At 45.4% G+C, this 72,089-nt stretch overlaps 1 protein-coding gene across 2 annotated transcripts; it reads right to left on the bottom strand.

Moving 5' to 3' along the window:
* Positions 1-12,069: 12,069 nt before the first annotated feature.
* Positions 12,070-58,177, bottom strand: CLIC6 (chloride intracellular channel 6). 2 transcript variants are annotated; one of them, XM_023189459.1, is made up of 8 exons: positions 56,924-58,177; positions 22,629-22,670; positions 22,183-22,194; positions 21,086-21,195; positions 20,393-20,518; positions 19,652-19,758; positions 18,913-19,094; positions 12,070-12,232 (listed from the first exon to the last, which is right to left on the bottom strand). In XM_023189459.1, exons 1-8 carry the CDS (start codon positions 58,175-58,177, stop codon positions 12,071-12,073), a joined length of 1,995 nt encoding a protein of 664 aa, XP_023045227.1. In that variant the 3' UTR covers position 12,070. The 2 variants fall into 2 exon arrangements, with proteins under 2 accessions (XP_023045227.1, XP_023045237.1); XM_023189469.1 differs by lacking the exons at positions 22,183-22,194; positions 22,629-22,670.
* Positions 58,178-72,089: the final 13,912 nt, after the last annotated feature.

A 72,089-nucleotide genomic window follows, 5' to 3' on the forward strand; every position in this document is an offset into this window, starting at 1 on the left:
GCTACACAGGCTGTATGGAGAATTGTGTGTCATATAGAATCAAAGCATTTTACTGCTAAAAAAAGACTTTGGAGACAATGTGTAGGCCAAATTTCTCATTTAGCACTAAGAAGTCTGAGGTCTGAGGACTAGGTCTCTGGCCATGTAGTGTCTGCTCTGACACATTTCATTTTACAAGGAGGCCTCTCTTTGTTCTTGTGTCCACACAAACCCAGAGTGACATTTTTGCCTCCATTCTCCAACTCAGCATTCTTACTTTGACAGAGATTTCCATGTCCTCGTGATTTAAAATGCATTGGTTTGGCCAGTCATAGTGACCAACTAATCCCAGCACTTTGGGAGGCCAAGGCGGTGGATTACTCGAGGCCAGGTGTTCGAAACCAGCCTGGCCAACATGGTGAAACCCCATCTGTACTAAAAATATAAAAATTAGCTGGGCATGATGGTGCATGCTTGTAATGCCAGCTACTCAGGAGGCTGAGGCAGGAGAATCGCCTGAACCTGGGAGGCAGAGGTTGAGTGAGCTGAGATGGCGCCACTGTACTCCAGCCTGCGTGACAGAGCAAGACTCCATCTCAAAAAACAAAAATAAAAACAAACAAACAAACAAACAAAAATCCATAGGCTTATGACTCTGAAGTGTCTTGCAACACTAGTAAGAGAAACCCAGTCCATTACCCCCACAAGTCTTGTGGCTTGAAAAACTATGCTTGGTTTGGATGCATAATCCAAGAGTGTCCATGGCCAAAAGATGAACAATAGAAGATGCATCAAGACTTGAAACCATCAAACAGGCATTGATGAATAACACGGAATGAAACTCAGGGAATAAGGGTGAATCGGTATCTGTTTTGTTTCTCTAAACTCCATGTAACTCCTCCCAGACTATTTGTTTCTTTCTAAAGATAATCTTTCCTACCACAGCAGGAACTGTGACCTTTATTATTCCTATTATTATTCTGAATGTGACCCACTGGCCGGGGACTGAATGCAGGGAAGACCAAGGGGGAGAAATCTGTCTACCTCGTACCCGAGGCAGTTGGCCACCTGCACAACATGAAGAAAAACTATAACAAAGCATGTCATTGACCAACCGCAAAACAGCCCTTCCTTCTTCTCCACCCTCTCTCCCCACCCTCTGGCAAACGCTGAGTAAACAGGTACATTTGGTGCCAGGACTAGAAGGTCAACAAACTCCTGCTTTGTCAGAGGGACCTGGGACTCAAGTGAAGAGGACTTCGCGGAAATGTCGTACTTCCCGCTCCACAGGTGTTTGAGCCTAAGGATTAGAAGTAAAAGTGTCTCGAGGAGATTTGCCAAGAAGATGTGCAGCAGACAGCTGATGCTAGGGTATGGCCTGGGACCCCCTGAAAAGTGAAGTTTTACTATCCCGGCTGATCTCAGCCCTGGCTTGTGTATTGATGAGGGCGATTTCCCTTGGAAGGGTTATCACAGATCCCCAGACTCTTCTCTAGCAGGATAATTTGAAAATGACCCCAAGATTCCTATGCCTCGGTGTTCATGCCCTGTATAACTCTCCCATGCTCAAGGGTGGGCAGGACCTGTGAATGCGATGCAATACCACTCCTGTGACTAGCCTGCATTCCAGGGCAGAGGAGAAGGGATTTTGCATATGTCACTGAAGTTCCTGATCAGTTGACTTTGTTTTGGTACATTATCCCCTATCAGCCTGACTTCATCGGTTGACTTCAAGTTAATCAGAATGGAGCCTACCTATCCAGGGAGGGGCCGACCTAATCATGTGAGCCTTTTGAAAGAAAGTCTAGAGGTCAGAAATGGAGAAAGCTGGAAAGATTTGAGGCAGCAGAGACATTCTCCCATCGGCCTTGAAGAAGCAAACTGCCATGTTATGGAGAAGGCTGCGTGGCAAGGGAGTGGTCAGTCAGAGCTGAGGCCCTCAGTCCCACAAATGCAAAGAGCAGAATTCCATCAGCAGCCAGTGAGCTTGGAAGCCGACTTTGAGTCTCACATCAGAATCACAACCCTGGGCTGACCTCGAGTTTAGCCAGTGACACCCTGAGCAGAAGTCCCAGCTATTCCTTGCCTAGATTCCTGACTCATGGAAGCTGTGGGATGATAAATACATGTTGTGTTAAGCCACTAAGTTTGTGGTTATGTGACACAGAAAACTAATGCAACATCCTAGGAACTGCAGAGAGGAAACATATCCACATTTTCTCCACATCCACGTTTTCTGTACCCACTTTTCCTCTCAAGGTGAATCCTCAAGGTCAGAGCTTGTTTTACCTAAAAGCCTGGTAAATTGCTGCATGGATGAGAGGTGGGTAGTGGGGGTCCTGGGAAAGGCTCATAAGATGTCTTGCTGTTGGGTTCATCAAAGGTCTTGTTGATCATGTAGAATGTGTTCTAGGAAAAGAAGCTCATTAGATCTTGTGGGTGATTAATCCTTCTTTGATGTTAGACAATCAAATGATTAGACATTGCTAATTTAGTCACAGACTACATCAATGTCCTAAATTTGGGAGTAGCTATACCAGAAAGCAACATGTCCACCAAAAATCCCTAAAGCAAGTGGCTAACAATGTCTGAACTCAGAATCAGATCTGGGGCATGAGCTGCAAGGAACATGATGCATTCCTATGCCTGGGGGACTATTCTCACATGTTATTACTGATGCTAAACCTTTCTCTCTCTGGCCCAGTGTTTAGAACTTAATAGTTGGCAACAGCATAGCAGATTATGTCATCTAGTTTCTGCATTTGACAAATGAGGAACCAAGGTCCAGTGACATGAGCTATTTTTCCCAGAGCCACACAGCCAGAAGTGACAGAGGCAAGACCAAAACTCAAGTCTTTCAGCTACTTCCCATCTGCTCACCTTTCCTGTAGCACAAAATGAGCCAGTGGTTACCTGTGGGGTAAATCACCAATGCTCTCCAACAGGGCATCCATTTCAGGTCTTGCCTCAGTCTGAATCCAGCTGTCCTTGCTGTGCCTGGAAACAGGACACAGCTCTCCTGACAGCCCAGCTTTCCTCTCATGTTAGTTGTGCTATCAGCTCTAGCATCTTTCATTGCTAAGCAATGATGAGGTGATTCAGCTGTCTTGAGACCCAAACCTTACCAGGTGGCTTGGTTTCCTGTGGCTGCAGGAACAAAATACCACAGACTGGGTGGATGAAAACAACAGAAGTGTATTATTCTCTCACCATTCTGGAGGCCATGATTCTCAAATCCAGGTGTCAGCAGGGCCATGCTCCCTTTGAAGGCTGGAAGGAAGAATCTTTCTTTGCCTTTCCCAGCTTCTGCCAGTTGCTGACCATCCTTGGCCTTCCTTGGCTGTGGCAGCTTCACTCCAGCCTCATCCTCTATTCTCACATGGCCTTCTCCTCTGTGTGTGTCTTCTCTTCTTTTGAGGACATGAGTCACACTGGGCTTAGTGCCCACCTTAATCCAGTATGACCTCATCTGAACTTAACCAATTACCTCGGCAGAGACCCTTTTTCCAAATAAGGTCACATTCAGAGGCTTTGGGTAGACACGAATTTTGAGGGGACTCTGTATATTCCAGTACACTGGGTTTTACATGTGTGCCCAGAGCTGATCTCAACCAACTTCCCCAAGAGTAGAAATACTTGGTAGGTGCAGCCTTCTCCATCACTTCTGTTCGTTGGCCAGCCCCACCAGATGCTGTTTTAACCCAGCCCCCAGACATTAGACAGAGCTAGAAATCACTTTACAGAGCATCCAGCCAATGGCTGGTAATCCTGCTCCCCCTGAGAATCACTTAGGGAGAGTTTAACAAAACCAGTGTCCAAGCCGAGAGGTTCCCATTCAGCTGGTCTGAAGTGTGGCGTGGGTATTGGTAGTTTTTACAGCCACACCGAGGATTCTCATATGGAGCCAGGAATGAAAACCCACCAATTGCTGGGTGCGGTGGCTCAGGCCTGTAATCCCAGCACTTTGGGAGGCCGAGGCAGGCGGATCACCTGAGGTCAGGAGTTCAAGACCAACCTGGGCAACGTGGTGAAACCTCGTCTCTATTAAAAATACAAAAAAATTAGCAGAGTGTGGTAACAGATGCCTGTAATCCCAGCTACTCAGGAGGCTGAGGCAGGAGAATTGCTTGAACCTGGGAGGTGGAGGTTGCAGTGAGCTGAGATGGTGCCATTGTACTCCGGCCTGGGCAAAAGAGCCAGACTCCGTCTCAAATCCGATCTTCGCGAAAAAAAAATCACCAATCTAGCCCAAGTTTTTAGTTTTCAGATGAAAGATGCAAGGCAGATGAGCCTTCAGTCATCACTCCTCCCTCCATCTACTGCCATCAGTAATCCTTTAAGCTGCCAGTTCTCCAACCGAAATGTTCTGCCCCCTCTAGATGGGACAAGGGCCCCAAAGTTGGCAGAACAAAGTCTTTGTGGTGTCCAACACCCTTTACTCATGAGGAAGAAGCAAATAAGATCCCTGCATGACCACCAGGCAAGATGGCAGCCACCTCGCTGCCGTCACAACCTCCTCATCAGTGAGTGATACACACTCGTGACCTCTGGAATGACACAGTGCTTGTGTAGGCTTTGTACACTGTCAAGTGCTCTGCAAATGTACATCATCACTCGTATCACTTCATTTGTGGTAGCAGTCTCTCAGCCTCAGCAACTTTGCAAAAGTTCTTAAGCGTATACTTCGCCCGCTTATTCATTTAGTTTCCATGACACGTGTCCTTGGGTCTCTATCTGGGCACTATTCTGTCTTCTTATTGTAATTGCACATTTTTTAAAAGCAAGAGTATTTCTGTTGCCTTCTTTTTGATCTTTATGCATCCCAGTACGGTACTCTAGACAACAAATTCTTTCTCTTGCCCAAGCTGGTGAAAATATGCCAAAGTATGCAGCAGAGAGGTCTGCCCAGCACCCGAACTATCGCCAATGACCTGAAGTTTTTCTTTTGAACAATACTATCTTTTGGGACCAGTAAGTCATTTATGAGCTGAAAAGCAACAACAACAAAAGCAAAAACAAGCCATTGAAAGATACCAATGGAGGCAAAGCAAGTCCTACAGCTCAGCACTGTCCAAGAACTCTGGGCACCTTCCTATCTCATTTTCTGTTTCTTGGCTCCACATGTGTGAGATCCCAAGATCATAAGAAGGAATCATGTCACCAGAAACAGGCCTCTGCAGCTCAGTCAGTGACATATATAAAAACGAACAGGCAAAGGACTTTAGGAAAATAACGTGTTTTTTCTTTTATCTTAGTTCAGTCCACACTTTGGGGAAAATGTATCTAAATGATAAGTATATACTACTATAAACATTTTAAATGATTTAACACATGAAATGACAAGAAAGGGCTGGCTGGAGTCTGGGCAGAGTGTCTAGGCAGGTCTGGGGGCCACTGGCCTCCCCCTGTTCACAAATCTCATCACAAAGCAAATCACAGCTTTCCAGAAGGTCTACAGGGCTTACACACCTGTGGCCTGTGCCACAATCTCCTCTGCCATTGCCACGGAGTCTCTCTCCTCCCATTCCCTCCCTTCCTCCTTCCCTATCTCTTCCTCACCCCTTCCCACTCCTTTAAGTTCTATTCCTGGAAACTCCAAGGTCAATCTCTTTTTTAGATATGGTGGTTTGTTTTTCTGAGCAGGAAAATGTGGATAAAGTCACTCCTGGGCCACCTTTCTGTGAGGCTGTATGGAAGCTGCCTACTGGTTTGAGGAGAGGCTGCTGGGTTCTTTCCTTTACTAAGGATTCGTTTAAGTCAGCCCTCCAGGATCCAAAACAGAGCCAGAAAAGAGGTAGACTTTGGTGACAGAGGAGCTGAGCACTGCATTGTGATAAAAGTCACTAACATATCACAGTATAATAGTCACTTTTTTCTTCTTCCCAGCCAGCAAAACAGCTGAGGCACAGACTAGAAGGTAGTCCAAGGACCAAGACCTGGCCAACGAGAGGTACTGGGTGTCCAGACCCCATCTGGTTTTCAATACAGTTACACAATGAAATCAAATCAATGGATTTATTGATTGCTTGGCAATTAATGGAGGAACAATTAAGTTGGCCATAGGATAGGGGCTCATCCCCATGGACACTTGAGTGTCCAGCAGTGATCTCTGTGCTCCCACCAGCAGCAGAACCCCACTTCCTTACCCTCTGATCCCACCATGTGCAGCGCCCCCATCCCTCAGGGTCAGGTGAGGAGCCATGGAGGAGGCTTGGGGGACACAGCCATGGGGTGCAGCAGAGAGACTGCCTCCTCCACTGACCACCTGCACAGGCTGCCCTGGCCTTCTGGGGCAGGAGCCATGAGGACAGGTGGGCCCCGGGAGGTGCGCTGGCCCCAGGAACCAGGGCTAGTGAGGAGAGGAAGCAGGAGTCTCGGACCTCAGGATCCAGAACCTTGCCCCTTCCATCAGCTCCTCACCCATGTCTGAGCCGTTGGCTCATTTGGCTCCAAGAGGGAACACTGGGCTCCTGGGCTTGGAGGGGGAGAGTTTCAGAGTAGTCCCAGCGTTCTCTCCAGTTTCTGAAGTACCTGAGACGGTGCCCAGCTACTCCCCCAACACTGTCTGTTTTCACAAAAAGAAAATGAGTGAGAGGTACCAAGCGCAAGTTGTGTTCAAGTTAGGCGTGACAAGGGCCTTCTAGTCCTTGAAGGTATTTCCATGGCAAAACAGAAAGCCACAGGACATAGAGGAGCTCCCCCTCCTGCAGACATTCTTTAGCACATCAGAAAACACAGCCTGACCTTTGGGTGTGGCCATCCTGGAAGCCGGGGCTGAGACCAGCAGGGTTATTTCACGCTTGGCTTCTCTGGCCCCGAAAGGCCGCCCTTTGATGCGTGGGCCACCCTGGGCTGACACCCAGAGGGCTGGGCTAGGTTTGGATGAAGTCTCAAGGCTATGTGGGCATCAGTCCATGGGGGTCAATCCAACTAGTATCTGTGAGGGTAAGGCCCGCCTGGCTTCAGGGAATGGGAGGAAGCGCCACCTAGTGGTGAGGAGGAGGGCCTGGCCTGGGTGGGTGGAGGGCTTTGCCATTAGGGAGACCACCCACATTGATTGATCTGCTTTTTCACCCCTCAGAGCCTCAAGTAAATATCACAAAACTGAAAACAATGTCTCCAAGCCAGACTAGAGGGGTCCTGGACAGAGCTGTCGGCCCACTGTGGAGGCTGTTCAGTTCACAATGTGCCTGACAGAGCGCTAGACCAGCCCTGGACAGCCCCCAGTGACCGGCCGAGGGGGAGAGCTGAGTAGTGACCAATATCACAGGGTGCTGCCTTGTTGTAGGGAACCAGGAATTCAGAGCATAACTGCCTTCTGCCTCTGTGAGGAAGGTTCAAGGTCTTATACACTGGTGAACTCAAACCCTGTCCACTTTGACAAATTACTTTTTTTAGGGCTGTTACCCTATAGGAAGAGTGAATTCCAGAAAAATTAATTTGTATACAGCCAGCTGCTTTGCAGCTTTTATAGAGAACTAAGACACCGTCTTCTACACTATTGTGAAATATTGTTCCAATTTTCCAGATAAGATGAGTGAGACTGAGAGGTGTAATGTTCATTCAGATATGCCAGAGGTGGGCCGGGTGTGGTGGCTCATGCCTGTAATCCCAGTACTATGGGAGGCTGAGGCGGGGGGGGATCACCTCAGGTTAAGAGTTCGAGACCAGCCTGGTCAACAATGAGAAACCCCGTCTCTACTAAAAATACAAAATTAGCTGGCGTGGTGGTGCGTGCCTGTAATCCCAGCTACTTGGGAGGCTGAGGCAGGAGAATCGCTTGAACTTGGGAGGCAGAGGTTGCAGTGAGCCGAGATCACGTCATTGCACTCCAGCCTGGGCGACAGAGCAAGAGTCCGTCTACACAGCTCACTGCAGACTCCATCTCCCAGGCTCTAACAATCCTCCTGCCTCAGCCCTGTGAATTATGTGTGCTTAGAATGAAGGACATCTTGGTTCTCTTAACTGTAAAATAAAAGAAGGGTTGAGATTTTCTTGTAAAAAAAATTTTTTTAAAGCTTGCTGGACATGTTGCTCATGCCTGTAATCCCAGCACTTTGAGAGGCCATGGTGCATGGATTGCTTGAGCTGAGGAGTTTGAGACCAGCCTGGGCAACATGGTGAGACCCTGTCTCTACTAAAAATGCAAAAAAAAAAAAAAAAAAAAAATAGCTAGGCGTGGTGGTGTGTGTCTGTGGTCCCAGTTACTTGGGAGTCTGAGGTGGGAGGATGGCTTGAGCTTGCGGTGGGGAGTACTGGGGACGGGGTGCAGAGATGCAGTGAGCCGAAATCACGTCACTGCACTCTAGCCTGGGTGACAGAGTGAGACCCTGTCTCAAAAAAATTACAAAAAAAATTTTTAAAAAGCCATTCATCTAAAATTCTTCCAAAGCCTAATTATGAACCACTGGAAGGGGGAAGTTGAGGGCTGGGTGGGTTGTGCTAAGAGTGAGTTATTGCTTACCACTGGGGGAGGGTGAGAGGGGACGGAGCTCATCCTGCATGCCGGCTGGGGGTGGAGGGTGTGCGTGAATGTCTGTCTGTGGGAGTGTGCTTGTGAGTATGTGAGAGTGTGTGACAATGGTGTCACACGTTGGTGTACACAAGGATGTGTGTCTACTGTGTGTCTATCTGCCCGCCCATCTTGGGGGTGAAGGGCTTGAACATATATTCAATTCCTAGAGGTAGACTTATAGAATAGAAATGATTGAGACCTCTGGTCTCTGAAAGTCCTCTTCTGGGCAGATTCTGTCATTGCATTTCCGTATGCTGCAGTATCCACAAAGTAGAACCTTGTGATGCTCTCATGTTCCCTTCCAGCCTGCTTTAGGACATTCTGTGTTTATAAGGAAAGTTTGGAGGCCAGGTGTGGTGGCTCACACCTGTAATCCCAGCACTTTTGGAGGCAAGGCAAGTGGATCGCCTGAGCTCAGGAGTTTCAGACCAGCCTTGGCAATACGGAGAAACCCCGTCTCTACTAAAAACAAAAAAATTAGCCCAGTGTGGTGGTGCACCCCTGTAATCCCAGCTACTTGGGAGGCTGAGGCAGGAAAATCGCTTGAACCTGGGAGGAGGAAGTTGCAGTGAGCCAAGATCAAGCCACTGCACTCCAGCCTAGGCGACAAAACGAGACTGTCTCAATTTAAAAAAAAAAAAAAAAAAAGGTAAAGTTTGGGTCTTTATAAACTAATTTTCAGGCCGCTTGGGCAACTAGAATTAAGAATGGAATCCTCTCCATCCAGAAAAACTTCCACACAGCCTGAAAAGAATAATTTATTCACTATTTGTTCATGTTTACATTTTGTATGGTATGTCTTGAAGAACAAATGTATTTTGTTTTTTAAAATACACTGTAATGAAGATTTTGGTCCAGGAGAACAGCCCTGGAATATTTCTCACCTCCTTACACACATGTAAGTTTTCAGGGGAATCAAGAGGTGTGGGCTGGGGGCGGAGCTGAAGGCAGAGTTGGGGCGGGGCTGGGGAAGACCACCCAAAATCAGTCCCTTTCCTACAACTCCACGTAAAAGTGGAACACCCTGCAGGGTGTCTATGCCAGTCACCTGGACAAGGACTGTTCACAGGTGTCTTTGCAGGCCTCTTTAAGGCTCCTTTAAAATGTCTTTGTGATTCACAACTGAAATACGGATTATCTCTAATTCAAATGCCCATAATCTCAGATTCAAACTTGCTCTCACTATTTTATTTTATTTTATTTCATTTCATTTCATTTCATTTTATATAGGGTCTCACTCTGTTGCCCAGGCTACAGTACAATGACCTGATATCAACTCACTGCAACCTCCACCTCCCAGGCTAGAGTGATCCTCCCACCTCAGCCTCCCTAGTAGCTAGGACTACAGGTGTCCACCACCATGCCCGGCTAATTTTTGTGTTTTTAGTAGAGATGGGATTTCACCATGTTGGCCAGGCTGATCTTGAACTCCTGACCTCAGATGATCTGTCTGTCTCGGCCTCCCAAAGTGCTGGGATTACAGACATGAGCCACTATGATGGGCCTGTCCTCACCGTTTTAAAAGAAGCCCATACCATTCATTTTATTTCTTGAAACCTAAATGGGGAATGGGGAATGCCAAAAAAAAAAAAAAAAATTAAAGAAATTGGTTCCATTTAAACATTTTTATAATTTGTTTCATTTTCAAGGCACAAAGAGTTTTGTGGATCCCACTACAGGTGTCATTATGTCAATCATTTTAATGCCTAAGAATACAAAGTTAGCACTAGTAACATCTGGTAGTCTAATAATTCATCATGCTTAAATGTAACATTACAAAACTACATTTTAAAATCTGCCCCCTAACCAGATGTGAAATAACGTAGACAAGGGTGACACATGCTAGACACGACCTCCAAAAAACGTATGGTTGACAAAGATGGCCGACCACTGGGGTAAAACTGCAGCAGTCATAAGCGGGGAGAGAAAGAGACCACTGTTAAAGACTTTCTTTTGCTAGACATTTTTCACTTAATCCCAGGATAGCTTCTGTTAATGCATCTTACTCTCCTTCAAATGAATTGCCCCTCGAGCAGGTGTGCACATTAAAAATGAGCTTTATAGCATCAAACACATACCACAACCAACTCTACAAGGAGGGTTTTCTGTAAGATGTGTGCGAATGTCCGAGGAACACATTCTGGCTGATAAGGCTCAGCTCCTGTGAGGTCCTGATGAGTATCTAAACAACCTCACATTTTCTCTTCCACGCCTGGGGTTAAGCCCGGCACTCGGCCCACACACAAAGCTGTGATGAGAGGTTGGTTAGGGATGGTGGAGGCAAAGCCACAAATCAGCCAGAAACTCTTTTGAGTCAATAGTTTCTACTTCCTCCCTAACCGGACCATTTACCAGAACTGGCCAGGACTTGTCACCATGAATTTAATCTCCCTGGGTTTTCCCTGCTTGATGTCTAGATGAGACAATGAAGGGCAGAAAAACATCAGTGACCGTGCTAGCCCCACACGATACCACCAGCACTGAGGGACTGCAGCCTTGGGTCTCAGAGAGAGCCTCCAGGAGAAGGAACCAAAGTGTGCTTGGTTCATGTTTCAGGGCAGGGGGGTTCTTCAAGTTGCTGCAGATATTAAGAGTCCTGCTGAAGGCACAGTCTCCAAGAGAGGGGAGGGAGCAAGGACAGGAAGCTAGAACCAGAGGCACCGATAAGCACCCTCCACCTTGCTTTTCCTGGAAGCAGAGGCAGTGGCATCCTGGAAGCAGAAATGAGGCAGAGTGGGGGTGACCCAGGACTTCCGGTTCCTGCTGGTCCTTGCATGGGTGTCTGTGGGCTCCACAATTCCCCACTCCTTAAAATCTAACCTCAAGGATCTTCTCTGGTACTGCAGTGCCCAGTCTTTTCGTATGGTGTAAGTCCTCTGTGTATGATCATCCAGGCATTACCAAGAGGTCCCCTCACTAGTGCTTTAAAATAAAATAATGCAATACCATATATGAATGAAATTGTATGTGTGTGTGTGTGTCAGAGAGAGAGAGAGCAAGATACTGAAGATTTGGAAGATGTTCTCCAGTAAGTTTTCAGTAATTAAGTGGCGTAAAATTGTAGGTGATTTTTAAAATGTCCTTCTTTACACCCTCTGACATTGCTTTAAAATATCAAGACAGGTGTGTCTCAGTTTCTAATTACAAAGCAGTATTTTCATTTTGAAAAAAATGTAGCTAATGTTTTAGAGAAGAAAAACAGGCTCTCAATGATTTTAAAAACTTTCAGAGACAGACCAGTTTTTTTAAAAATTGAAGGAATTGAACCCAAACCTAATTTGTTTTCAAATTTAAAATGAAAAACACGCGCCCTAAATATCATAGATTCCAATGTCAGTGAATGTCACAGATATAAATTAACATAAACTGAACAGTTGGTGTGTCTAACAACAGATACTGGTATATTCAGATACACGAGTGAGTGACAAATTACAAGACTGTGTATCATTTGGGGTTGAGTGGATCCCACTACAGGTGTCATTTTGTGAAGGACTTATTTGGGGGAAATGCATAGAACACACTCTTTTCGTATCCTCGCTCACTCAACTGAAAAATAAGACAGAAAACAGCCCAGCTTCATTTCATTCTTTTTGCAACATCCGAATATGCGTGTTCAATCTCTTGATCAGCTGGACACGTATTTGTGAACTCATCTCTAGCATAAGCATTATTCAAGTATCTCCAGATGCCAGTCATTTCAGAAGGAAATTCAAAATCTCTGTACTTCTTGGCCACAATCTGGAAATGAAGAGAAAATCATCAGTAAAGGGGAAACTTACTAAGGCAGGCTCCCAAGTCAGACAGTCCATTCTTTTGAGGCATGTAATACATTCTTTCCCAGCTCTCCATGTCATCCTATAGTCATCCGGGCTATGCACCATTTTGACTTGCATAGGGCCGTCTTGGGTGTGGGGAGGGCTCTAAAGGTCCTGGACTCACTACAGTGGCTGCATATAGTCCCCACCAGTTTGTCACAGACGGGCCTTGGGATCCGCTGGCATGAGTATGCTCTGGACTCTGGTGGATTTCTCCTTGTTTAGAGAAGAAAAACAGGCTCTCAATGTTTTTTTCCTTGCCTGTTATTTTCTTTCCATATGTTGTGCTACTGTGTTATTAGGTGCTTTGTGAATAAAGATGCATGTTGGATCTGCCATTTAAATGGTGCCCTCTCTTCTTCCTACTTGCTGTACCTCACTTCCTGCAGTCCCAAACATCTGTGCATTTTATTGCTCCTGAATGCCATCATGCTGCCACTAAGAGCATTGTCTGATTGCAGGGCCCACCTGTGCGGAGGATAGATTCACGAACAAAGCAGATGCAAATCCCTACCCTCATGGGGACGGTGGGTGTAAGGAAAAAGCAGTCGAGAGACAGCATCACGAGAAACACAGCGGCGTGAGACGCTTCCTCTAGCAAGAGGGGTACAGCTGGGGAATTAGTCAGAAAGATGTGCAGGACACTGGGGACTGTGCCAGTTTGCTCGGGTTGCCATAATAAAGGAACACGTGCTGGGAGGCTTAGAACAACAGAAGTTTACTGACTCCTAGTTCTGGAGGCCAGAAGTCCAAGATCAGGGTATCAACAGGGCCATGCATCCTCTGAAGGCATTCGGGAAGGATCTCTCTCCACTTCTGGCAGTGCCTTGGCTGTGCAAGCCTAACTCCATCTTCACACGGCCTTCTCCCTGTTTCTGTGTTTCCAAATTTCCCCGGTTTGCAAGGATACTGGCCATCCTGGATTCGGTCCATCTCACTTCAGTATGACTTTATTTTAACTAATTACATCTGCAAAGACCCTATTTTTAAATAAGGTCACATTCTGAGCTACTGGGGGTTAGGATATCAACAGAGGAATTGGGAGGAGGGCACGATTCAACTCGAAGTAGACACCCAGAGCCACAAAGGCCAGTTCGGCTTCGCTGCCTCCCATCCCACTGGTTCCCCGGATGTCTGCATGATGCAGGTGTGGGATTAACGAGAAGATCTTTGGGACTTACTGTGGAAACTTTGGAGGACGGCAGTCATTGATGCAATGTGACAGCAAAGAAGGACCATATCATTTTCAAAGAGCCTCCTAAACTGTTTGACACCTCTTCCTTGAATGCCAACTTCTTGATACTCATGTTAAGAAGTCCGCTTTTCTTTTGTTTGTATGCACCTGGTTTTTCTTTGCCCATATTTTTGTTTTAACTTTCCTGTGTACATTGTTTAAGGCCATGCCTCTGAATGTGTCACTGAACTTGGTTTTCTGTCTTTCTTCTGTACGCATGTGTGTATCACCCTTTCTGGTCATTTAAAAGGTTTATGGTCATGTTAACTCTCCAGTGGTTTCCTATATAACTTTAAATATATAGGAATTCTGTATTTCTTGATTTATCAAGTTTGTTTTGTTTTCTGTTTTTTTGAGACAGTCTTGCTCTGTCGCCCAGGCTGGAATACAGTGGAGGATCTCAGCTCACTGCAACCTCCGCCTCCCAGATTCAAGCGATTCTCCTGCCTCAGCCTCCCAAGTAGCTGGGATCGCAGGCATGCACCACCATACCCAGCTAATTTTTGTCTTTTTAGTAGAGACAGGGGTTTCACCACTTTGTCCAAGCTGGTCTTGAACCCCTGGCCTCAAGTGATCCACCTGCCTCAGCCTCCCAAAGTGCTGGGATTACAGGTGTGAGCCACTGCACCCGGCCTTCATTTTAGATGCTGCCTGTTAACTCGTGGTGATGACAGATGAGGGAATTTATGTATCTATGATTCTTTCCATTTCTTCTCCCTTATCCTCCTTCCAATGGTGGTAACAACATAGTTTATTATATTCTGACTCTATTCTGTCCCTATAATTCCCACTGCTGTTTGGTCTTAGAACTAGTTTCAGATTTAAAGGGGTTCTCTGTTTAGTGCCTATTTCGTTTCACATACCTTCTCTGTTTTTGGATTCTTACTTTGATTATGATTTTATTATTTCATCATAGAGCAATTTTATGCTTTTTAAAAAAGAGACCAGAGGTCTAGGTAAAAATGGTAATTGCCTAGATATAAAATTCTTACCTCACACATCCTTTTCCTTAATTCTCTGTAGATGTTAAACCACAGTTTTCTGATTTGTAATGGGTTCGTGAAGACATCTGGGGCCAGTCTGAATTTCTTCCCTATTTCGGTGGCTTTACTCGATTTCATTCTTTTTATTATTATTACTGTTATTGTTATTACAGTATTATTGCTGTTTAGGTGCCAAAAAGGGTTATTTTTTATTCCCAAAGCTCAGTAATGTATAAAGTATGTCTCAGTGTGTTGATCTTTCTGGCGCTATGTTTAACATGGCATGTCATTTAAACTAAAGATTCAGGTCATCCTTTAGAGCAAAGTCATTTCCTCCTTGAACACTCCCTTTTTTTTTCCTTTTCCTTTTCTGTTCTCTTGTTCCTGGTTATGTATACCTCGGATCTCTCTAATCACCTTTTTTCTTCTTCCCCATTTGATTTCAGATGATTTTCTCAGGCTTGTCTTCCAAATCACTGACAGCAAGGCTACAAACACATACCACATACCACAACCAACTCTACAAGATGTGTGCGAATGTCAGAGGAAATGAATTTCAGCCACGTCTTTGTCCGTGTCTTACTACTTCTAATGGGACTTTTATTTCTGCAGTTCTTTTATTTGTCTTTACTTTTCTTCTTGAGCTCTGCCAGCCTGATTGCCATCCCCTTTGTGATAGTGTATTTTTCAACATCTTGTGTCTTGTCTTCGAGTTTTTTCTCAGAAAGCCCATATTCTCTCTCATTTATTTGGGGCTGTGGAAAAGTTTCTGTATGAAATGTTCTTTGATGTGCTGGAGGAGCAGTTCTTGATCATATATGTATTTCCCATCTGCCTTTTTTCTGTTTTTGTTTCTTGTCTTTATCATTCCTCCCCCCAACCCCCTCCTTTTCAATCAACTCTGTCTACACCAAGGTCTGATTGGCTTTCTCTCTGGTATTGATCATCTTTGAATGAGGCAGATCTACTGGACCTATCATTTGTTTAAAAGCAGTGGGGAGGGCAAAGGGAATGAGACAGGGCAGGTGGCCAGCCCGTTGGAATATTTGCTCCCAAGCACCTTCTCACCAACCACTGCTCTGCCCCAGAGAGACACATTAGAGTTGGGGTTAGGGTTAGGGTTAGGTTTGGGGTTAGGGTTAGGGCATCCTCCACTCTGAGGCTCACAGATTAGGCAGAAGGCCACTGTGGCTAAAAACAAAGCTTGGGCAATTTGTAATCTCTCTCTTGACTTAATTTATTTTCTCTGCTCAGCAGTCACAATGCAAAATGACACTTCCCTCCTTTCCTCCCACTTTACTTCCCCTCCAGACTGTTCCTCTGGATTGGGGGCTGGGTCAAAGCCTAGAAAGATGGTGCCTCTGTATGGTTCCTCCTTCAATTCTGCCTCCCTAGAGCTCTCAGCTCAACAACGGTCTCTACTGGGAAGGTCCCTGCCGCCCTCCTGGCCCGCCTCATGCTCTAGTCCTCAAGCAAGGAAGTTTGAGTTGGGCATTTCAGGACTGTGTCCTTTACCTTTTGAGAAATCTGAACTTTGCTAATGATATGGAGAAACATGTAATGGTTCTGTGGCTCCTCCCGCTGAAAGAAGCTTCCCACTCTTTAAGTCGGTGATCTGTCATCCCTTTGTAGTTTTACAAAAGATGATGCTAATACCCTATTTTTATAGTTTCTGCTGGGTTTCTGGCAGGGGAATAAATTATAAATCCCTTCACACTCTCGTCTTTTACCATAATTCCCTTAGATTGATTCTCATTTCCTTGCAGAAGTACTCCATCCTGGAAGATCATTAAGCTATTGGGTGTTGAGTGCTAAATGGCTTTGTAGATTTTGCTGCTGCTGGGTCTTATAGTGGAGCCGTGAACTGTGATCTCACTGTAAAGCTTACCCTTTCTACTGAAATTTAAAATCATCTTTTCTCATGGGAGCTACACAAGGGGCCATGAATGCTCTGTGGCTGGGATATTTCTCCCCCTCTTCCTCAACTTTCATGTATATCTGCAATGCTATGCTGGTCACAGTAGGGACTAAAAAGCATTGACCAAAAGGGACTCAGTCAAAACACAACTACGTAAATATCCTGTTGAAGGCAGCTCCCAAATTTAGCAGGTTTTGAGGGGTGGAGATGCTTTCATTAAATTTTGGATGTTCTTGGACTGGCAAAGCTATTGAAAAGATATCTGCCCAAGAGATCGGCAACCTCCTGAAGGCCTGCATTTCAACTCAGTAACCGCAAGCACAAAAAGGAAGGGAGAAAAAGGGAGCAACAGGGCCAGGACTGAGAGAAGAGGATAGAAAGAAGAAATGCAGGAAGCCAAAGGCAAAAGAATGAAGCAGAGTCACCAGGCTGGCTGGGAGCCCAGAGGAGCCTCAGCACCATAGACTGTATGAAGCTAACCTGTAACTTATTTATCTATTTATATATTTTTTGACAGAATCTTGCTCTGTTGCCCAGACTGGAGTGAGTGGTCACTGCAACCTCTGCCTCCTGGGGTCAAGTGATTCTTGTGCCTCAGCCTCCCGAATGCATGGGACTACAGGTGCACACCTCCACACCTGGCTAATTTTTTAATGTTTTGTAGAGATGAGGCTTCGTCATGTTGGCCAGACTGGTCTCAAACTCCTGGTCTCAAGTCATCTGCCCATCTTGGCCTCCTAAAGTGCTGGGATTACACGCATGAGCCGCTGCGCTTGGCTGCTAACTTATAATTTCTAAATGCTAACTAAATGGGTTATTAGAACACGCAGTCCATGACTTATTTTTCCCAGTGTTTCTCCCATCTCCCCTACCCTTATACCAACCACCTGACTCTGGCCCTGGCAGGATTTTAATCATTAAAATGCCCCAGAGCCAGGCATGGTCTTCTTCCTGAGGTATCTGGAGCTGCTAAAGGACAAGGACATAGCAATCTCATCATAACAACCACATTCGACTTCTTTAAGTGATAGAGCGGCTGGGAGGGCTGCTTTGCTGAGAAACACCAACAGCTAGGGAGTCCGAGTGTGAGGATATCTGCTTGGAGCTCCAGGGGTCACTCTCGGAAGCAATGGATCGGGGACTTACATTTCGTGTGTGTGTGTGTGTGTGTGTGTGTGTGTGTGTGTGTGTGTGTGTGTTTTGAGATGGAGTCTTGCTCTGTCGCCCAGGCTGGAGTTCAGTGGCGCAATCTCAGCTCACCACAACATCTGCCTCCCAGGTTCCAGCAATTCTCCTGCCTCAGTCCCCCAGGTAGCTGGGAGTACAGGCGCCCACCACCACACCCGGCTAATTTTTTGTATTTTTAGTAGAGACGGGGTTTCACCATGTTAGCCAGGATGGTCTCGATCTCCTGACCTCGTGATCCACCTGCCTCAGCCTCCCAAAGTGCTGGGATTACAGGCGTGAGCTGCCACGCCTGCCCTGGGGACTCACGTTTCTAAAAAGCTCCCCGGACAGTTTGTATGCCTACTACCGTTGGAGAACCACTGGTCTGGGAGGTCTTTAAGCCCTAGTAATACATGACTCATGGCTCTTAAATCATGTTCGGCTACTATATGCACAGGCAGGGCACCAAATATGGCAGAGACTCAGCCAAAAGCTGCCAGCTGCTCCCTGGTTGTTGAGGGTCCATTTTTAAAAAAATAAATAAGTAATTAATAACCTAATTGTTTTTAGAGATGAGGTCTCACTCTGTCGCCCAGGCCAGAGTGCAATGCCACCTCCTTAACTCGCTGCAGCCTCAAGTTCCTGGGCTCAAGTGATCCTCCAGCCTCAGCCTCCCATGTAGCTGGGACTACAGGTACACGCCACCATGGCCAGCTAATTTTTTTAAAATTATTTTTTGTATAAATGGGGTCTCTTTATGTTGCCCAGGCTGGTCTTGAACTCCCGGCCTCTAGCGATCCTCCCACCTGAGCCTCCCAAATCATTGGGATTACAGGCCACTGCACCTGGCCAAGGATCACTGTTAAGAGCTAAAAGGACACTCCTGTCACGCCTAGAAAGGGCCATGTAGAGCCCTACAGTCACCAACAGTTGACTGAGTTCACTTTTTAACAGCCCCAGATTCCACACGCCTCATCTCTAATTCTCAAATGCTAATGCCAGGTATAATCTATGAAATTCCTCAGGCTGCTTTCACATAACCTCTCTTTAGGCTGCGTGAGTCAGGCTGAGAGAGAAGCAGAAAGTGGGGCCACGTTCCCAGGCACTTCCCGAGAACACCCGAAGCCCATCTTCTGTGTGTACGAAAGCTGGGGTTCGGCTGTCCCTCACAGAACTAGTGTTTTTAATCCAAGTGTCCACATTTCAGACTGTTTAAATGTCTGGCCCAAACACAAATAAAAACAAAATAAAACAAAGCCCAGTTCGTGTACTCAGCACACGTGTCAGGAGAGAAGACGAACCTTAATAATATGGAGCTTGGGTAAGAGGTTGCAGTCAGCCAGCGTCAGCTCGTCCCCATCCAGAAACTTCCTTCCAGAAACAGCGGCATCCTCCGTGCTGTAGGCATCTATTTCATCAGGCAGAGGGCTATTTAAGTAATTATCCAGTTTCCTCAGGGCCTTCAGCAGGTTCTTTTCATAAACTAAAACAGGAAGACAAGAAATCACAAAGAGAGGTCTTGCAAGTGTGTGTCACTTTTCACCAGCTATGATGGAGTTTGCTTCCCTTCCTCGCTGAGACGTGGCCAACCAGCAACGGGTGCTGGGAAGGCAGGAGGTGGATGCAGAATATCTGAATAAAGGGCTCACTCCTCCCTGGAAAATCACACTGCTGCTGTCTACACAATATTGCTACTTCTAGAAGTCATTTATGTATTCAAAACTATTTATGGAAAGCCTGTGGGGAGGCATGGACCGGCAGAAACATCATTGAACACAATTCCCGTGGTGTGGCCGGAACACCTGGGTGGTGACTGTTCTCCCTGAAAATGTTGTTTTCTGGGTTCCCAGCCTCAAAAGAAGCATTCCATCTCTTGAAGCCCACATGCAGATTCAAAGTTGGAGGAGCTTTTTCTGTATCTGCAGACTCACTTCTCTACCCACTGGGACATAGATGAGAATGTCCCAGGAGTGCGGGAGCCGCCGTGCTAAGGCTCAAGTCCGTGTTGAAACAGAAAACAGGAGGATGGGAGGTACTCACTCTCATTTGCATCCTTCTTTGTGTTTTTTATAAACGCTGAGAATTTGGCGAACACGTCGTTTCCGGCCGAATTAGACTCGGGATGCTGGGTCCCCAGCTTGGGATACCTTGAAAAGTTCAAGATTGGAGGATCACAGACAAGTGATGTTCTAGTTAAGATAATACTATACAATGGAGAAAAACAGCTTTCTCTGGGTATAAAAATGAAAAGCTTTCCTTCAATGTTTTCCTGACCCTTTTCCTCTTGAAAGTTGGGAAGTCACACCATCTAGGAGAATGGCACTGGATGGAGAGGTTTGGATGGTGGTGGTTGTTGATTCTTAGCAGTGGCCAGTCCTGGGACACAAGAACCCACCTGACCTTGCTGGTCTCAGGTCCCTCCCTAGTAAAATGAAGGGGATGGACTAGAAATAGCTCCCCTGAGGTCCAACAATCCATGATACTTCTTCCTAACACATACCCCATAGCTTCCAGCAGGGTGTCTAGGATACAGCCAACCACCCACCCTGGACCCATGTTCTCCCTCTTCCTGCCATCAAACCCTGATTGCCAAGCTGCAGGTGCAGCGCAATGAAGCCCAGGCCCCTGAACTGTAATCTGGTTACACCAGGGGTATGATGAAGGAAGTGAGCTCTGTGGGCTGCAGAAAACCACACACACACACTGCCCAGAGCTTTAGAATTGACTACTAGTGGGGGAAAGTGACAATCAAGTTACAAACACCAGTTTTCTGAGGCCTACCTCGGGGGAGCTAATTTCTCCTCTAGGAACTCCTCGATCTTATTCACATCCGTCTTGACGTCACCATCAAAAGTCATAAAAGGAGGGTTTGTTCCGGGAGCCAGGTTCTGCAGGTCTGCGGGTTTCCTAGGTGGGAGGAAACAGCAGTGTTTATGGCCCGCCACGAGAATCTGGACTCAATACCAGGGCTTAGCCGTGTCCTCCCCAGTTTAAGAGAAGCAACTCTTGAGAACTGCAAAGTAGAGGGTGGGTTTACGAAAATTTCTTGCTGGCATGAAAGTAAAGGCATTCATTAACAAATGATGGATGGGCTTGTTGATGTGCCTCTTTGTGAATACGGAGCACAAAGGGGCACATCAACAAACGGAGGTGAAAAAGTTAACTCTCCCCACTGTTACCAGCCAGGAATGGTGCTCAGACAGGCTTGGGAGAGTCACAGCTGACCAGCAACTGGGGGAGCAGGTTCTTCACGGCACCCCCAACCCCTACTCCTTCCTGACTCCAGCCCAGCCCACCCTGTCATGACTCTGCTTGGCCCAAACGTGGGCTTCAGTTCAGACTCCAACTGAGGATGGACGTGCCCATGCAGCACCGTGGGCCTCAGGTCTCAGAGAGTGTGTGTGTGTGTGTGTGTGTGTGTGTGTGTAGGGAACTAGGTACAGTCATTTCAGTAAGGCAGATGCCTTGTCGTACCTTTTCAGGTCCACTGTGGTCACGTTAAATATAACGCCTTTCAGCCAGAGAATCATGAAGAGACGCTGAGAAAATGGGCAATTTCCGATACTCTCACCATCATAACCAGCCTACAAGTGGAGAAGGAGATTTCCATCTGAGCCAGTCTCACAATTATACATGCTGACACCACAACGTGCACATGCAAAATGATTGCAGGTTGATATGAATTATCATGACACTGTGAATAGCCTCCTGAGGCCATTTACTAGCCTCAACGTGGAGTTGGAGGTGGATGTAGGGGATGGGGGAGAGGACACCACACACACACACACGCACACACACACCCCACACACGCACGCACACACGCATGCACACACGCACACACGTGCGTGCACACACAAGCACACACACACGTACACACATGCATGTGCACACACACATGCACATGCATGGACGCACATCCACGCACACACACCACACATGCACACACACGTGCACACACACCCACGCACACACGCACACATGCACACACATGCACGCACACACACACGCACACGCACGCACACACACATGCACATGCACACGTATGCATTACACTGAGCATTTTCTTTCTTCCTTCCCCACCACCTCACCACTTCCTGCCACACTGGGCCTCTGAGCTGAGGAGCAGCAGCAGGAACTCCCTCCATCACCAAAGGTGAAAAAGAAAGACACGCCCTTTCCCTCCCTCGCTCTCTCCATCCTCTCCAAGGATCAAATATTCTTAGCAGCTTTGGTATAATAGCTAAAACCTGGAAACAACCCAGATGCTATCAAGAGTAGACTATGTGTATCAGTTCAGTATATCTATGCCTTGAGATACTACACCACAATGGAAAAGAATTAGCTATTATACAAGCAACAGTGTATCTCACACACATAACGTTGAGAGAAAGACACCAGACTCAAAAGCATCCTGCATGATTCAGGATAGGTAAAGGTCAAACTTGTCTACGATGGTGGAAGTCAGAACAGCAGATGTCCCTGGAAGATACTATTGTCTCGGAAAGACAGAAGGAAAAATCCTTCTGGGTGGTGGCAACGTTGTTCTATGTCTTGATCTGCATGGTGGCTACGCGGGTGTATTTGAGTGATTAAAGTCCTAAGATTTGGGTACTTTGCTATATATAAGCGATATGGTTTGTATATTTGTGCCAGCCCCAATCTCATGTTGAATTGTAATCCCCAGTATTGGAGGTAGGGCCTGGCAGGAGGTGACTGAGTCAGTGGGGTGGATTTCTCATGAACGTCTTAGCACCATCCCCTTCCTGTTGCTGTTTCGATAGTGAGTGAGTTCTTGCAAGACTGAGCTGTTTAAAAGCATGTGGCACTTCCCCCTCCCTTTTGCTCCTGCTCAGGCCATGTGACGTGTCTCCTCCCCCTTAGCCTTCCTCCAGGATTGTGAGCCTTGTGAGGCTGCCCCCAGCAGCTGAGCAGATGCCAGCACCAGGCTTCCTATAAAGCCTGCAGAATTTGAGTCAGCTGAACCTCTTTTCTTTATAAATTACCCAGTCTCAGGTATCTTTACAGCAATGCGCAAACAGCTTAACGCAATAAGTTTTACCTAAATACAAAAGAAAAGAATGTTAACATGCTAATTTAAAAGATATACAGAGTTCGATTCAGTGGGTCCTGCTGCATGGGGCCGAGGAATGTGAATTTTTAACACATTCTTCCAAAGTCACACAATGCTGGTGGTCAGAAACCATGCTGTGAGTTCAATCTTAGTCCAGTCTTGGGTAAGAGATAAGGCTGGTGCCACCAGCAGTATTGTCAATGTGTAAGACAAAACGATGTGAACCCCCCAATTAGAGGATCCATTGATAAGAAGACTTGCAGGGCTTTCCAGGTGATAAATACAGCTCCATAAACACAGAGTTAATAGATGACCTTACTGCATATGAAGGGGCACCAATAGACCCAGATTACTGAATTCAGAGTCCCTAAGCTCTGGGCCTGTGCGTCACATCCCCTCCAACTCTCCCCTCCCCAAGCCAGCGTTCATTTCCTCTCTGCCTATTAGAGGGGAGGGTCTGACAATCTCCCCAGGGGTCTTGAAGTTGCTGGGAGCCTGAAGGGTGGAAGGTGGACAGTTATGACACATACATCCAAGTGGTCACAACGACTCCCTGCAGATGGGCCCTGAAAAGCACCTGCTCGTCCACCTGAGGCTGTTCCCCACCTTGGGGTCCCACCACTCTATGGCCATTTTGAAGGCCACCCCCATCTCCTCCTCACTCCCTGTTCTGCAGCAAGGGGAAGTGCAGAGCTGAATTAGAGAAAACTCCCAGTGGCTGATGACCTGGGAACCCTCTTAAATCGTGGAACTTTCTTAACTAGTGCAGGTTTGAGCACAGTCAAGCCAAGCAAAGGCGGAGCAGGGAGACGAAAGTGCAAGGACACATGTTTTGGCCAGTCCCGACTTGCTCTGTAGCTTGTAAACCTCTTATTTTTATAGTAGTTACATGAAGCACAGCAAAGTCTAAAATAAGTTCTGCAAAGTAGGGCAACTGTGTGAGTTTTTTCTCCCATCTCTCTAACCTTTGGAATCCTCTTATAACTCACTGTGTATGTGGCAAGTCTCTCCTGAGGGTGTGTGTCCCGTTCTAGTGAAGGGCATCTTGTTCAAGCGTCCCTCGACAAAGCTCTGCCTCGGAATGGGCCCGTCTTGCAGTGGCCTCTTTTCACCATGGCATCTGCAGGATAATTATATCGCACGGGGCTCTCCGCCTGCTCGGTCTCTGGTCTCAAACTCAAGTCAGTGATTTCCCTTGAAATTGTTATTCTTGCTATTTCCTGAACCCTGGCAGCTACTTCTTTAGGGGGGAATAAAGCCAGTAGGAGCAATAAATTTTTCAAAAAATAAAAACCGCCTTCGTCATCCAACTCAGTAAAAAGTTAAACTTCTTAACAGGCCCCTTCTCGGATCTGCCACTGGGACAGAACATCTGGCCAGAAAGAGGATGGGACAATATCTGTTCGGCCACAGCTTAAGACATGGAAGAAAGTTGCAATTACACATTTCCCCCTTTGGGACCTTAAAACTGAATTTTCCCGACCCAACATGGCTAGTGAACCGAAGGCTGTTAGGCATTTTAGAATTAGCCAGCAGCGGTGACTGCCAATAAAACAGAATTTACATATCCAGTGTTGCCTCATCGCAAATTGCTCTAAAAAATTCCTTTCTGTCTCAGTCTGTTGTAAATGAGGGGGTTACGGGAACATGGTGGGAGTGACTGGGATGCCTTGCTGCCTAATTTTATTACTTTAATGTGCTTCAGTGCCTGGATGTGCCAGCAAAAATAAAGGCGGAGATATGCCATCTCCATTGCCCATTATTGAACAATAATGGGAGAGGATGGCCTTGGTCATATTCATTAACCAGACAAGATGATGGGATAAAGACATACATTCTGAGGGAATAACTGACACTGTCGCCATAATTGGGACATTTTATCACACACAGTTTTCTTTTCCCCCAGCGCTGATAATTCTCTCAGGCTAAGTGCACTCTGGGCTAAAATTTCTCAGCAGGATTCTCAGCTTGCGAAGGAAATTTTTGTACATATACATTTCTGATCAAATCAAATTAAGCAGATTGAGAATGTAGAGTGTTTTTTGTTTCTAGCAAAGACTTAGGTGCTTGGATAACCGAGAATTGCATGTTTGCCTTTCAAATTCAACTTTGTTGAGTTCCTCAACAAAGGTAATTCTCAAAAGAAAGAAACGGTGGCTCCAATGCCTCTGATGCCACATTCTGAGAAATTCTGTTGGCCTGGGATACCAGCCTCAGCATCTGAGAACCTGGGGACGCTGCTGGATCCTGGCCTTGCGAACCTCCCTGTCCCAGGGCTCCCCACCAAGGCCTGAGTTGTGCGGGTCCAAATGGCACCACAAGGTCACCAGTTCCTCCTCACCACACGCCCTCTCTAAATTACAGACTCCCCTGCTGGCTCCTTTCATACTTACTCCATCCAAATTTAGATAAAAGGCCTTTTATTTAATTCCCTCTTTTTGTTCAGGCAAATGGCCTCTCCAGGGGTCTGGAGTTACATGTACAGGGCACCACCCACACAGCCACCTTCCACTAGAAAATCCCTGCCCCGCCGCTGCCTTCCAAGGACCAAACAAACAACTGGTATCCTGGCATAGACCTGACGGGGTGATGACTCCCCAAGACATTCTTGGCTGCTCCTCAGCACCCCACACTCTCCTTCTCACCAGAGCAGGCCACCTCCTCTCACCTTCTTGATTCTACCATCTTTCTATAAAATTCTGTGTGAGTTTACATGGTAAACACGTTCCATCAAGTAAGCACTTTTCTGTACTCTGCCCAAATATAATGAAAAACAATTTGGAAGCAGTGGAGAGAAGATCAACAAAGAGGCCACAAAGCGGTAATATTTTAATCGATTATTTTCTGATAACTGGTTTTCAACCAAGGAGGCAGGACATGTATCCTGTGTGCAAGGAAGGATGCTGGTCCCTGCAGAAAACTGGGAGAAAGATGTGGCGTCTCGTGGAGGGATCTGGGAGCAAGCAGCTGATTCGGATCCATCACAGGATGTGGAGAGTGAATGAGTGATAATGGGCCACTCCGTTCCAGCATGCCAGGGGGACTTCAGGCTGAATAAAAACAGTAGGTGACCAGAGGAGGCCAGAGTCAGAGACAGAGTGAGGTGTGGGAGGCCAGAGAGTTGTCCTCAGAGGGGAACAAAGGGGCCAGAAGACCCAGCCAGGGCTCTCTCTGTTGGCAGCTGAACCAAACTGACGAAAAGCCAGAGAGAAAGAGCTAAGGCAGATCAGACGGGAGGTGACTCCCTCCTCCCAGTCCCACCCACACACTTCCCTGAATCCCTTCCCGGTCCTTTGCTGGATGCCCAGTGGCCTCACACGCTTTGAGCACTGGCAGTCAAACATGCACTTCGTGGCCAAGCAGCAAGATCTTGGCCTTCAAGCCACACAGCCAGCCCTCCCCACCTCCCCTGCGCCTGTCCTGCCCGTAGAGGCCGGGTGTCAGTCCCTGAAGCACAGGAAACTTCACTGCATGTACAACTGACGCTTGGGGGTTGACGTACAGGATTGATGAACACCCCTCGTGGAATGTGTGAGTTGTAAACTCAACCCAGGAGAGCCTGAGGGATATTACCATCGGCATCTGGCATGTGGAATGGTGGGTGCTTGTGAAAGGGACACGCGGGAGCCCTGGCTGCTCGCCACGCCCCCAGCCTGCACCCCCACGCCCCTGCATGGAGGCCTGACGTTTGGATCAAGACAGGACCCAGAGATTGTCCCATCCCCCGCAGACGGTCTTGGGATACGGGCAGGGTTCAGCCCTATTGGGTCTTCTATTGCTTCCACGAGGAAATAGGTGGGGGAGCTGGGGTCTCTCTGCCCCTTTCTCTGGGGGTGTCTGGAGTCAGCAGCCCCTCATCTTCAGTCATCAGGGTGTTCCTAGTGCACAGGAAATGCTCACAAAATGACAGGGGCCTGAATCCAGTGGCTCCCATGCGCCTGGGGCCAGGTCCCCCGTAGAAAGTGCCTCACAGCTCCTCCCTGCTCATTCTTTGCTGGGCCAAAGTCCATAAACTTTTTCCCTTCCAGAAGTTCACAAATCCTCACTACTAAGAGATCACCCACTGAGAGTCATATCTATGGGAGGAGGAGAAGAGGAGGTGGGAGAGAAAGTGAGAGGGCCTGAGTCACCCACAGCATGTCCACCAGGCTGCCTTCTGTGCCCAGCTCCCAGTCTGATGGTTATCACTTAAAATGCAATATTTAAATTGAACTGAGACCTCTTGATTTTGAATAGCTCTGTAAATTTAAAAAAATGATGAGACTCTCCATTTGCCTGATGAGTTGAAATTTCCCTTTTCAGGCAACATCAGGTTTCTCCAAGGCAACATGGTGGATGGGAGTGGGTGTTGGTGTTGGAGCCAGGCAGAGCCGTGTGAACCTCGGCCCCCCACTTACTAATTGTGTGGCTTCAGGCGGTTCATTTATTCTCCCTGAGCCTCAGTTTCTCCCTTTTTTAAAAAAAATAGGGATACATGCACCTACATCGTGCAAGATCTGTGTGTGATACACTGGAATACCTGGGAACCCAATAAAGGTAGCTATTATTGTCATTATCATCATCATCATCATCATCATCATCATTACTCTCCCAAACTTGAACACACCAGCACAGACAATTATGGAGTGCAGGGTACCTTTTGACAAGCTTCAATTAGTGAGATTTTTATGCCAAATTGTGCAGTCCTTAAAGAACCACTGATTTTTTTTCTTCTAAAGTAACACATCCTATACCTACTCCAAGTGAAAATTAGGAACTTAAGTCCCTTTCTAAATTACAAAGCAAACAGATCTTCAGCCAGGAGACAAAAAGGCAAAAATCCCTGGCCAGGCATTCGTGTCTGGGAGCCAGACAAACCTCTTGTAAAAGGTCTAGAGAAGGGCACACCTGGACGGCTGAGCATACCTTGACCCGTGGCGGAGTGGGCAAGCTCCCAGAGAACCGCTTCCTTTTCCAGAAATGACACCACTGTCCTCTGTAGCAGTGAAAAGACTCACACCACAGTCCTCCATAGCGGTGAAAAGGCTCACACCACAGTCATCTGTAGTGGTTAAAAGGCTCACACCACAGTCATCTGTAGTGGTTAAAAGACTAAGGTGTTTTCTGACTTTCGGGGTGACGAAAGCCTGAGCAGTGGGTGGCTGACTTTTTTCTACCACCCCCTTGAAGAGAGGGAATTCCATGGAATGGGAGGAGAACACAGCCGTTCCCCATCACAAGTTGAAGTTCAATGCCTTGGGAATGCAGAAGCACGTGAAGAAGGGTTATAAGGATACAGGAGTTCCAAAGAAATTATTTAGGCAGATAGTGAGGTAAGGAAGTCCTCACTAAGGTTTTCCTTTTAATAAAAAGCAGCCTCTAAATCATTCCTTTCTTTCTTCTTCTTTTTTTTTTTTTTTTTTTTTTTTTTTTTGATACATAGCCTCACTGTGTTGCCCAGGCTGGAGCGCAGCGGCGCGATCTCCACTCACTGCAAGCTCCACCTCCCGGGTTCACACCATTCTCCTGCCTCAGCCTCCCGAGTAGCTGGGACCATAGGTGCCCGCCACCACAGCTGGCTAATTTTTTGTATTTTTAGTAAAGACGGAGTTTCACCGTGTTAGCCAGGATGGTCTCAATCTCCTGACCTCGTGATCCACCCTCCTCGGCCTCCCAAAGTGTTGGGATTACAGGCGTGAGCCACTGCACCCGGCCTAAACCTCCATCCTTAACCTAACTTCACATGTGTCTGTGTCCTTGATTTCCTTGGCATGAGGCAACGAACCTCAGGTATCACCCCAGAGGAACAATGCCGTTTGAATAACAAGATGCAGGAGGAACAAACTAGCCCATTCCTTTGCAGAATAGGAATTAAGAAAAATATCCTCCAAAAAGCAACAATTTCTAAGGTTACTTTAAAAACAGATAATAAGCCCGGTGTGGTGGCTCACACTTGTAATCCCAGCACTTTGGGGAGGCCGAGGTGGGCAGATTGCTTGAGCTCAAGAGTTCAAGACCAACCTGGGTAACATGGTGAAAGCCTGTCTCTACCAAAAATTAAAAAAAAAAAAATTAGCCAGATATGGTGGCATGCGCCTGTAGTCCCAGCTCCTTATGGAGCTGAGGTGGGAGAATCGCCTGAGCCCAGGAGGTCGAAGCTACAGTGAGCCGAGATTTCCCCACTGCACTCCAGCCTGGGTGTCAGAGGGAGACCCTGTCTCAAAAACAAAACAAAACGTCACCGCTACCATTCACTGACTACCTACTCTGACTTCAGGTAAGGTTCTAAATCATTTATGGATGTCGTTGAATTTAATCCTCTTAAAATCGTGTAAGACATATCCTATTATTCCTCCCATTTTATAAACGAGGAAACTGAACTTCAGAGATGCTAAATAACCTGGCCAGAGACACAAATAGATTTCAAAGAATAAAGTGCATTCTCTCCCTCTCCTCTCTCCATTCAGTGGCCCCAGTGTCTTTCCTGGTGCCCAACATGGAACCTGGACTCTTCCCTACCCTTTACCTGACCATCAGTCTCTCGCTCAGCACAGCATTTCTGCTTTTGAAGCCGCTGTTGCCAGGTCTGAAAGCCTTGAGCCTGGGGGGTCTCTCTGGCTGGAATTCCTAACTCTCTGATCTTTCCTGTATCCTGGACAAGGTTAACCCTGATAAGATGCCATTTTCCTTAGGTCATTCTGCTGGAATGTTATTAAAATGCAAATTGGAATCACAGTGCTCCCAGGCAGTGTGACCACTGGCAAGTCACCTGACCTTCTAGTGTCTGTCTGTCTTCATGTACAATGAAAGTATGATAGGGCCTACCTCTTAGTGCCGGGTAAGAATTAAATGAGATGGTACACATACAACGCCTAGAACAATGCCTGACACAACATGTAGGAACCTTGGATAATCTGCTCTCCTTCCTTCCTTCCGTCCTGCCTTCCGTCTGTCTTTCTCTTTCCTTCCTTCCTTCCTTCCTTCCTCTTTCCTTCCTGCCTCCCTTCTTTCTCTTTCCTTTCTTCCCTCCTTTCCTTCTTCCTTCCATCCCTTTCTTTTCTTTCCCACCTTCCTTCCTTCCTTCCTCCCTTCTGTCTCTTTCCTTTCTTTCTTCCATCCCTTTCCTTCCCTTCCTTCCTCCTTCATTCCTTTTGTCTCTTTCCTTCCTTCCTTCTGTCCTTCCTTCCTTCCTTCCTTCCTTCAGCACCCAATTGGTTACTAATTGTTTCCTGTAGGTGACATTCCTTCAGAGCAGGACAGTGTCAGCCTCCCTACAGAACAAGTGCTAATGCCTCCTTGCGGACTGGCCCATGTGAATTTTCTTCCCATTCCCCATGGAAGCACAGGGCCAGGACCATGGAAGGTACCCCATGAAAACTCACATCATGGAGCAAATGACCACTGTCCTCACAGGTCTATGAGACTCCTCATCACAGTGAGCTCCTACACAGACAGCGAAACCCTGTTCTCACGGGCCTGTGAGATTCCTCATCACAGTGAGCTCCTACACGGACAGTGAAATCCTGTTCTCACGGGCCTGTGAGATTCCTCATCACAGTGAACTCCTATAGAGACAGCAAAACCCTGTCCTAACAGGCCTATGAGATTCCTTATCACAGGCAACTCCTACAGAGATAGCAAAACCACTCCTCCTGAAGGAGCGCCTCAGCAGGCCCGGCAGTTCTCCTGGCCTCACCTATCCCCAAATGTCTCCTCAGCCTGCCTGTCCAGGGCTCCTTTCCCCACCCACCCAAAATGACAATCACTGCGTGACCAACTCACCCTGGTTTGCCCAGGAGTGTCCTGATTTTAAAACGGAAAATCCCACCATCTCCCCCTAAGTCCTGGGCAAGCTGGGATTATTGTCTTCCCAGATAAAAGCCTTATTTTTAGATGGGGAAATACCACTGTTGATGTTTTCATCACCAAGAAGCAGGCCTTTGCTCCTCGCTCATGAAAACACCGGCATAGCTGCATCCCTCAGAACTGAGGGTTAACACTTTGAATGCTGAGGAGGTGGGGCCCAAGATAGGGAAACACCAGCTGCTGGGAAGAGAAAGGAAGGGGAGGGGAGGGGACCAGATGAACAGGGCTGAGGTCTGTCAGTGTTCAGGGAGGAGATGGGAATTTAAGACAAGTTTAACAAACTCCCCAAGTCTGTGGAGAAACAGCTAATACAGGGACGGCCTTTCCCCTCCTAGCTTTGGCCACCTTTGGAAAAGTCTGCTGCTCAGCTCAACTACAGATGCAGTTAAAATCAGTGGTGTAGCTCAGGTGGCAAACCTACCCCAGAATTGTGACGGACACTCCAGACCAAAGAGCACCACCCAAATGGGCCAGGCACCAGGCCCTCCTCATTTCTGCATCTCTAAATCACTCTCCACAAAGGCTGCAATTTCTCTTTGATCCTCTGTACTGTCCCCGGATTAAAGAGAAAAGCAGGAATCTCTGTCCAAGTCCAATCAGGAGACCCTGCAGGCATCCCCAACCCATCTGCAGCTGGCCAGAAACGAGTGCCCTGTGTACCTGCAATGGGTGTTGCGTCCCAGGAATTTAGAGATCGAAAGATCAGTGTCGATTCATACATGCCACCTTGAAACTTAGCCCCCAATTCTCATTCTAAAAGGGAGATACATAATTACATGCATTTCTCAAAATAATACACCTGAGGTCATAAGAAGATCGCAGATTCCAGTTCTGTCTTTTACAAATGTGATTATGAGCAAAATAGTAGTGGTCATGATGATAATGATAGCAACTAACACATATGGAGCATGTGCTCTGTACTACTCATGGTTCTGAGCACTTGTATCAGCTCAGATTTAATCCTAGGAACAACCCTATCAGATATAGGTACTACTACTATCTCCATTTAAGAAAACCAACACACAGAGAGGTAGAGAAACTTGTCCAAGGTCACAAAGCAGGATTTGAACCCAGGCAGTCAGCTGGGATCCATTCTCTCATTCCCACCCTGGACAAATGGAGGGGACCCCAGGGCCAGCAGGGTCCTTCCTCAGAGTGATGGGAGTTGGCTTGTTTGTTTGCTTGTTTGTTTTACTCAGCTCTGCTCCGTAAGATTTGGAATCCATGGTGATAAAAGAACACATATCAGAAGCGGGTGGAAAGTGCAGAGTACAAACAGTGGTTAGGACAGAAAATGGAGGTAGGCTGAGGTTATAAAACGTGCATGTCCTGTGTGCTTGGGGTATTGGAGAGAAAACATTTGGCAGCCCTGGTGGACAACTTTGGTGGCCAGATGGGCCAGGGATCAGGGTGTCTCTAGTCATGCATACATATTCTGTCTCCTCTGTAGGAAACTTTTGCTACAACTCCAGATGACAATGGGTTTGATGTTGCATTCCCCCACTCAACACCTAGAGTGCAAAAGGTCCTTCTGCCTGATTAGCGACAGGCCTCATCCTCCATTCTCATGCCCTTGGCCAACCTGGTGGGGCGGACATCCACCTGCAGAAACCAGGGAGTCCCGCGAAGCCTGCACCTGGGCAAACAATTACACCTTTTCTTCCAACAGGGCAGGCAGGTCCATGGATCTCCTTGGAAAATTTCATCGAATCTGCTTTAATCCAGGCCGTCACAGCCCCAGGTAGCATATTCCATGTTGTTTAGCCAAAATAATTTGGGTCTGGAATTTTTAAGGCAGGTAAAACCAATTTCTGCCTTCGCCATGAATAGCTTTCAATAAAAGCACCCAGAGAGCATAGCACACTAGGTAAGGCCACTTCCTAACTTAGGAAACGGACTTTTCAGACTTGCTCTTCTCATTTCAGAGTCTGAAAAGACACTGGTTAGGGTCAACAGGGCAATCCCCAAAGCAGCCAAGGAAATAACCACAAACTGACTTTCCAAATAGGTCAACCCTTGACCACACTCTCTCTGGCCATGGCCTGGAATGACCATGACAGAATGTGAGAGAACAAGCTCTGGGGCATTTACTGGTGCAGTAGCAAGAATAATGGCCCCTCAAAGATGTCCATGTCCTAGTTCACAGCATCTGTGAATGCATTACCTTGCATGGCAAAAATGATTTTGCAAATGATATCAAGGTTATGGATTTTGAGATGGGGAGATTATCCTGGATTATTAGGCGAACCCAGTCTCATCACATGAGCCCTTGAAAGTGAGAACCTTTCCCAGCCGTGGTCAGGAAAGATTTGGTTAGGGAAGAAGGGTTGCAGCAATGAAATATGGCTGGAGTAAAGATGGAGGATGGGGCCATGAGCCAAGACATGCAGGCAGCCTCTAGAAGCTGGGGAGGTGAGGACCTGGATTATCTCTTAGAGCCTCCAGAAAGAAATGCAGTGCCCTGATTTTAGTTCAGTGAGACCCATCTCAAGTTTCTGATCAACAGAACTGTGAGTTAATAACTTGGAGTTATTCAAAGCCACCAAGCTTGTGGTAATTTGTTATGGCAATGATAGGAAACGAATACAGCTGGATTTCTGCATGGGAATCCTCAACTTTTCCCCACGACAGTTCAGCAGGTCAACTACTAATCAACATGCAGAGCGAGGAGACCCTGAAGCAGGTAGTACTTAGCCTATTTCAGAAACTTCCTGCATAGAGTCACTGTGCTCATTTTCCAAAGACTTACATGATGGCCATGGGTACCATGGAGAAAAAGTGAGAATCCCTGCACTGAACCTCTAACAACCAAGGTGCATTTGTCCATTCTCACATTGCTACAAAGAACTACCAGAGATGGGGTAATTTATAAAGAAAATATGTTTAATTGGCTCATGACTCTGCAGCTATACAGGAAGCATGGCTGGGGAGGCCTCAGGAAACTTACAATCATGGCGGAACGTGAAGGGGGAGCAGGCGTGTCCTACATGGCTGGAGAAGGAGGAAGAGAGCCAATGGGGAGGTGCCACACAGTTTTAAACAACCAGATCTCAGCCTGGGCAACATGGTGAAACTTTGTCTCTACAAAAAAATACAAACAAAAAATAGCTGGGCACAGTGGCATGCGCCTGTGGTCTCAGCTTCTTGGAAAGCTGAGACTGGAGGATTGCTTGAGCCCAGGAGGTCAAGGCGGCAGTGAGCTGAGATCACACTGCTACACTACTGCACTTCAGCCTGGGCAACAGATGAGACCCTGTCTCAAAAACAAAAAAAAAAAAGAGAAACAAAAACAAACAGATCCTGGCCGGGCGTGGTGGCTCACACCTATAATCCCAACACTTTGGGAGGCTGAGGCAGGCGGATCACAAGGTCTGGAGATCGAGACTATCCTGTTTAACATAGTGAAACGCTGTCTCTACTAAAAATACAAGAAAAGAAAAAGAAAAATTATCCAGGCATGGTGGCAGCCACCTATAGTCCCAGCTACTTGGGAGGCTGAGGCAGGAGAATGGCGCAAACCCAGGATGTGGAGCTTGCAGTGAGCCTAGATCACGCCACTGCACTCCAGCCAGGGCGACAGAGCAAAACTCCGTCACAAAAAAAAAAAAAAAAAAAAAAAAAAAAAAAAAAAATCTCATGAGAACTCATTATGAAGAGAACAGCAAGGGGGAAGTTCTCCCCATGATCCAGTCACCTGTCATCAGGTCCCTCCTCCAGCATACTGGGAATCACAATTCGCCTTTAGATTTGGGCAGGGACACAGATCCAAACCCTGTCACAAGCCAAGACCCCAACTCCTCTATGTCGACTTGTGAACTACAGTAACTGCTTCGACCTGAACTGTAGGGAGGTCTGCTTGTTCCTTCACATCATCTTTGGGGCCACAGCTTCTAAGGGACAAGCTCCAAATGGAACTTTCTATTTGGATTCACATGGTTATTTTTCGCCAATTTTTCAACTTGGCAAGAGTGATTTGAAGTCCCTCTAGCCAAAAATCTAACAGGTCACAGATTTGGACCATCACCACAAGAAGATGAAGGGTCTACCCATGACATTTTGCCTTTTTAAATCTTGGTTCCCACTATGGTTTTTAGAGCCTACCCTCAAACCTCAAGGTAGGGAAACAACTTCGGGAGGCCGTTGGTGCCCCCTAGTGGTCAAAAGATGCACTCATTTATCACCTTCCCTTTTACAGTCCATCCCTAATTAGGTTTTGTGGGAAAATGTTACAAGTTAGTTTTTTAACCACTCGGGGTGACTAACCATCTAGATTTCCCTGGGACTCAGTGATTCCTTGCTACACAGGATTTTCAGTTTTAAAACCAGGAAAGTCCTGGAAAAACTAGGACAAGCTGGTCTTTCTAACCCCTGACGGACCTCTTAGACTTCACAGAAGAATTACCGGAAGAAGGCAATGTCTTTTTGTCCAGGAACCTCAAACAGAATTAGGACCTGAACATTGTGCTTTTAAAAATACATCTTGATTTGAGGTCAGCAGCTAGATGGTGCATACTTTGCCTTATGTTAGGAAAACAGCAATTTAAGATTGGTAAATTATTTCTCGACTCTCATTAAAGAACAAGGGGTGGGGCTGGGGAGGAAGTCCAGTGGTGGGAGAGTAGGGCCACCCCATACGCTGGCAGAGCAGACCAAGAAGAAGAAATTCTAATTCTCTCTAAAAGTGTTCAGACTCAGCCTTCTCAACTGGTTCAGAATTCCCCAGCTCTTCTGCAAAGTTATTTAGAAACGCGTAGCTCCCTGGACGTGGGGGTCCGGGCAGGCACCTGCCTTCTCTTTATCTTTCCTTATAATGTTTGTAAGTTTTAAAGAGGCCAAAGGCTTAGAGCAATCTATTAACAAAGAAAAAAGTCCAGTCCTTCAAACATACTCAGGTCAGTTTCAATGACCAATATATGAAAGTTCTCTGCAGCTGGGAGCTGGGAATTGTATAGTACTTTTTGTTTACACTGAAACTAGTGAGTAAATAGAAATATCTTAAGGGTTCTTAAGGGAATTATTATGAGATCAGGTTTAGAGCCAGTATGGATTTTAGAATGCTTCCTTTTAAAAGATGCCAGAAATCAGAGACTTTACAGTCAGGTAGTCAGCAGGTGATCATCTATGTGTCATTATTTGCGAGATCTGGGAGAATACACCTGTCTAAAAATGCCCCCACCAGCCTTTCATGAAAGCCTGAATCACAGAAGATTGTCTAGAAAAAAGCCACAGTCTGTCAAGGTACATATGTGGCTGTCTGCCCTCAGGCCGAACTAAAAGGGGACACAAGCTCCACTGACCTCTGACCTCCCCATGAGTTGACACTCTCTGTCCATTTCCTTACACACAAAGTAAAGGTGTTCGTTTTCATAACTTTTCTATACCTTCTCATCGGTGACACCTTCCCAGAGGTGGCTGAAGAAGTGGCACAGCTAGATGAGCCTCTTGTCTTAATAAATTACATTTTGTAAAGACATGCCTGTCAGATCTCTTTCTATAAAGTTTGAGGCAGTTTTGAGAAACTGTCTTAATTACTACAGCTGCTCATTGTTGCCATAACGTATCCTAGTATTCAAATGTTAAAATTAAATCACCTGGAATACTGAAAAAATGGCAACCTAAGATACTAAAAAGATGTGGATTGCTAAATTAAAGTTATCAATAGATCTCATTGAAAAGTTTTGCTTCATTTTAAAGGGCAAATAGAACAAGAGCCACCTCTAGTCAATTACGTCATCAGTTTCTCCTGCAGTTGCCTTCCTTAATGGAACAATTTCAACAGAAAAAGCAAACAAATAAACGGCTCTCAGCACAAACAAAATTGCTTGCAAAGGAGCGAGGCAATTGCACACTGTGCTGTAGGACCCAATGCCAGATCAATAGTAGAGTGGCATGGTATTTTTCATTTAAATGCAAATTTAGTAAACCTTGCCCTATCTCCTCATGTTTAAGAAACCTAATCTGTATCAACCTGCTAGTTTTCCCCCCGACACTCCCTTTTTTTTTTTCCTGGCCACAGAGATTTAAAGGAAAGCCTGTATTACTAAACCAAAACTACGGGTTTCACAAGCTTTACACTTAAGCCAACCTGACATTTTGCATTGGTGAAAGGAGACAAAAGAATCAACCAGGAGTGCATAAAAATCATATTATGTATTAAACCGGAAAACTTGGCTTTAAGCTTCGAAAGCAGGAAAATCAGGGTCAGAATCAAAAAAAAAAAAAAAACAACAAAAAACAAACAAACAAACAAAAAAACTGTGGCATTTAGGAAAATCACAAAATTTTATTAGAACTGTTAATATGTTCAGAGGAGTGACTTCTCCAGTTTTAAGTGTTAGATTTCAGTTTTGCATTTCCTTGTAGCCTCTGAATCTTTACAAGTTAAAGGGTTCCCAGTTCACAAAAAATTTGTTTGCTAAACTTGAATGTTCTTTGTCAGCAAGCAAAGACATACAATACCTCCCCGTAGAAGTCAGCAATTTAAAGAGAGAGCTTTAGGATACCTCAGACATTATGGAATTATCTGGAAACTTTACCTTCCCCCATTTTCCACTGTGAGTGACTACAACTATATTGTATGGCCTGGTTTGACCCACACAAGAGGAAGGCCATGGCCCAAGACCAAAGGGGATCAGCTGCTCTCCAAACAAGAAGAAACACCAGCCTGGTTGGCCAAAGCTAACACTCTGGGCTTTATTATAAGGAATTCTTTTCTGTGCCACATGTTTTCTTTGGGGGGGTGGGCATACATTATAACTCCCTTTCCACCCTCACCCTGGGGAAAAGAAAAGGAGGGGGCACCTATACTATTTCAGGATTCCCTACCCCTGACCCAGCCTGAAATCAGCCTCATGTAATTGTCCACAAACCAATTGAGGAGCAGATATTCAAAGGCTCCTGTTTTCAAAGGGGGCAGTTATGCTCAGTGAGCAGGAAAGCAATGTCCCTAACTGGCTACAAATTACATGGTGAACACAGCAACCCAGTGTCAGGGTGATGAGTCACTTCATCTGCCACATGCAGACAAACCCACCTACACCACACAAAGGAGAGGCTGGGATTTTCCAAATAAGTTCATGTGTCACCCCAAAAGCCCATCTAGGCAAGTTCGGTGACTTAAGATATTGCCATATTTCAGTCCTGTGTTAAGCGGTAAAGCAAAGTAAGGCTTTAGAAAACTGGAATTCGAAAAGCAGGCAATAAGATGTTGTTCTCTACAGAGAATAACTTGCAAATATCTTACAATAAGGTGCCAGCAGGCAATTAAACTGGAAAAGATATGTGCTCTGTATTTTGAGAAGAAAATGTCATGTGACCATAACCTGGCTGTGCTGTGGGGTGACAGCACTGGCCTACAGGCTGATCCTGCACACCTGGATATCCAGGCAGCACTGTGCCCTCACCCCCTCTGACCTGTGAGCCCGACCAGAGAAAGACGCCCACTCACCCCACCCTCACCCACAAGAGGTCTGTCCTTTGTCAGGGAATATACAAGGGTCTGGACATTCCTGCCGCAAGTTCCAAACAAGTTCCTGTGATCCAACTATGAGAAACAGACTCAGAAAATCAAGCAAGTCTTTTCCAAGAATAAAGAAGAAGAAACTTGTCTAGCCTCAAGACTAGAGAGCTAGAGTCAGAATGGCTCCTAAAAGGAAAGAAGAATCTGTTCAGATAAGACAGTGTGGAGCAAGAAGCATAATTTCACGCTGTGTTGGGGTGAATCAAAGATGATAAAGCGTTTAGGGAAATATCAGAGAGCCAGCAAAGACATGGAGTTGTCTGAAAACTTCTGCCAAACCTAAGAAAAATTGAAAAGAAAAATCTTTGGCAGCCGCAGTCCCCAGAAAAGGCCCCAGCCTGACATTGCACAGCGTCTCAGGGTGCATTTGTATTCCAGTCTGCACCGGGGAGTTTAGCGCCCCTGGAGCTATGTCAAGCAGTACCAATGGACACCAAATCCATCTGGCCCCAGATGGTTCTCAGGAAAAGAAAAAAAAGCTTCAAATCCCTTAACCCACCAAATGAGACACTTGTTAGAGCACCTTCCATATAAGAAAGTGAACTTGCAGTGAGAATGAGCAGGACATAATAATAAACAATAATACCCCGAACGGTAGTGAGATGCAAGGCAGGTGCTTTGAAACAGACCGTGGAAACCACCTCTGGTGGTGTTCTGCATGCACCTCCCAATTCCCAAAGGAAAAACATCATTCTTCATCCAAGTGCCTTCGAACACGAGATCATCTGGCCTTCCCCGATGCCAACACGCACATGTGGGGTTGTGCTGAGCACTGACAGCGTCTTCCTAAGAGTGGGTCTCACCACGACTGCTGGGGGTGTGGAAAACCAAAGGGGAGGTGCAGTGCCCAGAAATCCATCTCCTTCTCTGCTCCACCCTCTCCCTGCATCTGAAACTGCAGTTCATGAGGAAGAAACAAGAGGGCTGTTGGCTTCAAAGATGCAGGTGTGCGCAGCGTCCTCCTCAGGCAAAGGAAGAGTAAAGAAGGAGCCCTTCGCTCTCTCTCTGAAAAGCGAGACAGCTGGTTCACCTCATTCCCTCACCCCACACTGAAAGCAGCTTCATAAAAGTGCCCTGAGAGATTAGAAAGGAAGATCCTGGCTGGACAAGTGGCTCACACCACCACACCTGACCTATTTCACAATTTCTAGAAGGGACTCGGACACCTTCGAAGGAGTCATAGAATACAAGCAGGCTTCTTTGGGGGAAATTCTGACATTGTGGCCATCAGAATTTGCTACTTCAGCTCAAATTCTAGAATTTCTGTCTCTCTTTAGAGACAAGTCAAGTCTCCCTTAAAGGAGGAGGAAAATTAGTCTCATTGCATCCCAGTCATGAGACCCACTGCTGAGGTCCGCTCAATTGTCTCCCTGCACCCTCTGCCCAAGCCTTTCTCAGCTCAGTCACCTTCTCCCTTCTTCCTCTACAGTCTATATTAGCCAGCTATAGACCCTGGCTGGTCTTATCCCCCACCTCTTGGTTAGGTGCAGGATAGAGCCACGTGGGATGGGGCAGGCATCAGGCCATCCTGCAATGAAAGGGGCAAGGGCAGAGCAGATGGAGCACACGGGGCATCTGTGCAGACCATCTGCAAGGCGTCTCCGCTTCTTAGCCTCTCTGCAAGGCCAGGGGAACACTAGCCATATAGGAGACCACCCGGGTGGCCCATTATTCTTCGTCTTTTGTCTTCCGTCGCCTGCCCTCTAGTGGGTAGAAAAAAATAGCCAGCGAGGACAGCAACAGCCAACAAAATCCAGCAGGAGAAATAAGGCTCCTAGCACATTAAGAGTCAAACCAATAGTGGGGGACGGCGGGCAGGGAGGGGCTGGTCCTCTCTCTTGCCACACTGATGAGGAATGAGGGGAAAGAACATTGTGTCCCCTTGTTTTCACATCTTTGCTAGTATTGTCCACTGTTATTATACCAGCTCAACCCATGACACGAATAGCAGGCATCACACTTCTTGTAAGTCTATAAAGGAAACCTGTATCATCATTGCAGCAAGGCCTATTTTAGAAAAGAATTTTTTTTTGGAAATAAATAAAAGTCCTCACTTTCTAGACTGACTTTGTTTTCATGCTCAACCTATCCTTTAGACCATACCCCCAGTGGAGCGGACAGCTCCACCCGGTGGTCATTGTCTGCAATTATCAGTAAAATTTGTCCAGATTCCTCGCTCCAGGCCATAAAAGGAGCTAGGCTTTCCCTTAAAACAGACTTCTCACTCTTCATTAAAACTTAGAAATTAACTTTATTCACCCCTACATTTAGATGCTAAGAAATATATTTTAGATCTTAACACTTTCAAAATAGGTCTAAATATTTCAAAAAAACCTACTAATCCTAAACATATTCCCAAGTATGTATTTTTTCTTTTCAGCTGTTGTAACAATTAATTTATTATTCAATGGATTAAGTGGGTGACTACCCTTGATCCACATTGATTAATTACTGAACCACATTGCTCCTAGCTTTCAGTTTTAGCAAAAGGCTTAATTATGTTAGTGTTCATTGTAACAGCAGGTAGAATCAAGGCATAAGAAGTCCTTGAACAAACAAACTGGTATTTGCCATCTACTCTCACATATGAAGTATGCTTTAAAAACTCCAGGGCTATTTTTAATCCATATTTAATAATATGGCCTGATACCAACTGAAGCTTTTACATGGAGATGAAAAGCTTATTTCCTTGTGAAATTCTCACAAGGAATTATTGCAACAAAGGAACATCTTGTTCTAGAAAGCCTGCTTAATAATGCAGCCTGTTTTTATATACCCCCGTGGTTTAGGTTCTTGAATGACAGAGTAGTCCAATCCCTACAGTGACTCAAAAGGGAAAAAATGCGGGCACCAAAAGGAATGACTGGCTGTGTGGAGCCTCCTTCCTTTCCTCTGATTGCGCCCTCCCCCTTGGAACTGCTTTCAACTGTTACTCCACACCTCCCATCCGGCCCTGTCTTTTCACCCACTCAGATTTCACTAGCTTGGAGGAGACATCAGTCATGGCATATCCCAGTCACCAATTGCCACTTAACAAATTACCCAAAATTTATCAGCCTAGAGTACCTGGTTTATTGTACCTCATGATTTTGTGAGTGAAGGATTTGAGTGAGGTTTGCCTGGGTGATCCTTTTGTTCCATGTGGCACTGATGAAGGTTACTCAGCAGTGTTCCGCCAGCAGATGGGCTGATCTGAGATGCCAAGACAGTTTCATACACATGCCCAGTGTCTTGTGGATGGTCTGGTCTGAGGAGGCCAAGACAGCTTCACACACATGCCCAGCATCTTGTAGAGATGGCTGGAAGGCTGGGCTCACCTATGATTGTCAAATGGAGTACCTACAGGGAGCCCCTCCAGCATGGTGACCTCAGGATGGTCAGTGAATAAGGCAGAAGCCACACAGTCTTGCATGACAAAAATCACCCAGCATCGGGTACACTATATTCTACTGGTTACCAAGTAGTCACTAAGGTCAGGCCCAATTCAGAGGGAAGAGAATCAGACCTCACTTCTTAATAGTATTAAATTAATAGTATTAAAGAAATGGCAGCCATCTTTAATCCACCACACCATGTGATTCCAGGCTGTGCCAAAATGCTCACAGCATATGTTTTTGGTTTTGGATTTTTGTTTTGTTTTGTTTTGTTTGACACGGAGTCTCACTCTGTCACCCAGGCTGGAGTGCAGTGGCGCCCAGGCAAACCTGGCTCAAATCCTCGCTCAGCTCACGGCAACCTCAGCCTCCTGGGTTCAAGCGATTCTCCGGCCTCAGCCTCCCAAGTAGCTGAGGCTACAGGCACCCGCCTAATTTTTGTATTTTTAGTAGAGACAGGGTTTCACCGTGTTAGGCAGGCTGGTCTTGAACTCCTGACCTCATGATCTGCCCACCTCGGCCTCCCAAAGTGCTGGCGTTACAGGTGTGAGCCACTGTGCCGGCCAAAGCATATATTCTTAATTATATTAATAAATGCTTTGAGCATTTTAGTTATGTACTAACTTGAACTGGCTTAACCCATTTATGCCTGAGGTTGCAAATTTTTTGTGTGAAAAAGCAGACCTTGGCGATGACCTTGAGCAGTAGGATATAAATAACTCCCACAAGCTTAGTGGTCCAGTAATGGAACACTAGGCATCAATGGGTTAAGAAAACCTTAGTAGTGTCTGAAAGCAATGGAGTTGTTGTTTTGTACTCAGCCGTGGGTGGTGCTACATATGTGCAGGACTTCCCTTAGCAAGAGCCTCAATGCCTGGAGACTGGCAGATCATTCTTGCTTTATTGCTGTTATTTATGATTCAAATAATCATAATATATTCGTGAAAAGGGCAGCTAACAAAAACAAATGCCCCCTCCATGTCTAATGTGTTCATGCCTCTGAGTTTTTTTTTTTTGAGACGGAGTCTTGCTCTGTGGCCCAGGCTGGACTGCAGTGGCCGGATCTCAGCTCACTGCAAGCTCTGCCTCCCGGGTTCACGCCATTCTCCTGCCTCAGCCTCCCGAGTAGCTGGGACTACAGGCACCTGCCACCTCGCCCGGCTAGTTTTTTGTATTTTTTTGGTAGAGACGGGGTTTCACCGTGTTAGCCAGGGTGGTCTCGATCTCCTGACCTCTTGATCCGCCCGTCTCGGCCTCCCAAAGTGCTGGGATTACAGGCTTGAGCCACCGCGCCCGGCCTTCTGAGTTTCTTTAAGCATTGGATTATCTGTTTGGCGAGTTACGTAACACAAAGAAGCCTCTGAGTGCAACCTAAAACTTCATCCAGTTTGATCATTTATGGGAAGAGAGTTGAAGGTATCCAACCCGGAGTTAAAACAAAGAGAACAAAGCTGGGGGAGAGAGTTATTTCTTTCCGAGGTTCTTTGAACTCACCTCCAAGGCTCTGACACCAAAGGCACCAAAAAAGTGTTGATTTTTCTCATTTAGGGAGAAAGGGTGTCACTGGATCTCCAGACCAATAACACCTTTAGTTTGTGTGGCCTTCAAAGCAGATGATGGCTGTGATGTGCCCAGTATCTTGGACAGGTCATTTGGCCTTCATGCTAAGTACCCCATTAGAATATCATTGTGTGTTCCAGCCAGGGAATAAAACAGTGTCCTCCCTGCTCTGATTCGTCATCCCCATGTCCCCAGGTGGCTAGAGGAGGACCAGGGTCACTGCTGGGGGAACTGCTGGAGTGCATATGAGCTTCCTCCTACTGGACTGCAGCATTCTACACCCCACCACCATCATCCCACCAAAGCTAGGAAAATAAAAGTATAAAGCCTGAACAATGGGTCCAGGCTTTCTTCTCTCTCAGCAGCCAGCCACCCTCCCCAGTGGAGTCTCCCTAGCTGGAAGGCAAAATCTAGGTTTATGGAAGAGGACCTGACTGCCTGGCTTCTCCAGGATAGTTCTGAACTCTCACACCTGGAAACCAAAAGGGTGCCATGGAACTGACAGCTACTTCATCAGCACTGTGGTGCCTCTCCTTTGTAAAAATAAGTGCTGCCCCTTAGAGATCAAGAAATAACTGCAGAAAGGAGACATGGAATGATCTAGGTCACACTTCCAGGTCCTCCTTGCTTGTGTACTATAATTACAGTGATTTATTTTCCTCTCTCTCATTTTGGCCTTTACTTACACTCCTCACTGTAGTCTCCTACCATAGAAAGAGAAGGAAGGAAATACTCTTTCACATGCCATAGTACTTTAATAGCTGTTGAGTTAGTATGCTCAAAGTTAATGTCTGCAAACACAATCTGGCTGCTGAGACATCACTGGTTTAGGTGAAAAAGAAGTTATGAGATAGTAATATAAAATTACATTCAACAAAATATATAATTAAAAACTGACCACCTGACAGAGTAGCTATTTCTACATGGCTGCCATTCATCTGTTGTGCAGATAGATTGATAAACGGATTCATATTCCAATAGAGGGGCATATGGCAGGGGGCCAGGCCTCATGGTCAGAGATCTAGAATCTAACTTTCCCCTAGACTGTTGTCACTGCCCAGCCTGCCAGGCTGCTCTTCCCACCTAGCCCAGCAATCTCCTGTGGTCTCCATCCTCATGTTGCATGGTAGTTGTTTTTTTCTGGATCACTGTCTAGGTTGAAGTTCTCCAGAAAAGCAGGGGCTGTGTTTGTTCTAATCACTGTTACACCCCCAGCCCTAAGCACAATGTCTGCTACTTGGCAGGTAACCAATAAATGTTTGTTTTAAATATACATCTGGGTGCAAAACAACACTTGGTAGTGTGAAGGACAAAAAAAAAAAGCAGCTTTTACTTCTCCCTACTTCAATAGACTCAACTTTTATGTGAACAGCCATATACTATTAAAAGAAGAGAAACAGTGAGTTGAAGGATAAAATCCACAAACGTAGTAAAAACCTGGAATATGTCAACAGAGTCTGTTTTCCACAAAAGCTTCAAAATTATTTTTTAAACAACTTTTGATATTTGAGCATTTCAGTTTTCCCTCTGTATTAGTCCATTTTCACACTGCTATAAAAACTACCAGAGACTGGGTAATTTATAAAGAAAAGAGGTTTCATTGACTCACAGTTCCACATGGCTAAGGAGGCCTCAGGAAACTTACAATCATGTTGGAAGGTGAAGAGGAAGCAAGGCACTTCTTACATGGCAGCAGGGTGGGGATAAGGGGGAGTGCCACACTTTTAAACCATCAGATTCATAAGAACTCACTCACTATCATGAGAACAACATGGAGGTAACTGCTCCCACGATCCAATCACTTCCCACCACATCCCTCCCTCAACATGTGCAGATTACTTTGAGATGAGATTTGGATGGGGACAAAGAGCCAAACCATATCACCCTCCCACTCCTTAAACATAAGCTATAGGTAGGCTTCATTGTCCTCCACAATTCTCTGGATCTCCTCATTCTCTATAAATTTTGGTCAATTCTTTCAACAGACCAGAGCACAAATAGACCATCTGGCTAAGAGACACAACCTCAGAGATAATATTTTTATATCACTGCATCACAGGCGATATTTTCACAATGGTTTTGATTTGTGGGAATCAAATAGATTTCAGTGAATAGTATACAAAGATCAAAGTGATATATCTTACATTTGAAGATGGGGTGATATAGGCATGAAGTGATCCTGCTATCTATACAGTTTAAACTTTGTTTTGAAAAGGGATTCTTACCATGTCACATGGAGTTTCATTCTAAAAGGGCATATGCTTGATAAACTGTAACTGTTAATTAAAAATAGAGGGAAATGGGGAGGACTGGAAATACCTGATTCTTCAGTATTTAAGAAGTTATAGAGTGTAAAGTAAAGCAACATTTAAAGATGTCAGTGAATGAAGTTGGAGATTCTAAGAGTGCCATCATCATCCACACTTTGCTTTCCCATGCATCAATTACAAGAAATTACTAAGACTAAAAGGATAAATTTTCCAGTGCAAACAGCGCATTCCTATAAAAATGTATGGAACACATATGACAGACAAAAGTCTAACTTCTTTAACATAAAAGTCAGAAAGCATACGTCAAAAGCCCATTTGAAAAGTGCAGAGAACATAAGCAGCCAGCTCACAGAAAAACAAATATCAATATATAAAAGTATACTTATTTACTTTTTAAATATATAAAAGTATACTCAACCTCACACATAATAAAATAAATGCAAATTACATGACAATGGACATCATTTTCACCTCTCAGATTCAAAATATTTGATAATACCTCAGCAGAGAAGTTTGGGGAAATAAGCATGGCACTGATATAGAGTCAAAGGAGCATTACATGGTAGCACCTCTTTGAAGAGGAAATTTGGTAATGGTTATCAAAAGCTTAAATATGCACATCCTTTCCCCTATCAATGCCATTTCTAAGAGTTTAGCTCCTATATACTACTATACATCTGCGGAGGGATATTCACTATACCATTATTTAACATATCAAAAAGAGGAAGCTACCTAAACAACTACCTATGGGGAAATGATTATAGAGTATATGCATCACCAGAATACTATGACATTTTTCACAAGAATGTGACAGAGCTAGAGGCACTGATAAGGAGCAATTTCCAAGACATATTGTTAAGGGAAGAAAGCAAGATGTAAACCAATGTATTTCTGGTGTACTATTTTTTGTGAAAAAAAAAAAAAAAGGTGGTGTTTTAAAAATTTGTCCACAAATTCTTTGCCTTTTCTTTTAAGTGGTGGAGTCTAACTCCATTTTCCTTGAGGACTGGACTTAGTGATCATATTTCTAATGAATAAAATAAGGCAGAAGTTACAGCATGTGACTTCTGAGACAAAGTCATAAGAGGTATTATGGCTTCTTCCTTGGTCTCTCTTAGATCCCTGCTCGGAAAAAGCCAGATGCCATGTTGTGGGGACACTAAAGAAGGCCTATGAAGAGGCCCACATGGTAAAAAACTAACTGCACCTCCTGCCAAATAACATGTGAGTCAGTCATCTTGAAAGTGGATTATCCAGCCCTAATAAGTCCTTCAGATGAGACCATGGCCCTAGCCCCAATCAGTCCTTCTAATGAAACCACAGCCTAAGCCCCAGTTAATCCTTCAGATGACATCACAGCTCTAACTGTCATCCTCACTGCAACCACATGAGCCAGAACTACCCAACTGATAAGGTTTGGCTCTGTGTTCCCACCTAAATCTCACCTTGAATTATAATAATCACCATGTGTCAAGGGCAGGACCAAATAGAGATAATTGAATCATGGAGGCAGTTTCCCGCATGCTGTTCTTGTGATAGTGAGTGAGTTCTTATGAGATCTGATAGTTTTATAAAGGGCTTCCCCCTTCACTCAGCACTTCTCCTTCCTGCTACCATGTGAAAAAGGGCATGTTTTCTTCCCCTTCTGCCATGATTGCAAGTTTCCTGAGGCCTCCCCAGCCATGTAGAACTGTGAGTCAATTAAACTTATTTCCTTTATAAATAACCCAGTCTCAGGCAGTTCTTTATTGCAGTATGAGAATGGGCTAATACAGTAAATTGGTACTGAAGAGAGTGGGATGCTGCTATAAGGATACCTGAAAATGTGAGAGTTACTTTGGAACTGGAAAATAGACAGAGGTTTGAACAGTTTGGAGGGTTCAGAAGAAGACAGGAAAATGTGGGAAAGTTTGGAACTTCCTAGAGATTTGGAGGGCTCAGAAAACAGGAAGGTGTGGGAAAGTTCAGAACTTCCTACAGACTTGTTGAGTGGCTTTGACCAAAATGCTGGTAGTGATATAGACAATGAAGATCAGATTGAGTTGGTTTCAAATGTGGGTGAGGAACTTATTGGAAGTTGAAATAAAGGTGACTCTTGCTTTGCTTTAGCAAAGAGACTGGCAGCATTTTGCCCCTGCCATAGAGATCTGTGGAACTTTGAACTTGAGAGAGATAATTTAGGGTATCTGGCGGAAGAAATTTCTAAGTGACAAAGCATTCAAGAGGAAGCAGAGCATAAAAGTTTGGAAAATTTGCAGCCTGATGATGTGATAGAAAAGAAAAACCAATTTTCTGAGGAAAAATTCAAGCCTGCTTCAGAAATTTGCATAAGTAACAAGGAGCTAAATGTTAATGACCAAGACAATGGGGAAAAATATCTCCAGGGCATGTCAGCAACTTTTGTGGCAATCCCTCCCATCACAGGCCTGGAAGTCTACTAGGGAAAAATGGTTTCATGGGCCGCAGGCCCCCCTGCTGTGTGCAGCCTAGGGACTTAGTGCCCTGCATCCCAGCTGCTCCAGCCATGGCTAAAAGGGGCCCAGGTACAACTCAGGCCATTGCTTCAGAGGGTGCAAGCCCCAAGCCTTGGCAGCTTCCAAGTGGTATTGGGCCTGCTGGCACACAGAAGTCAATAATTGAGGTTTAGGAACCTCTGCTTAGATTTCAGAGGATATATGGAAATGCCAAGATGTCCAGGAATAAGTTTGTTGCAGGGACAGAGCCCTCATGGAGAACCTCTGCTAGGGCAGTACAAAAGGGAAATGTAGGGTCAGAGCCCCCACACAGAGTCCCCACTGGGGCACTGCCTAGTAGGGCTGTGAGAATAGGGCCATCATTCTCCAGCCCCCAGAATAGTGGATCCACCAATAGCTTGCACTGTGCACCTGGAAAAGCCACAGACACTCAAGACCGGTCCATGAAAGCAGCCAAGAGGGATGCTGTACCCTGCAAAGCCACAGGGGTGGAGCTGCCCAATGTCATGGGAGCCCACCTCTTACATCAGTGTGACTGGGACTGAGACACGGAATCAAAGGAGATCATTTTGGAACTTGAAGGTTTAATGACTGCCCTACTGGATTTCAGACTTACATGGGACCTGTAGCCCCTCTGTTTTGGCCAACTTCTCCCATTTGGAATGGTTGTATTTACCCAATGCCTGTACCCCCATTATATCTGGGAAGTAACTAACTTGCTTTTGATTTTACAGGCTCATAGGTGGAGGAGACTTGCCTTGTCTCAAATGAGACTTTGGACTTGGACTTTTAAGTTAATGCTGGAATGAGTTAAGACTTTGGGGAGACTTTTGGAGGGGCATGATTGTGTTTTAAAATGTGAGGACATGAGATTTGGGAGGGGCCTGGGTGGAATGATATGGTTTGGCTGTGTCCCCACCCAAATCTCACCTTGAATTGTAATAATCCTCATGTGTCAAGCACAAGACCGGGTAGAGATAATTGAACCATGGGAGAAGTTTCCCCCATGCTGTTCTCGTGATAGTGAGTGAATTCTCACCACATCTGATGGTTCATAAGGAGCTTCCCCTTTCGCTTGGCACTTTTTCTTCCTGTAGCCATGTGAAGAAGGATGTGTTTGCTTCCCCTTCTGCCATGATTGTGAGTTTCCTGAGGTCTCCCAAGCCATGCAGAATTGTGAGTCAATTAAACCTCTTTCCTTTATAAATCCAGTCTTGGGCAGTTCTTTATAACAGCGCGAGAACTGACTAAGCAACTCACAAATCCCATCTAAGCAACTCACAAATTCCTGACCCAGAAAAACTGAATAATAAATGTTTGTTGCTTTAAGGTTCTAGGTCTTGGGACAATTTGTTACACAGCAATAGATAGTACAGTGAGGATAAGTTTGAATTTGCATAGAATATCTCTGGAAAAATATTTGGTGGGTATCTCTAGGGAGAAAAATTGGGAGGCTGGGCTTCATGGGTGAAAGAAGACTTAATTATCATTATATTATACCTTTTTATATTTCTAAATTTTACTATTCCAATGTATTATCTTTTCCAAAAAAATGGTAGGTAGATTTTACAAAATAATCTCATGGACTACATAAATATGTTATACTAAAATTTGTATAAATATATTTAACCTACATTTTATTTTGACTTTATATAAATCAAAATTTTTATGGTTTTTGTAGACAAAAAAAATTCTAACAATACATAGATGTTTAGTGTCTTAAATATTTCTTACTCACTGTGAAAGAGCTTGCTGGTTCTTTCGTCTACAACTGTTCTCCATTTTCCTTCTAAATTGAACTTCAATTTTGTGTGAATGGCATTGTATCTAGCCCCAGATGATGAATAAAAGTAGGTATAAGCTAGAAGTCAGTAAACTTTCTCTTAAAGGGCCCAGTAATAAATATTTTGGGCTTTGTGGTCCACAGAGTCTCTGTAGCAACTATTCAACTCCGCTGTTGGAGAGTAAAAGGAGTCATACAGGATACGTCAAAAAACAAGCATGGCTGGGTTCCAAAAAAGGTTTGTTTATGGGCCCTGAAATGTGAATTTCATGTATTTTTCATAAGTCATGAATTATTCTTCTTTTAATGTTTTCCAGCCATTTAAAAACGTAAGTCATTCTTAGGTTGTAGGTATACAAAAACAGGTGGCAAGCTAGATCTGACCTGCATGCTACAGTTTGCTAACCCCTGGTATATATAAGCCAATCTCATACCCTTGTGCTTGTAAAAGGCCTGGAGGGAATTGGGGCATAGAATCCAGTTCCAGCCACTAGACACAGGAAAAGTCTGCTGCAAGAGTTATCAGGAGCATTTCTCCTCCCTGATGAAGGAAGAATGGGAATAAGAAGAAAACTCCTGACCCTTCCCTCTAGCTTCCTACTTGAGATATTGCTGGTCAGGATTTGATGCTTAAGGCTAAGGCAGCCATCTTTTGATGATACAGGGAGACAGAACACAATGAACTAATCTGTGCCCCTGATGACAGGGGTAAGATGCTTTATCCACCTATCTCTGGATTTCTTGTTGTATGAGAAAAGTAAACTTCTGATTAAAGGCACTTGTTACTGGATAGTTTATTAATTGCAGCTGACCACACTCTTAATGATGTTCTCTTCGACATTAAATACCATACTGTAGTATCAGCTGTGGCATAAGTATTATTTATAACCAACTCTTAATATACACCAAATTGTTAGCCCATTTGCCACCTAACTTGAGAGCAAAGGTTTGAAAGCTTGGCAGAGCAGATGGTCCCCCATGCAAGAGGAGGAAAAAGCAACAAGAGACTGTCTTAAATTCAAGACTGGGAAATTTTCATAGCAGCATTAAATGAAGTAGATTTTATACCTCAGCACCAACAGCTCCAAATTAAAATGCTGCTTTCAGAAGGAGGAAGTGGGCCTGTCAGTACGAGCATGGATTTTAGCCGAAGAGGGACTTAGATACCGTCTCCCTGTGGGGAGGAGAATGGGCTGACAAAAAGCATGGGGGTGGTTTTTTGGAAACTGTCTATGTTGTGAAGAAAATGTCTCCCCCAAGGTATAGGGTATAGTGCCCAGGTATAGGGCCCAGTTTATAAATCAACACTCAGGCGGAAAAAAAACAAATTAATGCTGGAAAATTTTAGAAGATTTGAATACCTTTGTAACTCTCACAAAAACTTTTTCTTTACTGAATATGACAGGATTTCAGAGAATGATAGACCAAAGATCACTTATTTTAGAAAATCTTGAAGAATCTATACCAGGCATTATCAGAGGATCCCACACTCTGTGGACTGGAAAGGAAAACGGTTTTGTCTCCCCAACTATAATTCAATCAACAACGATTTAGTGACTACCGCTGTGTCTGCAGGTCCTCCTGCTGCATGCTCCTATAGCCTGCTGCTCATCCTCCATCTCCCTTCCCTTCCTACCAGCATTAACTGGCTATCTGTTATGTGTCAAACAGCATGCAAAGGGCTAAAAGAACAATGATGGGAAAAACCACATGGCCTTTGCACTGCAGGCTTCCAGCGGAGATGCTATAGACATAATGTATTACATTGCCCCTTGTCTGTTTTCTGTGCTAGATGGTAAACGAGGACAAGAAGCTTGTCAGTCCTGCTTACCAATGTGTCCTCAGACTCTAGCACAGAGTCCAACACACAGTAGGTAATATATCCGTATGTATGGACCCATAGCGTGAGGATCCCCTTGAGCCTCAAGCACGGAGCGGAGTGTTGGCTTTTACATACTCCTTCCACTTCTAGGTTTTATCTAGGTATCTGAAAGGACACAATACATTTACATACCCAAAGACCCAGGGTAGTATTTCTGAAGGTTTTCTGTGGGTCTTTAGATATTCAAGGAAATGGGATATCTGAGTCAGCCGACAAAGGCTGGCTGTGTGAAACCAAGGACACAAAGGAAACCCCATATGAGGGGAGGAACTTGTGCTGGAGGTAAAGAGACACAGTTGCTTTCATGAAGCACATGGTCCATCAGCGCAGACAGAGACGGGAGCTGTGATGTGTGCACATGGCAGGAAATAGCTGCAAATTCCCAAAGCTACCAGCATCCTGTAACCCTGCTGCCAAGATGTCTTCATGGAAAAAGGTGGCTCTGTTTCTCTCACAAGGGACACTGGGCTGGGACAGTGGGGAACCAGTCATGTGTCTTACAAATCAGCCGTCCACCCAACCCACTATGTATCCGCACCAAAAAGCACAGTGGAGGGCCTGCCATGAGCCCACTGCAGTGGCAGGTGGTGAGAACAGAGAGGCAATGACGACAGGACTCTCATTGAGTGTGGCGGGGGTATCCCCACCCTCAGCGTGCATGTGCACACCCACACCTGTCTGTATGTAAGAGGTTATACAAAACATCATTCTCCACCTATTTCCACCCCAAGTAACCTGGTACTGATTTCATATATGTCATCTGTAAGCAGGTTTTCTAAGACAATAAAAAAAATTACAAAAAATTGTTTTTAGGCGAGAATTAAAGTCTCAGAAGTGCATCTTTGCTCACTTTCCTTCAGAACACATAGCACACATATAGTTGTGAAAATAACACCTCCCTTTCAAGCTCCCTGGAGACCCAGCCCCATAGAACAAATCTCAACATGCTCTCTCCCAGTGACATGTCCACAGAGAGCCACAGCTTACTGGTCTACCAGGAGTCCATCAGATGCTGGTCCTGGCTCATTCTTGCCCAGCTGTGTGGTGTGACAATGCTTGGAAGGCTCTTTTTTTTTTTCCTTTCTTTGGAGGGGCGGGGGCTGATTTCTGGATGACAGTGCTTATTCAAAGGCCATGTCCTTCTTGAGTTTTACTGTGTTTCATCAGGTCAGTTTCACCTCTTTGGAGAACGCACATGTGAATACAAAGGCAAGCTTTTTTAGCTCAGCAATAACTGTCTATTTACAGGTAAACAGGTGGTGTCCAAACCCTGGGTGGCCCAGGACTCATCACTGGTCAACACTGAAGTTTTTTAAAGTCATATCAAATCTGCCAGGAAAGCTGTAGCTCAGACTGTCCCATCCGAAGACCCTGACTCAAAGCTTACACGCCGGATTAGGGCAACCAAAGCTGTAAGCAAGACTTTTTTGGTGTGACTAAATCTCCACTACCGCTGAACTCCTTACTTCAGTGAAGTTCTTACTTAACTCTTTGCTGCTTGTTTTGCCTGTTGTTATTATGCTATATTGTGTGATTATGTTATTATGTTGTTACCCTTTGTTATTATGAGGAAAGAAAAAGAACCTTTCTTACTAAATATATTGCAGTTACCCTATAATTTGATGACAAATAATTAACGCTTCTTTGAGAAAACAAAACTAAAAGTTAGCATAATCAGCAATTAATTTACCACAAAATAATTTAAGGCCTTTCTTGGCTGGTGCTATATGTTCCTGGCTTTTGTACAAGAATATATCCTTGCATGCTTGTACAATAAAACAAACTGACGAATTAATAACATGACGACTCTCATAAAGATGGAGAATATATTAGATAGCTAATTAGAAGCAGATGTGGGGCAATTATTATTACATGTTACTACATAGTTAGCCATTACTTTTTGGTATATTTGTAACCAATATATTTATTTTTAACAAAATAAGAAGAGAGGTCAGGCATAGTGGCTTGTGCCTATAATCCTAGCACTTCGGGAGGCCAAAGTGGGAGGGTCACTTGAGCCCAGCAGTTGAAGACCCACTGGAGCAACAAAGTGAGACTTCTGTCTCTACAAAATTTTTTTTAAAAAAACTAGCTGGGTGTAGCGTTGCGTGCCTGTGGTCCCAGCTACTCAGGAGGCTGAGACAAGAGGACTGCTTGAGCGCAGGAGTTGGAGACCAGCCTGGGCAACATAGTAAGACCCTGTCTCAAAAAAAAAAAAAAAAAAAAAAAGGGAAGAAATGTGAAAGTTAGGAGTTCCCAAATAGAATATGGCCTAATTTTAAAATGTGTTTGTTCAGCTGTCATATGAAGGCTAGGAGAATGTTTGAAAGGATATTGCAGTATTTTCCTTTAAACCCAGCTGTGAATTCCACACTCCAGCTATGCCATAAAAACCTACCATGAGGACGCACCTAGGCGTGTTCACAAAACCCAGGTCAGGTGTCCACTGTAGAATAGAATCCAGACAAAACTGAGCTCAAACAAGGAGCCTAGAAAAGGCTAATTCTGGCAAAGAAGTCCTATTCTGAACTAATTTACAGATTTTACGTCAAGTATTTCAAACTCAGAAAATATGAGTCTAACGGGTGTTTGTTTAGTTTTGTTTTTTGCTTGTTTTTTGCTTTGGTGTCTGTCGTTTTTGTTTTGTTTCATTTTGTTTTCAAAGAGCATGATTGGTAGGATAAGAAGAAACTGAGACACAGTATCAATACTGTGAGGCTCATCATAAGTGGCCTCTCAGAAGTTAACCGGTGTGGGGTGGCTCAAGCCTGTAACCCCAGCACTTTGGGAGGCCAAGGTGGGTGGATCACCTGAGGTCAGGAGTTCGATACCAGCCTGGCCAACATGACGAAACCCCGTCTCTACCAAAAACACACACAAAAAAATTAGCCAGGCGTGGCGGCGCCCGCCTGTGGTCCTAGTGACTCAGGAGGCTAAGACACAAGAATCGCTTGAACCCAGTCTGCGGAGGTTGCAGTGAGCTGAGATGGCGCCACTGCACTCCTGTCTGGGTGACAGAGCAAGAACCTGTCTGAATTAAAAGAAAAAAAAAGTTAACCAATTTCATCACTTGGAGATCTATTTGTTTCCTTAAGAAAACAGAAGTTAACAGCTGAGCACCAAGTCGATCATCAGAACAAAACATTGTGGATAAGCTGCCCATCCCATCCCACTGCTGCTGCTAGGCCACATACTTCTGCCTACCCAAACTCCTCCCAAGCAATATTTGAGAAAACAAGTTGTATGAAAACGACTTTTCATAACATTCTTATCCCTAGAGATTGGAGGTAATTAGGTACCTAGAGGGATTTTCCCTAAAAATAAATAAAATAAATAATGGCAGGGATAACTGTTTCTGCGCAAAATCAAAGCAAGTGTATGGGAGCAACACAGATGTAACAATAGGAACTCACACGTGTACTGTGCTTATTTCCAGCCAGGCACTTTTCTAAATGCTTTCTGTAATCTAATTCTCTATTCCTCACGGTAACCTCAAGGGCTAGGTACTATTATTGTCCCCATTTTATCAATGGGACAACAATGATACCAAAAGGTTAAGTAACCTGCCCAAGGTCACACGGCAAGAAATTAGCAAAGCCAGGATTTGATCCCAGACCCACTGGCTCTAAAGTCCACGTTCTTGATCACCACACTAGCCAGCAGCCAGACACCCATTCAAGCCTTCACCACATCCCACACCTGTGTTCTGTGCTGGAGATACAACGATGAATTTCACACAGCTGAAGAAAGAGACATAGCAGGCTGAGGGCAGTGCCTTAACAGGGACATCTGACTGGGACTGGAAGAGATAACTCTTGGACTTGTGGCAGATAACCAGGCAGGAGGGCAGACAGGGGTGATGAGAAGAAACTGCATTCAGGCGGAGGGTACATAATGTACAAAGTTTCAAGGCAGGAAAGAATGTGGCTCCCTCAAGGAACAGTAAGTAGTTTAATCCAGCTGGCATAGCGAGACCACAGGTAACAGAGGGTGGGGACACCCAGCAAAGCTAAGCCAAGGCCAGAGAAAGGAGGCAGAAATAACATCACAAAGGGCCTGTGGGCTGCCTAAGCAGTGGGGATTTACCTAAAATTCTGCAATAAACAACTAAAGAATTTAACACTAAGAAATAAAATGATCAGATCTTGTCCACAGCTCACTGACTATTATAAAGAGACTGGATTGGAGAGGACAGAGAACTGAAACAGGGAGACTAATCAGAAGCTGTTACTGTACATCAAAACTGTGCTAAGAGGCTGTGTGCCAGAATCATGTAGCCCTACAACCAGAGCAACCGGAAATTTCTTAGTCCAAGGTGATGGAGAGGAGCAGATTTGGGGCCACACAGCAGCACTGCACTCCAGCTCTTCCCAGCAGTCTCCCAGGGACTGATGTCCTGAGGTTATGTCCCAGGGTCTTGAAAAAGGCCAGCCACAGCACCTTCTCGCTAGGGAAGTACACACCCCTTCTTTCCCAAGTCCCTCGCCACCCAAACAATTTTTAAAATTCTGATGTTAGTCACTTTCAGAGCATTTCCTTTTATTTATTAAAATGTGCTTGCGTTTCAGCCAGAAAGGTTTAGACGGTAACTGGTTTCTATAAGCTTCAAAGTATTTCTGAAGGATTATGATTCAGCATGCAATGCACATTCTTGACCTTATTATCTCCAGCTTTCCTGGGTCTGGCCAAAGGTCCTCAGAAAAGGCTTTTTAAACAAAGATCCTGGTGTGAACTGCTGCTGGACTTTGTTCTTTTATTTTTCATGCCTTGTAAATAATTCCTGTTTAAAATCAAAACTTTCTCAGTGGTGTCTCTACAGATTCCCCTACAGAATCCTTGCTGTCTTCCCATGTGAACTGAAGTTAAAAACATGACACACAAGCAGATGATGTTCAAGCCAACGGCATCTTGTATTCTTCCAAATTAAATGCTAAAACGTCCAATAAACACTATGTCAATAAGGCTCCACTTTCCCCCCTAAACGTGCATTGTTGGTTCTACCAAAATAGAATACCTTTTTGGAGTTGAAAACATTGACCAGCTTTGGGTCTCTGAGATTGAGTCTGGAAGGCACCTCCCACATTGAACCTACCTTCAAGTATTAAAGCTTCCTTTGGCAGAAATCTCTTTGAACACCAATAGGATGTGTTGCCTTTTTTTTTTTTTTTTTTTTTTAACTTTTTAGTTAATTCGTTAATAACCTCCTGACTAGCAGGGCCAGTTAGGATTTTCAGGACAAAGGACAGTGGGATGCTGAACCCACAACCCCACATCCTCATCGCCCCCCATCTCACTCTCCATTGCCCCCACACCCAAAGTCTTTGCTTCCAGACCATTGAGTCCTGCTGCAAATGCTCTGGAAACTCTTCTTTAGGAAATCCCTGCAGTCCCGCCTCCCTCCCGCGCATGGAAGCGCCTGGTGACAATCAGGACACCACCGAGGGCTCCTCCCAGCGCGTCCCTCTGCGGTCTGAGATGACTAAGACCTCGAATGGAAGGGGGTCGTCCTTAGAGTTCAGGGAAGCGAGCTTTACCTTGACGAAGAGGGTAATGTCGTGCTCCTGCCCCAGGGCCCGCTCCTCGGACGCCTCTCCGTCCTCCCGGCGGCCGTTCATGCGCGCGGCCTCGTCGCCAGCCTCGGCGGGACCCTCCTCGGCCAGGTGGTTGCTGAGCTGGGCTTCAGGCTCCGCGGCGCACCTGGAGGCCTCCTCACGTGGGCTGCTGTCGGGGAATTCCTCCTCGCCCCCAGCTGCGGCCTCCTCACTTGGCCCCTCCGGGCTCTGCTCTCGCCTCTCCTCTTCCTCCCCTGACTCCTGCTGGGGCCCATCCCCTACCCCGTCCTCGACAGCGTCTGCCCTCGCGTCCCCGGGGGCCGCTTCCTCGGACCCCTTTCCCCCCGGGACCTCCGTCTCCTCCGCTGCGTCCCAGGCGAGTTCACCAGGGCTGCGCCCCGCGCTCTCCCCGGCAGCGACCTCAATTGCCTCGGCCTGGGGCGGGAGGCTACGGTCCCCTCCTTCCTGCGGCTCACCCAAGACCTGGCGCGTCCCTCCTGCCGGACCCTCGGCGTCCATGCTGTCGCCCGCCGGGCACTCGGCTTCTTCCTTGTCCCCCGCAGGGTCCCCCGCTTCTACGCTGTCCCCCGCCGGACCCTTCGCGTCTACGCTGTCCCCCACCCGGCCCTCCGCGTCTACGCTGTCCCCCGCCGGGTCCTCCACTTCTACACTGTCCCCCGCCGGGCACTCCGCTTCTGCGCTGTCCCCCACCCGGCCCTCGGCTTCTATGTTGTCCCCCGCCGGGCCCTCCGCGTCTACGCTGTCCCTCGCCGCCCCGGGCGCGCTGCTTTCCGGGACCTCAGGTCTCTGCTCCGCCTCCTCCTGTCTCTCAGGGGCCGCAGAGTCCTCCGGCTCCCTCGGAGCCTCCCCGCGGGGCTCGCCCTGCGCGCAGCGCCCCGGGCTCGTCCCCTCCACCTGCTGCGCGCCGCTTGTCTCCTCCCCTCCCTGGGGCACCTGGGCAACCTCCGGGGCTCCCTCCTCGGCCTCCGCCTCACCGTGCGCCCCCGTCGTGCCCCGCGCCTCGGCCTCCGGGCCCCTGTCCGGCCCGCCGCCTCCCACCTCCTTCACCGCGGCCGCGCCCCCTGGCGCCTCCTCTGCGCCCTCGCTCCCCTCCGGCCCCACTGCCTCCCCGCCGGCGGATCCCGGCTCTCCGGGTCTCTCAGCCAGAGGCGCGGGGAGCTCCGGCGGCCCCTGAGGACCCGGGGCACCCCCCTCCGGCTCCGCGGCCTCGGCCATGTCCCCAGATCCCTGTCCTTGATCGGGACTCCTTCCTTGACCCTGCTTAGTGGTCGGTGGCGCTGGGCAAGGGGCGTGCTGCGGGGCCCTCTGTGCCCCTTGAAGGACGCCGGGTCAGGGCTCCGGCGGTGAAGGTTTAGCCGGGGTGCTGGGGCCTTGCGCGGGACCCGCAGGGCAAACTCCGCTTGGCGCCAAGCCTCTGCGCCCCTTCTGCCCAGCTGAAGCTCTCTGGACTCTTTGCTGGAGCTTCTCCCAGATTGCGCGTCTGCTTCCCACCCGGACCCCAATCTCGCCCTCGGGCCGCGGAGGTGCAGTGCAGGGTTGGAGAGGGCTGCTTCGCTCCTGCACCTTTAGAAGTGCCTGGCACGCTGTCCGCTGTCTGGGGTTGACCAGAAGTCCTTGGTGCCAACTCCATCCCCTGGGGCTTGGGCGGGGTTTGTCTTCCCCTCCTCCCTCCCATGTTTGGGTGGCCTAGGAGCTTGGCCAATGAACAGCCTTTCTCGTGACCCCTGTGGATGTTGATGAAAAGATTCTGGTTCTCCTGGCCACTTGAGTGTTCTCTGGAATGGCTTCAACTTCCAGAGTCATTTAAATCACCCGCCTCCAAACACACACCCCGATACCCAAACACCTAATCTCCACCTTACCGCAGGAGTGAAGCATCGAGCTCCCCCGGTACCCAGCTGAAGATGTCCACATTGTGCCAGGTGTCCAAGAGCAAGGGTGTAAATCCCGGAGAGAAGCAGGGGAGGCTCCGCTGGCCACCTTCCCATGTCTGCAGGGACCCCGGAGAGGTTCCAGAGGCCCCTCACATGGAGGCACAAAGAGCCAGTCGAGTTTCTCTGACCAGAGATGGGCGCTGTTGTCCATGAGGGGTCACTTCTCCGGGCCTGTCTAGAGGATCGTGGGAGCCCTGCGCTGGAGAAAAGGTTACACCCTCATCTCCCAGGTCTCTTAAGACTATAAGAGTCTGTATATCTTGCTGATTCTCCTAGATTTCTAAACTCACAACCAGTGCTTCTACCTCCAAGTTAAAAGCTTGGGGATCTGGAGGTGGAGAAAAGAAAATTCAAGATGTGAAAGAGGGGAGTGATGGAATTCCCTGGGTTAGGGCTCTCCCAGGATCACAGACCCAATACCTTCTCTAAAAAGGAAGTTGGTATGGTGAAAAGTCTGTCGTAAGCTTATTATAAGTCAGGCTACTTCTAGTGGGTTACCAAGAAACTGGATTACCCAAGGTGGCACTATGTAAACGTGGTGGAACGAGGATCCCAGCTCAGGATTGACGATTCGTCAGGCTTTATATGGCTTCGATATTGGCCTAAGATACATGAGCCCCTGGTGTCCACAGAAGGTTGTTTTGGTTGAAAGAGGTGGGGGTGTCTTTGATGTGGCTTGGGGCCACACCTTTGGCCATGAACAGAACGTGCCTCCTTCTAATTCCCATTGCTCATCACTAATGGACGACAGGACGGGAGCCCAGAGACAGCCAGCTTCATGCTACCTTTCTCCAAGGCCGTGCTATCTGGGTAGGTACAGGCCAGAAGCTTCATTACCACAAAGTGGCATCTACTCAAAGCATGACGCCCACACAGGTGAGCCAGAGATGCACGTGAGCTGTAAAGGCTCTAGGCACCTAGAAAAGGAATCCTGTTGCATTCACTGGGACAAGATAGCAGCCATCACCCTTATCTTATAAAGAAAGATGAAGCCAGCACGTTCAGCCCCGAACAGCAAACACAGTACAGGTTTACAGTGCTTCATGCAAACCCCATGAGTCCAGATGTGTTTCAGAAAACATAATTGTTAGAAAGATGTTTGAGTGATTTTACTGTATATTACATAACACAGCATATCACTTTGTGATCAAACACATTAATATTTCTGCAGTAAGACAGATATGCAGCACTTTTGGTGAGATATGGTAAAATCATACATAGCTTCAGGCCCCCCGCCCCCAGTTGAGTTTCACCTCCAACCGAGTTCAAGCCATTCTGGTTCTGATTCTAGATTAGTTCCCAAAAAAGTTTTCAGTATTCAGAGCCTTTTAGGATTTCAGAATGTATATAAAAGGATTGTGGAGCTGTGAACCATTGAAGGGCGCTTGTTCATTTGCACTGCTTAGAAAAAATGTGAGATTAGTTAGATGCATAACTTTGTCCTTAATAACAAACCAACTGTCTTCAATGCTCGAGTTTTACAAAGAACCAAATTAAAAACACTTATGTGAGTAATAATATTTAGCAAATTCTTTTAGCAAAGTCAGTAGATAAGAATTTCTGTGAATAGCATGTCTTGTGACATTAGCTTGCCCCCCGAAGTATAAAACTAACTGAGAAAAGTATTTTCCAAAACTAGTTCAGGTTGGTGCATATGTATTTGAAGGCACGTGTGTATTCACTCTTCAGGAAATATTTCATAAACTTTAACTCAATCAAATTTAATAGAAATGTGCTGGCTATGGGGGGGGGGAGGTTGGAATTTCTAGAAAAACCTCCTTTTGAATTGAGCTACAGATGATCAGCTACTGTTTGCAGACTTGGCACAGCCAGAAACAAAGCTATTGGCTGAGTGGCTAAGAACTGGCCTGAAGAATGTCTTTGCAGAAAACCAATGCTAATAAAGTCTATTCTGTCCTGGAAACTGATCCTGTGGATCACACAGGGCTATTTGATTTTACAGGGTTTGGATTTATTATTTTACAGGGTTGGGGGTCATTTACTCACGTTGACATTGGCTCTCGTAATAACATTCTGTCTGCAGAATGTATAATCTTTCACTTAACGATAATAAGCATTTTTAAATTTTCTATTATATAATTTTGCAAATTTGTTCAATTTTCTGTAATTAAATAAAGCTTATTTTTAAATAAATGTAGGCTCAATGCTGAAAATACAGATGACAGAAAATAACAGCTCTTTGCAATTTTTCTGTAACCACATTGCTGACAGCTAAATATTTTCTTTCAAGAGAGAAAGAGAAAGAGACAGATTGTTCTAGACACTGGATATACAGCAATAAACAAGATTGGGAAGGTCCCTCTTCAAATGGTGTAGAGCAAAAAAATAAGTAAACAAAGAAACGAGATAATTTTGGATAATGTTAAGCTTTATATAGACACATATGCCAATGTGTGCACAGGCATGCCCAAACTGAGAACCTTAGCTCTTTTCTTCCACACCCTACATCCAACCTGCCAGCAAATCCAATTGGCTTCACTTTTTAAAAATACGTATCCAAAGTCAGGCATGGTGGTGCACCTGTAGTCCCAGCTACTCGTGAGGCTGAAGCAGGAGAATCACTTGAGCCCAGGAGTTCTAGACCAGCTTGGAAGCACAATAGTGAGATGCCATCACTAGAAAGTACACAAACACACACACACACATAAAATCCAACCTCTTCTCTCTATCTACATTACTACTGTGCCAGTCCAAGTCACCATCACCTCCTGTCACCTAGATTATTGCCACCACCTCCTAACTAGTTCCAGGCCTTTGACAGTCTGCTCTCCACTCCATAGCCAGCTGATCCTCTTTGGACGTCATGTGTCAGACCATGCTCCTTTTATGCTCAAAATCTTTCAAAGGTTTTCTGTCTCACACCAAGACAAAGTCAAGTCTTTATGCATGAAGTATGAGGTCCTATAAAATCAGGCAATCCCAGTCTCTTTCTGGCCTACTAGACTTCTGCAGCCCCTAAAACACCAGCCTGATTGCTGTTCCTAGAACTCGTTGGGCCTCTGCCCAGGATGCCCGCTATATTCTCATGGCTTACTCCCTTACCTTGCTGCAGTCTCTGATTAGTTAATCCCAAACACTCCGTTTTATTTTTATAAAATGGCTGGAGTGCAGTGGCGTGATCTCGGCTCACAGAAACCTCCACCTCCCGGGTTCAAGTGATCCTCCTGCCTCAGCCTCCCAAGTATCTGGGACTACAGGTGCACGCCACCACATCCAGCCAATTTTTGTATTTTCTTAGTAGAGATGGGGTTTCACCATGTTGGCGAAGGCTCGATCTCTTGACCTCGTGATCTGCCTGCTTCGGCCTCCCAAAGTACTTGGATTACAGGCATGAGCCACCATGCCTGGCCCAAGTATTCCATTTTAAAACACAACTCCTACTCTTTGGCATCCTTCTCTGCCTTATTTTCCCCCATAGCAGTCATCTTCATCTGACACATAATATATTCTCGTTGTTATCTGTCTGCCCAACCTCACCCCACTAGGATGGTGATTCTGTGAAAGCAGGGGTTTTTGTTTGTCATTGCCTAGAATAGACCAGGCACACAGTAGAGCTGCATAAATATTTCCTGAATGAGTGAATGCACACGTGCCTTCAAATACATATGCACCAACCTGAATTAGTTTTGGAAAATACTTTTCTCACTTTTATACTTTGGGGGGCAAGCTGATGTCACAAGACATGCTAGTCACAGAAATTCTTATCTACTGACTTTGCTAAAAGAATACTTTAGCAAATTCTTTTAATTATTAGCAAGGGCCCAGTTAGTTCATATAAAGGAACACAAAGGAAATACCAAATAAATAGACTTGTGAAGGTCGCTATGAAGTCACTTAGAGACTTGCACATTGTTAACCTGGCCTCCAACACTAGATTAGCTGTTTAAATACCAGGGAGGGTTAAACAGAGGTGACAAATTGAGAGATGGATGGCAAGAAATGAAAGTGTTGATAATTAAGTAACTTTTAATAATTATAGAGTTCTTCTGCCATACATTATAAGGAATCATGAAGCAGGTAAACTCTGGGATTACAAAGAAAACCTTAAGGGCTTATAAACAATGTAAGGGTTTGTTGCTTTTGTTGCTTTTCCAGAAGGAATGGCCTCATTTCCACAGAAATCTGTTCTTTCTCTAGCAGGTATCTGCTCCTTTCAGAAGAGCCCTTGGGATTATAATGTATCTGTAACATTTAGATCATAGGATACACTTAGAGCTGAGTAAAGTTTCTACTTGCCTGGAATTCTTCTCAAACAGTTGCACTCACTTACCTACAAGTGGCCCCAAACCCGCTTCTTAATCTGGCTGGCTTTCCTCAGTTACTTGGTAAGGTACATTTCAGTTAAAAGAAGAGTGTCACTGCAGAATAGGTTGTCCTAGGAGGCAGGGATTTCAAAACCTGCTAGTCAGTAGATCCTGAAGCATGTACACATCATCTTGCAAGTCAGTAAGAACATTGCATGGAACCGACACAAATGACAATCATGGCGAAATGGTTGGTTCTTGGGTTAAATGGTCTGATTTAAATCCCTGTCCTATCTTGTAGTAACTGCATGATCTTGATTCAGTTTTTCATCTGGAACAGTGAGGATTATTAAAGGAACATTGTCATTGTGAGCTGTTTTGTTGATACATATTTGTACATATTTATGCAGTACATATACATTATAGAACGTATAATGATCAAGTCAGGGTATTTAAGGTATCCATTACCTAAAGTATTTATCATTTCTATGTGTTGGGACCAGTTCAGGTCCTCTCTCTTTGTTATTTTGAAATAGACAATATATTGTTGTTAACTTAACTATAGTCACCCTACTCTGCTATCACACATTAGAGCTTATTCCTTCTATCTAACTGTATGTTTGTACCAATTAGCCTACTTCTCTACATTGTCCTACCATCCACATTCCCTCTGCAGCCTCTGGTATCTATCATTCTACTCTCTACCTCCGTAAGACCAACCATTTTAGCTCCCACATGGAAGTGAGAACATACAACATTTTGACCTTAACATAATGACCTTCATAGTGACCTTCAGTTCCATCCATGTTGCTGCAAATGACATAATTTCTTTCTTTTTATAGCCACATAATATTCAATTGTGTGTGTGTGTGTGTGTGTGTGTGTGTGTGTGTGTATATATATCACACTTGCTTTATCCATTCCACTGTTGATGGACACTTAGACTGATTCCATATCTTGGCTACTGTAAATAGTGCCACCATAAACATGGGCGTGCAGGTATCCCTTTGATATACTGATTTCTTTTCCTTTGGATAAATAACCAGTTAGTGAGATTGTTGGGTCATATAGTAGTTCTATTGTTAGTTTTTTGGTAAATTCCTTTCTGTTTTCCATAGTGGCTGTACTAATTTACATTCTCACCAACAGTGCCCTTTTCACCGCATCTTTATCAGCATCTGATTTTTTTTGTCTTTTTAATAGCCATTTTAACTGAAGTAAGATGGCATCTCATTGTCATTTTGATATGCAATTTCCTGATGATTACTGATGTTGAGCATTTCTGCATATACCTGTTGGCCATTTGTATGTCTTCTTTTGAGAAATGTCTATTCATGTCCTTTGCCCACTTTTTTTATTGTATTATTTGGTTTTTTACTGTTGGGTTGTTTGAGTTCCCTGTGTATTCTGGATATTAATCCCTTACCAAATGATAGTTTGCAAATATTTTTTCTGATTTGACAGAATGTCTTTTCACCCTGTTGGTTATTCCCCTTGCTGTACAGAAACTTTTTAGTTTAATATAGCCCATTTGTCTTTGGTTTTGTTGTTTATGCTTTTGAGTTCTTAGCCAGTTTAAATCCAGTGTTTCTTAGCTAATTTTCTGTCTAGATGATCTGTATAATGTTGAGAGTGGGGTGTTGCGGTCTGCAACTATTACTGTACTGAAGTCTATCTCTCTCTTTAGATCTCATAATATTTGCTTTATATTTGTGGGTTTTCTGATGTTAGTACATGTATATTTATGATTGTTATATCCTTTTGCTGAATTTGTCCCTTTATCATTATATAACAACTTTCTTCATCTCTTTTTACATTTTTGACTTGAAGTCTGTTTTATCTGATACAAGTATAGCTACTCCTGCTTGATTTTGGTTTCTGTTTGCATGGAATATCTTTTTCCATCACTTTACTTTCAGTCTATTTGTATTTTTACAGGTGAGATGAGTTTCTTGTAGGTAATGTATAGTTGGCTCATGCTTGTTTTTTAATTTATTCAGTCAGTCTGTATCTGTGATCCACTTACATTTAATATTATTATTGATATGTGAAGGCTTATTCCTGTCATTTTATTAATTGATTTCTGGTTGTCGTGTATATACTTTGTTCCTTTCTTTATCTCTCATTTTTCATCATTGTGGTTTGGTGGTGTTCTGTAGTGGTAACATTTGAGTCCTTTTTCTTCCCATTTGTGTCTCTGCTCTAACAGTGGGTTCTATACTTTCATGTGTTTTCATGACGGTAGATATTATCTTTTCATTTCCAGGTATAGGGCTCCCTGAAGCATTTCTTGTAGGGCCAATTTAGTGGTGATGAATTCCTTCAGCTTTTGCTTGTCTGGGAAAGACTTTATTTCTCCTTCATTTATGAAGGATAACTTTGGCAGATTGGGTTGTTTGTTTGCTATTAGCACTTGGAATATAGCATCTCATTATCTCCTGGCGTGTAAGGTTTCTACTGACAAATACACTGTTAGTCTAAGGGGAATTCCCTTATAAGTAACTTTATACATTTTTCTTGATGGTTTTAGAATCCTGTCTTTGTCTTTGCCTTTTGACAGTTTGATGATAATGTGCCATGAAGACCTTTTTGAATTGTATCTATTTGGGAATCTCTGAGCTTTCTGTATCTGGATGTCTAATTCTCTTGAATTTTTCAGCTATCATTTCATTAAATATATTTTCTATCCCTTTCATTGTCTCATTGCCTTCTGGGACACCAAACATTTTAATATTTCATCACTTCATGGTGTTCCATATGTCACATAGGCTTTGTTTATTCTTTCGTATTCTGGGTAATTTCAAAACAATTGTTTTCAAGTTCTAAAATTATTTCTGTTTCATCTAGTCTATTCTCGAAGTTTTGATTGTATTTTATATTTCATGCAGTAAATTCTTCAGTTACAGAATTTATGTTTGGTTCTTTTTCATAATATCTATCTCTTTGATAAATTTCTTGCTCATATTCTGAGTTGTTCTTGTTTCCATTTCCTTGCATTGTTTTTCTGTGTTCTCATGTATCTTACTGAGCTTCTTTAATATCACTATTTTGAACTCTTCCTCTGAGATTTCATGTATTTCTTTTTCATTGCAATCTGTTGCTAGAGTATTAATGTCTTCCTCTGGAGTTACCATATTTTCTTGTTTTTTTCATGTTTCTTGTGTCCTTACATTGATATCTGCACATCTGGTATAACAGTTGCTTCTTTCAATTTTTCGAACTTGCTATAATAGAAGAGGACTTTTTTACTAAAGATATGCCTGTGGTATTGGTTGAGTAGCACACAGCACTTTGGCTTTGATTCTTGGTGTATGCAGTAGTATACTCTCCGTATGATTTCTTCAGTTGTAAACAGAATCCATGCCATCTGATTTTCTCAGTGGCTTAGACTGTGCTGTTAGTAAAGGCTATGGTGAAGTGTTTTGCTGGGGACAGGAACTCCAAATGAGCCAGTCTTTTGGCACCAGTGCATTGATGACAGCAGTGGACTGAGCATGCTTGTCCTTGGGCCTCAGGGCAGGGTACACTAGCACTGGTGTTAGCAAGTCCAGGTGAACCAATTCTTGAGCCTCTAGGAGGCTTGCTTGGGTGACAGAAGTGGCAGTGGTAGGCCAGGTAGGTGGACAGATCCTCAGGTTCCTGAGCAGTGGGCATGGTGTGGGTAGTGGCAGTAGCAGTGGTAGAACAATCTGGCTCTCATATGGTCTATGCTGGTGTTGTCAGTGGCTGGGACAGACTGGGCAAGCCAGTCCCCAGGCTTGCAGGTGGCATGTGCGAGTGAGTGCCACCTGTAGTGGTGGCAGCAGGTTGGGTCAGCCCATCCTCAGAACCCCAGGAGGAATGCTTATGTGCCAATGATGGGGAAGGGCACTCTCCAGGGGCAGGGGGCTCTCCAGTCTCCAGGTCCCCAGGCAGCATGCTCAGACAATGGGGAGGGAGGACAGAGCTGGGCTGCATATAGGCACTGGCTGTGTTAGGCAGAGATAAAGTGATTTCCAGGCCCCTGGAGAAATACTCAGGTTAAGGTGGCAGCAGCTGCACTTCAGCCCTGCCGCTTTCAGTGGCAGCATCTTTAAACAAGTGGCTGGGGAGCATGCTTTTCAGCCCTGGGTGAAGCTGTGTAGCCTTTTTGCGGGCACTTGTAAATGCATAGGAGCCCTGCTTCTGGGGGTGGCAGCATCCCTACCAATGGCCCGTTCTTTGGCTCTAGTGGCAGCAGCCAGCAGTGGCACTTGGCTATGAGGAGGGGATGTTATTGGGGCTCCAGGGATGTGGAGATGCAGGAGCTGTTGGGACCCAGGGCAGGATGCACTCTGGTGGAGGCTAGACTCTCAAAATAGCACTTTGCTGTAGCTGTTTAGGACTCAGGGGGTGTGTAGTACCCAGTGCGAGCTTCCTCTCTGGAGCAATGCTGTGCCAGTGCATGGTCTTTAGTTAACTGCTCATGCTAATCTCAGAGCCGGCATGGATTGAGGGGCTTTCCCTTGGGTAGAACTGCAGGGATCTGTAGTGGAAATGTAGGCTGCTGGGGGTCACTCACTTATCCTTTCCCTACACTGGGGAGCCTCTCCAGGATCCCAGCCAATCAAAACTGAGCTGTCTGTCTTACTTCTCTCTTCTTCCTTACCTTAGATGTTTCCTGTCACTTCTCTGTTGAATTCCAGCATTCTCTCTTAGGTGATCTATTTAAAATATGACTAACTACTTGCTATTTTGGTCCTAGTTTGTGGAGGGAGTGAGTACCAGATGCCTCTCATGAGCCATCTTGAAGCTCCTCTTCTGTGAGTTTTAAATTGGATATAACATATGTATCAAACTTAGCACAGCATTTGTTATTGCTAACATTATGACCCCTCAGCTTAGCAGCTGAGGCTATAACTTTATTCTAAATTCATTCTAACCTGCTATCTGGTTTCTTAATCCAGAATACATTAGAAACAGCAAGATAGAAGGGCTGAAGCAGTTGTCTTCATAGAAACAAAATGCTCAAATTGAAAGCAAAAATAATGCTTGAAGTCTTAAGTTTTAGTTATGAATAAGGTTTATTTTCTCATTTCAAATGAACAAAAAAATGACTTATTGATTGAAAGAAAGAAAAAAGGAAGTGAGGCAGAAAAAGGGGGAGGGGAAAAGGGAGGGAAGAAAAGAAAAAGCCTGATATGCCTGGCATGTAGTCGATAACAATGAAGGAAAATTTCAAAAGTAAATTGATGATTGTGCATGTTGGGGAAAAACAACATAGATATTTGCTTTTATTTTATTATATTAATGAATTGGCATCATATTATTGGGACAAAACCCCAAAATGTGAATACTTCAAGTAGAATAACTTAATTTAAAGAAACTACATATAACTATCTATTATATAATTATCCATCTTGCAAAAAAAAGACATTGTATGTCAATTAGAAATTTACATTGGGTATGGTGGCTTACACCTGTAATCCCAGCACTTTGAGAGGACAAGGTGGGTGGATCACTTGAGGTCAGGGGTTCGAGACCAGCCTGGCCAACACGGTGAAACCCCGTCTCTACTAAAAATACAAAAATTAGCCAGGCATAGTGGTGCATGCCTGTAACCCCAGCTACTTCGGAGGCTGAAGCAGGAGAATCACTTGAACCCGGGAGGGGGAGTTTGCAGTGAGCCAAGATCATGCCATTGCACTCTAGCCTGGGCAACAGAATGAAAACTCCATCTGGAAGGAAGGAAGGAAGGAAGGAAGGAAGGAAGGAAGGAAGGAAGGAAGGAAGGAAGGAAGGAATTTACATAGCACGTTTCTTCTCTTCATATTCCCTTTTCTGCAGTTTAAATTAGGATTTTAGTTATTTTTCATTTCTCTGTTTCAGGTGGATTGCCAAAAACAAGATTAAAGTGTTTTTTACCTTTAAAGTTGGTTTCTAGGGGAATGGCAGAAAGCTGAATCCTTGTTAATGGAGTCCAACAGAAGAAAAGACAATGGATAGATGCAAAGACAGGAGAAAATGAACCAGAAGGAGCAGCTGTGCATCCCAGTGCTGGGATTGTTCCCAGATCCCTTGTCCCCAGAGGTAGCATTTGAACTTTCATCCTTCACCTGCCAACCAGATGTGGTCTGCCAGACAAGCTCATGCCATCCGTACTGCAAGTCTTCAGTAAATATTCGCATTCTCTTACAGTATTAAATCTTCAAAGACTTGGAAGATCGTTCCGTCTAGCTCCCTCTTGTAAATAAAATGTCTTGCGTTTTACCTCTATAGAGAGGGCTCTTTACACATCAGATCTTATTTTAAGTGATTTAACACTCTTCACAACCCTGGGAGGTAGTTGTCCTGGAGTGGGGACAGGGGTTGCCACAGAATGAAATGACAGAAGTTGAACTGGATTAAATTACAAATGAATTGTGAAAAACTGGCTCTTTAATACAGCATTTTCTAACATGTTTCCCACAAGGGCAGCTTGATCACTTTCGGGCCTTTAGTAAAGTAACAATCATAGTAATAACTCCTCGTAGTCATTAAGTAAGACTTTGCGCTCCACTTCCATGTAGAACTGTATTTTGGGACTCCACCTGCCTCTCTGTGCCATGGCACCATCCAGCAGGCTCACCCTGGCAGCCTCCCAAACAATGGGGCTACCCCTGCCAGCCTCCCAAACAATGGGGCTAAGTTTTGTTCTTTTGAATAAGCTTCAAAGTGCAGTGGCATGATTCGGCTCACTGCAACCTCTGCCTCCCAGGATCAAGCAATTCTCCTGCCTCAGCCTCCTGAGTAGCTGGGATTACAGGCACCCACCACCACACCTGGCTAATTTTTGTATTTTTAGTAGACATGGGGTTTCCTTATGTTGGCCAGGCTGGTCTCAAACTGCTGACCTCAAGTCATCTGTCCACCTCAGACTCCCAAAGTGCTGGGATTACAGGCATAAGTCACTGCACCTGACCCCTCATCGGACTTCACATCAGCTAAAGGAATGAGTTGGATTCACCTTTGTCAATGGTGGGGTCCAAGCTTCAGCTCTGGCCCGGTCCACCTTCATCTCTGGCCTGGACCACCTTCATCTGTGGCCTGGACCACTGCAATAGCATCTTAGCTCTTCTCCCTGCTCCATGCTTGTCTCTAGGGTCTGTTCTCAACCCAGCAACCTGAGCTGTCCTAATAATAGGATAGATAACGGATAATGTCCCTGCTCTGCTGAAATCCTCCAATGGCTTCAATTTATACTTAGAACCAAATCTGAAAATGTCCAGGGGTTCTGAAAGTCTCTATTACTGGGCATCATCACCCCTCCCTTCTTTGACCTCTGTCTCCTGGCTCATTTTTCCCCATCACTGTGCTGCACTCAATCTGAACTAGCCCCTGCCTGGAGTGCTCTACCCCTGTCTCTGCAGAACTCACGTTATGACTTCACTTTGCTCCCCTGCTGAGGTCACCTCCTCAAGGCTGCCCTCCCTGATGTACTATGTGAAGCACTCCCCTCGCTCTCCATCCTCTCATCCTGATCAGGGTTCTATTTGTTGACTCTCTCACTCACAAGACAGGAAGCTCCAGGATGGCAGGGAACCTGGCTTTTGTTCACTGCTGTCTCCTCAGCACCTGAGTCAGTGCTGGGCAAACAGGAAGCTCTCAATAATCATCTGCTATATGAATGAATAATATTTTGAATGAGTTGACTTGATTATCTTTTTAAACTGACCAGATGTTTTAGGATTATTTGCACAGCCAATGCAATTTCTTAGCCAGCCATCACATATGTATTTACTGGCAAGTTTTTCTGTAATTCACACCTAGGTGGAGATGAGCTAGAAACTTAGCTTGTGAACTATCTATAAAGTCAAGAATTAAATGCAAACACCTCATTTTTCTTTCCAAGGATTCATTTGTGTATCTCCCTCTTGGGTCTCCCCTCTTTTGATTTGCCTGAATCCCAGGAGTTTCCTCAGGGAGAAACTGCTGTGTTTTCCCACCTCCACCCAATGCTGATGCTCAAAACTGGGGACACTTCTCCCCTCGGTAGAGAGACCTGCTCTCAGTCCCACAGAGCCACAGAGGCTAAAACTTAGAGAGGAGATGACTCTTTCTTTGGCTCCAGGTTCCCTCCAGGTGTCCCCCACACCATAGTTCTCATGGAATCCTTCCATGGGTTTACACACACAGCCTTTCCTGGAGCCCAAGTTGGCCCCAAGAACCTGACATTAGGGCACAGTCCAGCAGCGCCACACCCGTTTGCCAGTCCTAGATGTGGGCTAGCTTCTCTTTAACCCTCAGAACAAAAATATTGCTATTCTATCCTGACCCAGTACCCTAGGGCAACCCCGTTTTTGTTCCTGTCTCTCAGTGAGCCGAAAATAGCCTCAGAAGAGGGCCAACCAGCCCTTCCTCTGCTGAGTTGTAGATGGCAGCTCCTTTCACCAAAGGAAAAAACAGAAAGAAATACTTGCTTACCATCCAGCATAACACCTCTTTGGAAGGTTCTTAACTACATTTGTAAATAAAAAACAGCTTTTTAAACAACTCCACTTTTTATTTAAGTCCTTGAGTTTCACAGATGACACTTGCGGCATTTATTAACAATCTCTTATTAGCATATGGGATTGCCTTTATACAGAATTTTGAGATAAACCAAGGAGCCAGTGGTGACTCATGCCTGTAATCCCAGCACTTTGGGAGGCCAAGGCCGAGGATTGCTGGAGCCCAGGAGGTCGAGACCAGTCTGGTTAACATGGCAAAACCTCATCTCTATAAAATGTACAAAAATTAGCTGGACTTGGTGCCAGACACTTGTAGTCTCAGCTACTCAGGAGGCTGAGGTGGGAGGATCACCTGAACCTGGGAAGTGGAGGTTGCAGTGAGCCAAGATTGTACCACTGCACTCCAGCCTGGAAGACAGAGCAAGATCTGTCTCACACACACACAAAGAAAAGATAAGTTGAGGGCAGACCAGCACTTTCT

Source organism: Piliocolobus tephrosceles, chromosome 19, assembly GCF_002776525.5.
Source record: "Piliocolobus tephrosceles isolate RC106 chromosome 19, ASM277652v3, whole genome shotgun sequence".
NCBI lineage: Eukaryota > Metazoa > Chordata > Mammalia > Primates > Cercopithecidae > Piliocolobus > Piliocolobus tephrosceles.

Excerpts from the sequence above, each read along its gene's own strand:
- CLIC6 (XM_023189459.1), bottom strand. The coding sequence starts at position 58,177 with ATGGCCGAGGCCGCGGAGCCGGAGGGGGGTGCCCCGGGTCCTCAGGGG. Across the intron at positions 20,519-21,085 it reads ACCACAGTGGACCTGAAAAG|GAAACCCGCAGACCTGCAGA; the intron begins GTACGACAAGGC and ends CCTCCCACCTAG. Across the intron at positions 12,233-18,912 it reads CCAAGCTCCATATTATTAAG|ATTGTGGCCAAGAAGTACAG; the intron begins GTTCGTCTTCTC and ends CTTCATTTCCAG.